The following is a 50,808-nucleotide window of genomic DNA, read 5'->3' as shown; positions in this document are numbered from 1 at the left end:
GGTATTCCTGGATAGCTCAGCTTTGTATGTGTGTGTTTGGGGGGTGGGGGTGGGTTCCGGCTAGAGTGGGTTCGGCGGGGGTTTGGGAAGGGCGAGGGGAGAGATGGAGGATAAGTCTCCTGCCCCCTTCCTCAACTCAGAGCCACAGAAGCCTGGGAGGGAGGGAGCCTACCCTCGCTGCGTGTGTCTTGCAGATGTGCCAAAACGGGGGTGGGGGGAGGGAGGGGAGGGGAGGGGAGGGTGCCTGGCAGAGCGGCCCCCAGGGTGGCTCTCTCAAAGCAATACAGTTCCTCCTGCCTGGGGGACGGCAAGACAGGGGAGAGGGTTGGGTTGGGGGCCTGGGGGTTCCCTGTGTACAGCTGTGTATATTCAGGGGTGTTCTCTGTCTGGTACCCGCTGTGGGCGTCTACATGTGTGCGAACCTCCCCTTCCCCCGTGCCCTGCATGACCTGTGATGCTGCAGACACCACCATCCTGTGTGCAGGGGTGTGTCGGGGGCACTGAGGGGCATGTTCCATGTCCTGTTGCACCCTCCACCCTGTGACCCATGTACTCGGTTGTAGGAAGTAAAGAGAACTGAGCACAATTCACTGGATTCCAGTTGAATCTTTCTCTAAGCAATTTTCCCGTTACCGCCCTTCTCCTTGCCCCAGATCCACCTGTGGTGCTAGTGTTGGGGTCGGGGGTGTTTAATGCTGGTAGGCAGCAATAAAGGGCAGATCTGCCCAGATGCCTGTAACCCCAGGGTGCTGAGGGCAGCAGGAAAAAGTGGGGACCTTGCGGTGCATTTGCCCCACCCCCTCTCCCCCCTGGGCTAAAGCACAATGCTCTCCCTGCAGATTGATGCACCCTGCACCCTCCAGGCCCCTGCTCATATCCTCCCCTGACCTGCTTTGAGCCCCCCTCCCACTACATCCTGGTTTTCTATGCTGTTTTGGTGCAAGTACAACTGTCGTAGTCATGGCTTTGGGATGGGTTCTGTTTATTAAAATCCTATTGCTCCTACTGGCCCTGTGTCCCGCCTCCATTCCTGTGGTTGGGGGGAAGGAAGGGCAACCCCGATGCCTTTCCACCGCCCCCGTCAGCCATCGGAGACCAGGGGCCATAGCTGCTCCTCCAGCAGGGCTATGGTGAGCATGAGGCCGCCCCCCAGCAGCAGCCCCAGCCCCTGCAGCAGCACGTCGAGCGTAGCGAGGGGCTCTGGAGGACGAAGCAGGGCTGGTAGCTGAAAGGAAAGAAGCACTTCGGGCTCCTGGCCCTGTGTCTGCCCCCCTGAAGCGCGGGAGGGACACGGAGGTCAGGGAGGAGGCGGCGGGAAGTACGGCCGGCAGCCCCTCCCGTCCAGACTCTTCCAGGCCCTTGTGGCTCAGACTCCACAGGCCCGGGGTCCAGGGTGGAGGTGGAGGGACCTGCCCCCTCTCCCCCGGCGCACCCAGCTGCCCGCTTCCCTTGCTCTCTCTGCACTGCCCCACGCCTCTCACCATGTCCACGAGGGCCACATAGAGGAATACCCCGGCTGTGACCCCGAACACCCAGGGAGTGAGGGGGATGGGGCCCAAACTGAGCCCCACCCCCAGGGCTGCACCCCCGAGCCCCAGGGCTCCGGACACCAGGCTCAGCAGCAGCAGCCGCCGGAAGGGCAGCCCTGCCCGGAGCAGCATGGCGAAGTCACCTGTGGGAGGAGGCCAGGCGGCGGGCATCAGCCGCGGCCCCCACCCCACCACCCGCCGGCCCAGGGTGGCCCAGAGCCCATGTCTGCCCTTCCTACCCAGCTCGTGGGGTAGCTCATGGCAGAAGACGGCCACGGTGGTGCTGAGGCCGCTGGAGAAGCCGTCGGAGAAGGCGGCGCCTGGCGTTGGCAGGGTGGAGGTTAGTGGGGGACCCGCACCCCACCCGCCCCCCAGGAACCCCCCTGGGTCCCGCCTGCCCCTCGCACCTATGGCCAGCCCATCAGTGAGGTTGTGCAGAGCGTCTCCCAGGAGGACCATCCACGTTATGTTGGCGCCAGCGCTGCCCCGGGGCCCGTGGCTGTGGCCTTGGTGGCCAGGGGGGGCGGGAGCTGGCGGGGCCCGGCCGGCCTGCTCCCCGCGGCCCTGGGCTGCCGGCTCTGCGGGAGGGACAGGGACAGTGCGCACGGCTGCGGGCTGCGGGGGCCCCGGCAAGCCTCCCCTTGGTTCCCCCTCTGCTCACCCAGAGCCGCCTGTAGGGGCTGAAGGCCCGTCCCGCTGTCCTCGGGGTCCGGCCCGGGGGCGCCGAGCTCCTTCCTCTGCCGCCCGCAGCATCCCTGAAAGGGGAGGGAGTCCCTCCTGGAGGAGGCGGCAGGGCCGGGCGCTAAGCACAGGCCAGGCGGCGGCTGCCAGACGCACTCCGGGTCCCGCCAGCCCTTGGGCATGTGTTTGGCCTCTGTGCTGTCTTCCCAGGTTGTCCCCCGCCCCGTGAGCGGCGTGAGCGGTCGCCTGTGCCCCCTGAGCCAGCCCCAGAGCCAGCCGGGGCGCTGGGAAGCCGCCGGAGCCTCCTGCCACCCGCGGCCAGTAGGGCCCGCCCGGCCTGTGCTTAGGCCGCAGCCGGAGGGGGGCATCACTCACTGGCCCGAGGCCTCGGCGCCGCAGGAGCCCCAGCATGTTCTCCAGCACAAAGAGCAGGAAGAGGCCTCCGAGCACGGACAGTCCCGGTCCCAGGTCCTCCTCTGGGTGCCCGTTAAGCCCGGCGTGCTGTCCTCCTCGGGCCTGCCAGAGAGGGGGTCAGCGCAGGCCCCGGGGGGGGGGGGGGAGGCCCAGGACGCGGGGCAGCGCGGGGAAGGGGCTTGGCCTACGTGAGGCAGCAGGTGCAGCAGCGCATCCCCACAAAGAGTGCCCACGGCCAGGGCCCCCAGGAAGCCCAGCAGGGGCCGCAGGAGGCGTGCTCCCAGGAGCCGCAGCAGGAGCAGGGACAGGGGAGCCGGGAGGCTGAGCAGCAGGACCGCCAGGGCACTGTGAATCAGGGCTGCGGAGAGTGACGGGCTGGTGAGGACGGCCTCCGAGGGAAGGCGGGGCCGCGAGCCCCCTTGCTTGGCCAGGGGCCCACCCCCCACCGGGATTCAAGGCACCCTGCCACCCACTGTCACCCACTGACCGGACAGAAGGTCCCCGGGGGGCGTTGGGCCAGGGGCCTGGATGCAGACACGACTGTCGATCTGATAAAGCAGGGCCGGGCACAGCAGAGCAAACTGATGAGGGGTCAGAGGAGCAGCGGGGCTCAAGCCAAAATTGACCAGCAGCTGGGAGCCGTTCAGACACTAGGAAGTTTGAGTTGGGGGGGTCATACGTGGGGGCATCGCTGAGAACTGTGGCTCAGATCCTTAATGTCTGTCCTTCAGTTGCAGGGACTCCTGGGTCTCCCCGGGGCCCCCTCTGCTCCCCCTGGCAGGTGCATCAGGGATTAGGGATGGTTCTGTATGATCGGTGGATGTTAATTATTAGTGAATATTCAATCCATTGCAAATACTCAACTCAGTACAGATTGCATGCTAGTAAAACAATGCCACCATCTCCCTCCCAAGGCCCTGATGATTTCATTGAGTTGGTGATGGAGTTGGTTGGACAATCAGAGCCCTCCACTGCAGAACCTTAGCAGGGAAAGAACTCAAAATACCATCCAACCTGTCTCGTAACAGCCCTGTCACATGTTCGACCAGCCTTGGCTTGAATGCCTCCTGTGATGGGGGGTGCTCACCCTCACCAGGCCTGCTTCAGGCTTCGCTTTTGCTGCCCTCTGTTGTACATGGAATAAGTTCACAGTCTTTCTGGCTGAAGATAAGCCATCCGCTCCCTGCAGATAGCGGGCCCCAAATCCTACCCTGGCCTGTTGTCTCTGGATTCTCTGCTTTGCCAAGTGTGGTCCCTAAACCAGGTCTTGGAGATTTGGGTGTGGGCTCATGTGCACTGAGCCCAGAGGAACCTTATTTTGCTATTGGAATAACATACCTTAAGATCACACCTGGATTGGGTTGTATTTATTTTTTTAATTAACTGTATTAATTACTCTTCAAACATTTCAGGCCATCTAAATCCCACGGTCCTTTCCCGCACCTAGAGATCATCAGACTCACATCCTCATTCAGATGGTCAGCCAAGGAATGGTCCAGCAACAGAAGCCTGTGAAAGAGGTCCAGGCCCGAGGGGGCTGGCCCATGGGGTGATGCTGGGCCTTTCGGCTCCTCTGGGTCACTCCACCCTGAGGGACCCAGAGGCAGCCCAGCCCAGACATCCACACTCAGCTCAGGGTCCTGTGATCTGGAATGGAAGGGGGAGCAAGTCAGACTGGCCCGTATTTTTGTTTGTTTGTTTTTAAAGATTCTATTTATTCATGAGAGAGAGAGAGGCAGAGACACAGGCAGAGGGAGAAGCAGGCTCCATGCAGGGAGCCCGACGTGGAACTCCATCCCCAGACTCCAGGATCATGCCCCAGTTGAAGGCGGCTTAAACCGCTGAGCCACCCGGGCTGCTCTGGCTCGTGTTCTTAAAGAAACTCCCCTTAACGGGCACCTGGGTGGTGCAGTTGGTTAAGCATCAGATTCTTGGTTTCAGCTCAGTTCATGATCTCAGGATCATGAAATCGAGCCTCATGTTGGGCTCTGAGCTCAGCATGGAGTCTGCTTAAGACTCTCTGTCCCTCCCTGCTGCTCACGCTCTCTCTCAAATAAATCAATGTTAAAAAAACAAAACAAAACAACAAAAAAAAAAAAACAAAAAACCTTGACGCTCCTAGGGCAGTTAGGGGGAAAGGGAGGAAGCCTGTAGCCAGAGTTCCTGGGACCCAGAAACTGTAGAATTTCAGTTCTTGGAGGATCTGAGATTGTCGATTTAGAGGAATGGTCTAGGAATGGGGGGTGTGAGAGTGAGAGAAATGGGGGGGGGCAGCCAAAAATGCTACATATTGGGAGCCAAGTCAGCCTGGAGAGACATTGAGCACTGCTAAGAGCAAGGAGTTGAAGGGCCCAGGGATTTGGAAGAGGAGAGAATTAGAAGGCAGCAGAAGCACAGGGGGCTGTGAAGGGATTCAAGGAGTCAGATTTTTCAGAAATTTTAATTCCAGGAATCCAATTTTAGGAAGCTAGAGCTAGGCCACAGGAGACTGATGCAAACACTGAGAAGAGCTGGGGAGGTGGCATTTTGGGGTGGGGGAAGGGGTTAGTACCTGTGCGTGTAATTGTCTCCAGCTGGGGGTGCAGCCCGGCCAGCTGGAGGTCCGTGGTGTCCCAGGCGGAGCGCCTGTACTCGGCCTAGCCCCAGGCTGTGGAGAAGCCGCGCCAGGCCCCCTGCTGTCAGCGTCCCATTCTCCCCATACAGGCCAAACAGCTGGGCCAGGTAGTGGTTCTGCTCCTGCTCAGCGGGGCCCAGGTTGGGGGCTGAGCCCCCTACCAAGCCCAAGGTCACCCCCACACACAGGCCAGCTAGCAGGTGACTCATTGGGGGCCCCATTATTGGGGGGAATGGGTTGGAGGCTCTGGTTCCGGCTTCTATTCCCCTTGGAACATCCTGAGGACTGTGCCCTGGAAGAAGAGGGAGGAAGGGCCTGGCCTTCTGTTCTGCTGTCAGCTCAGCCCCAGGGACCCTCACTCCTCGTACCTCCCCACCTTGACTCTAGCAGCAGCCCCCACCCTCGCCTCCTTTCTCCCATCCCCATCGCCTCCTTCTGGAGCAGCCTCTTATTTGCCAGTTCCTAGGGCACCCTTCTTGACCCAGAGTGCCTCCCTCAGCTGATCCAGAGCTGACGGCCCAATCTGTCCCCAAAACCCCACCCCTCAATCCCGCCCCACCTTGTCTCCCCTCAATCCACAGGGGCCTCACCCTCATTGGCAGTAGGAGAGCTGTCACCGTAGGTCCCACTCAGGCCCCACTCAGGCCGTATGGTGGACGCTCAGAGGCTCCTGAGTCAGGACAGGGAGCGGGGCTCAGCCTCCAGGTGCCTGGGGCGGGGGGTGGGGGATGGAGGCCACGTCAGATAGAAGGCTGGGATGGCCTCCCCCTCAGCCCCCCAACTCCTAGCCCACCTGCCTTGGGGCGGGGTCAGGGAGGGGAGGGGCCAGTGTGGGAAGACTAACGTCAGAGAAGAGTTAATGGTTCACTGGTCTCTGGGGTGGGGTCAAAGGTCAGTCTTGGCTGGGCCCCTGAGTAGGGAGGGGCCACCCTCTGCCCCTGGAAAAGCCACATGGCTAAGGAAAACCTGAGCCTAGCCTTTTCTTCTAAATAATTCACCCCACTAATCCAGTTGGTACCATTTTAGCCTTTTCCTGCATATGCTCTCACCCTTCCCACCTTAGATCTGGTACAGGGCTTCCTTCATTTCCAACCCCCATCCCCACATTCCCTGGGAAAGTGGGACCCATCTGGGTGTCCCCAGCTGGAAAGGGGGTGAAGAGGCAGCAAGTGGCAACCCCAGGTGGCTGCGGAAGAAACCGTTCTTAGCCGCTCCTTATCCCAGCAGAGTAAGAGCCAGAACTCTGGGAATCAATGACCAAGAAAGGGGAAGCTCTGGTGGAAGGAGGAAAGAAGTATCTGCACTCCCCTCAGATGTCTGACCTGGCTTAAGATCAGGGGAGCACAGTCTGATTAGGGCAGTTGGTACAGGGGGTTGAGGTTGGCATTACCTGACAGCCAGAGACTGGAAGGACGCCCAGAGGAAGGGGGACACAGCCTTCTCGGTTCCAGCTGTGGGGGGGCAGGCAGGCTGGCGGGCAAGGGTCACCTGCAGGGAGGGGGCAGGGGAGGGAACTACCTTAAAGGGGCAGGCCTGCTTTGCCTGGGCCTCCTCGCTGAGGCTGTCTTCCTTTTGCCTCCTAGGGATATTCTACTTGCCCAGATGTCCGACTGCTAACCTTTCCATTTTCCCACAAAAAGCAAAGGAGTCCAGCACACAGAGTGTAACGTTTATTAGGAAGGAGGGGTTCAATTCGACTCCCACATCACACACATTGGAAACAGACTGTGACTGGTTTCTAAAAGGAAGGAGGGCAGGCAAAGGGCCTTCAATCCCAGGGGATAGGCAGCTTCAGCTGGGCAAGGCAGGGAGTATGGGCTTAGGGTGACTAAAGGCCTCGGCTCCCTACCCCTGCAGTGAAATTTAGTGGCTAAAATACTGTTACCTACCCAGCCACCCCCACCCCACCCCCCAAAAGCCAGCAGCCTAGTAGGAGGCTGTGTTCTCCAGGAGACACCTGGGTTATGGTGGGTGGTGGGAAGGGACGAAGAACGTCTTGCTATCTCTTGCTGCTCCTCCGGGTTTCTTTGCCGTTACTGACAGGGTTGCTGGAGGGGCCAGGCGGGCCGGCAGGTGTGTGGTTGGGCTGGCTTCGGGTAATTCGGGTGCTGGGGGGGTGCGAGGGTATGTGAGGTGGGTGTGGGCCACCACCAGGACCTGGTGGGGCACTCAGTCCATTCCCGTTCTGGTTCTCAGGGGCTAGCAGTGGGAGAAGGGGAAGAAACAGGGATTAGAGTACTAAGGGAGGAGAGAGGTCCATCCCAAGGCCTCAGTCCAGGTCCCAGAGAGGGGCACGGTCTTCATCAAGCACAGCTGAACGTGCCTGCCAACTGGACCGACTGCAGGGAGTGGAGGTTTTATGAATGGAGCCCCAGAGAAGCCTCAAACCATCATTTGGGAAGTTGCTATGTGAGCCGTGGTGTGGTATTTTTCTTTTACTCCTCTTTCTACCACGGAGGTCAGACCTAGAATTCGCTGTCTAGTTCTAGGCTCTAAGACCTCTGACAAAAATGCCCCTTCGTCAAAAATCTTTGTAAAACTGGAGAAGCATGGGTAGAGGAAAGGCTCGAAGTTTCTGTGTTAAAATGTATGAAGGATCTTTTTTTTTATATTATCTTTTTCTTTTTAATTTTTATTTATTTATGATAGTCACAGAGAGAGAGAGAGAGAGAGAGGCAGAGACATAGGCAGAGGGAGAAGCAGGCTCCATGCACCGGGAGCCCGACGTGGGATTCGATCCTGGGCCTCCAGGATCGAGCCCTGGGCCAAAGGCAGGCGCTAAACCGCTGCGCCACCCAGGGATCCCTGTATGAAGGATCTTAAAAAAAAAAAGTGTGGTGGGTATCACAATGATACATACGTTTTCGTTTTAGAAAATATGGGTAAGAGTGAGCAAAAAAATTCTTACTCACAGCCCCCAAATAATAAGTAACATTTTTGTGTGTAGCTTCCATGTTTGATCGGAGTCAGGCCTGTGAGATGATTTCCTTGAGCTCCCACAACTGTGCACATCACTAACCTTGCTGCTACCACGGTATCATCTGTAGGACCATCTCCTTCATAGACTACAGGCTCCTAAAGGCAGGTGCTGTCTTTTGTTCCTTGGCATTCCTCATCAATACGTGTTTGTTAAGAGAGAGGCCTGCCTCTCAGATACCGAGAACACCATAAACTCTCAATGTGGTAGAAGTCCCAGGCTAATGGTTCTCCCAACTACATCCCTGCTTAAACCCGGCTGCTTGACCAGTGTGGCCAAAATGGAAAAGTAATGCCTTTTCCTCAACTCACAGAAAATGTCAGGAGAGTACATAGAAAGTTCTTATGTTTCTATGCCATCCATGTTTTTTGGTAAGCTTTTTGTACCTGTTAGATAGCCAAGTGAATGAACATCTGGCAGATGAATATTAGGGGCCAACAGGCTTAAATGAACCTTATTTAAAATACTAAAAAAAAAAAAAATTATAAATCATAGAGTTATGGAGACCTGAAAATATATAACAGCCATATTTTCCATTGAAAACATGGATACTGGGGATCCCTGGGTGGCGCAGCGGTTTAGCGCCTGCCTTTGGCCCAGGGCGTGATCCTGGAGACCCGGGATTGAATCCCACGTCGGGCTCCCGGTGCATGGAGCCTGCTTCTCCCTCTGCCTATGTCTCTGCCTCTCTCTCTCTCTCTGTGACTATCATAAATAAATTAAAAAAAAAAATTTAAGAAAACATGGATACTGATTTTTGTGGTGCAATTAAATGTTATTTCATGATGTGTCCCCAAAAACAATTCTGGTGGTTCTGACACAAACAATTCTGAAAACCATGGAAACTGAGGATATAGACACAAACTGAGGAAGGTTCTGCAGAAGTAGCCTGAAGCCTAGTGTCAGAGGGAGAAACCTAAGGCACAGATCAGAGGTGAGAGAGAGCCACATCCCAGGGGGTAGCAGGATCAGCTGGGAGATGACCCAGAAGGAGAAAAAGGGCAGTAGAAACACAGTTCCTAAAGAAAAGCCAGGGGACGAAGGAAGGCGATGTTGGTAGGTGATTCTAATCAAAAGCAAGAGATCAAAAAGCAGGGGCTCAAAGTACAAGAGATGAAAGAATCATAATCCTGAGGTCCAAGGTGTAGAAGAAGGGTCTTTAGCTTCAAGAAGAGTGATAACCCGGGATCCCTGGGTGGTGCAGCGGTTTAGTGCCTGCCTTTGGCCCAGGGCGCGATCCTGGAGTCCCGGGATCAAGTCCCACATCAGGCTCCTGGCATGGAGCCTGCTTCTCCCTCCTCCTGTGTCTCTGCCCCTCTCTCTCAATCTCTCTGTCTATCATGAATAAATAAATAAATCTTTAAAAAAAAAAAAAAAGAAGAAGAGTGATAACCCTAGTGTTCTAAAGCTATACAGCATGGACTCCATGTTAAGTCCATCCATACCAGAACTGCATAAGGAACCAAAAGGGCAAGGAGAGGGACGCCTGGGTGGCTCAGCAGTTGAGCGTCTGCCTTTGGCTCAGGGCGGGATCCCGGGATCCAGGATCAAGTCCTGCATCAGGCTCCCTGTGAAGAGGCTGCTTCTCCCCTGCCTGTGTCTTTGCCTCTTTCTCTGTGTCTCGAATGAATGAATGAATAAATACCCCAAAAAAAGCTGGTGTGGGGGGGCGGTGGGCAAGGAGAAAAGGTCAAGGACCCACCAAAGAAGCAGAGAAACAAGTTTGAAAGAAGGAGTGCCATCTTGCGGAAGAACTGTTCTCATTTGTGTCTTTGAGTGGTAGTGGCAAAAGAGTACCAGAGCTCTATCAGTGATAGAAACAAGTCTCTAAATCTTTTCCCCACAAGGACTTCTAAAAGAACTGGGAGAAGAATTGGGTGGAAGGGGATACATTGAGAGAAGAGAAACTGGGAAAGCGGTTGAGAACAATGCATCTTTTCAGGCTGGGGAGAGAAGAGGAGCTAGGACAAACTGAGTAGAAGGGAACAGGTGTACCTGGAGAGACGGCAGGCGGTCCTGTGGCAGACTGCGGAGCTGTGGGGCTGCTGTCGTTCTGCACCTGAAGGCACAAAGTAAATACTCAGACCTTGCTCCCCACCATGCTTCTGGCCTGACCTGCCCTCCCTTCCCCACATCAGGGCCATGGGACTCACCGTCTTGTTGGGTGCCTGCTGGGCGCTGTACTCTGGGTTTGGCTCACTGAAGTTAGGAACCTCAGAATAAACCATACAGAATCTGCAAGGGGAGAAATTGGCTAAAGCCTCAGACTCAGCCTCTGGGCCGCTGCTGGAGGCCTCAGAAAGGTCCACGTATAAGACATGGACTGGACACCCTTATGCTGCCTCATTGCAAACCTTAAACTTACTCCCTTGGCCTCCTGCTTCTACATCCCAATGCCCAAGACACTTACTCTCCAATCTTCTGAAGGTCACCACCACGTCCAGTGTATAGTGTGAGACAGCCTTTGAACACTGAAGCGTACCTGTGGGTGGGCAAAAAAGTAGGATTCAGGATACTCCACGAGTTACAGGGGTGGTTCACTTTTAACTCAACCCTCCTTGCCTGTTACAGCCCTCGGATAACCAGGAATTACCCTTTGGTGAGCCGAATAATGTCTCCAGGCTGGATCAGGTTGCCCACGTCGTCCCAGACAGAGATATTGATGCTGCCTGTTTTGTCTGCCACTTTGCAGGTCCGAACCTCGTGCCCGTCCTTTGTCTTGGTCACTCGGCCTGAAGGGAACAGATCAACGGTGGGGCGGGCGGCAGGAAGAGGGATCATCGGATTGTGGGCGGAGGGGGCCGGAGGGGCAGCACCATGGAGAGGGGCCTGAGCGGCGCGGGAGGCCTGGGTCTGGCCAGTTCCCCGGCCCTGCATTCGGCTACAGCCCTCCAGGCCGGCTCTCGGAGAGGCCCGGCAGGAGCGGTCGCCTGGGCTGCGCCCCACATCCCGCTGGCTGGCTAGGCGCCGAGGTGGTGTCCCCCCGGCTGCCCTCCCCGCCCGAGGACCGCGCGCGGGGCCCGCCGACCCCGAATAGCCACCTGTCTCCAGCACAATGAAGATGAGGTTCAGATTCTTGAGCCCGGGCTTGATATCCTTCACGAAGGTCTCCGTCGTCATGCTGCCCGAGCCTCGGCGCTACCCTGGGGGGGGGGGGGGCGGGGGATGAGGGCTCCAGGCGTGGGGTCTTCGCCCCGGGCCCCACTCCCAGGGCCTACCTACCACGCTAGGCTCGGGTCGGGCAGCCGCAAGTCCTCGAGTTCTTCTCGAAGGTCCGAAGAACTTCCCCGGAGCCTCCGACCTCGCGATCGGAGTCCAGGGCCCTCTGGGTGGGCTGCTTCGGGGCTGGAAGGCCCGGCCCGGGACGCTCTCAGGCTCAAGCCCCCGAGTCGGGGGGCGGCAGGAGACGGGGCGGGGAAGCCGGCGCAGCAGCTCGGAGCAGCGGAGTCTCAGCCGCCAAACCTTCCCGAGCCCTCGTCCGCACACGCGTCCGCACCCGCCGGGGCCCGGCCCATCCCCCCGCCACAGCCCACCCCCCAGCCCGCGGGCCGGCCGGCGCCCGCCGCACAGCCGCCCGCAGGGGGAGCCCCAGGCCCCGCCGCCGGCGGAAGCCGGGGACGCGCGAGCGCCGCCACTCCCGGAAGTCCCGGCTGCCCTGCGGCCAATCAGCAGCGTCCCCGTGCGCCCCGCGCCCGCCCCCGCGGAGCCAATGGGGGCCCGGCTTCCCGCGCGGCGAGAGGCGGACCTCAAGTGTTAAAGGAGCCCCGCGGCGGGATGGCGCCGCGCGAAGGCCGACCACCAGGAGGCGCCTCGGGCCCAGCTTTGCTTCCTTAACGGGGAAGCTACACGCAGGCTCCAAGACTATTTCTAAGACGGCGGACAAAAGTCGGAAACCATCTCAGCGCTTCACTTATTTTCTCGACAATTCTTAAATATGGAATTCCGTTTTGCAGACAAGAAAACCTAGGTTATATAAAAAGCAGTGCTTAGCCCACAGCAGGCACAGCTCCTTCTCCCACTGCTATGACGCTCACCTTTATTACTGATTTGGGGTCTTTTATTTTTATTTTTTTAATTTTTATTTATTTATGATAGTCACACACACATACACACACACAGAGGGGCAGAGACACAGGCAGAGGGAGAAGCAGGCTCCATGCACCGGGAGCCCAACGTGGGATTCGATCCCGGGTCTCCAGGATCGCGCCCTGGGCCAAAGGCAGGCGCCAAACCGCTGCGCCACCCAGGGATCCCTCTTTTTTTCTTTTTTAGTGAAGATTTTATTTATTCATGAGAGGCAGAGGCACAAGCAGAGGGAGGAGCAGGCTCCAGCAGGACTCGGTCCTGCGTCCCCGGGGTCACGCCCCGGGCTGACTACGCTCAACCGCTGAGCCACCCAGGCGTCCCTTGGGGTCATCTTTAATGCCCCCCCCCCCAGCTTCGTAACGGTTTTGGAAAAAGCTGCCTTCACACCAGAGGCTGCCTCAGCGTTTTTGGAAGAATGGAACCCGGGGCACAAAGAAGAGCATTTGCCTTAGTCCCTCTCCTCTTCCTAATGCACTTATCTACCTAGAGCCCAGGGTCTCCCCGCCCCCGGAAGGAGTTAACAGAGGAGGCCCTTTGGGACTTGTCAGAACATCAACAGAACACTCCAGCTCGGTAGGGTTGTGTATAAGCCAATTACACATACACAAACCACAACCATTTGTTTAGCGAACATCCAAAAACAAATACTAATATCAGATTAGCCTAGCAGGTCATGTCATTGTAATGTCTTGGCTTGATTAATTCCTTACCGTCCGGAGCGCTTTAGGCTCGGCCTGACTTTCCTCGGGTCCCAGGTTCTCTCCCGCCCACGCCCTCAATTACCGTGTTGTGTCCCTAGGAAGAGGGACATCCTATCGCCCCTCCCCTTGGGTGTTTCAGGGAACTCTGCGTCTAGGAGCGAGGCAGCCACCCGGTGGGCACCCCAGATCAGAGCTCTGCGGCGAGCCGCTCCCCCGTCCTCCACCCAGTGGTCGCCCAGTAGACTACACTATCCTCTCCCGCGACTATAAATCACGGGGTCGGGAGGCTCCGGGACGGAGGCCAACGCTCTGGAAACAGCAGACGGCCGGCCCCGCTGCAGGCCAGCCCCCGTCGCGACCTCGCACCCGGCCAACCCCAGGAGAGCCGGCTGGACGCCGCTCCACCGCCAGGTCCAGCCCCCCTGGGAGTCCGCCTCGGGCTCCGCCCCCACACTGGCGCTGGGAAGCACCGAGTCCTCTCTCCCACATGGCTACAGAGTCCGCGTCGGGATCATAAACATTTCCGGCCGAGAGAGGAGGCCCGGCCGGCCTCCCCGCCTCCTCGTTGGTCGCTCGCGGCCTCTAGTCCAGATCCGACTTGGGCGAGGAGGCGGGGCTTGGTGACGAGCTTCCGCCGGGTTGCGTAGCAGCGGTGGGCGGGGCCTGATGACGAGCTTCCGCCGGGTTGCGTAGCAGCGGTGGGCGGGGCGAGGGGCCCTCCGCGCACGGCGGCGAGTGGCTGGGACCCTCCCTCGTCTTCCCCTTCCCCTTCCCCTCCCAGGATAGGCCGGGACCGGCACCGGCGCTCTCCCGCGGCCGCCGCGGCCTCCGCTCCAGCCGGGCCGGGGTGCGGACGGTCCAGACCGCTTCCAGGGCGGTGCGTACTGCGCCTGCGCCGGCTCCCGCCTACGAGGCTGTGGGACGGGAGGGGGCGATGTCCCGCGGGGGTTGGGACCGGGGCTCGAGATACCGGAGGTCGGGACAAGGGACGGGAGCAGAGATGAGGAATGGAGGAAGGGAGCGGGAATAGGGAGGAGTCGGAGGTGAGGAAGGGGTGCTGGAGGTTGCGCTGCTGCGGAGGTCCACTGGAGTAGGGGAGGCGGGTGCGGGAGGGGGCCTGGCCGACGGGAGGACGGGGAGGAGGGGACCTGGGGCTACAACGTGGTGTTTAAATGGCAGTGACGGCGGGCTGGGAGGGGAGGGGACGTTGTGGGGTAGCCTGGGCAGGGGCGGTGGAACTTGAGCCCCCGCCCTCGCCGCGCCGAGCTTGGCTCCTCTCCCGTGCCTGGTCCTTGGCAGCCTTGTCTTCCTCCATTCCTTCCCCCGCCCCCCTCCTTGAAGGAATCTCACATTCCTTACATCCCTTCCTTGGCTTTGCAACCGGGCCGTTTTCGCAGGCTTCACACACCAGAGAGCCTGCCCTAACCCAGCACTCTGCGAAACTGGGGAAGGGGGAGGGGGCTGACGGAGGAGCAGAAAGCCGAGAGAGGTGAGAGTGTTTGCCCAAGGGACTGGGCTGCGGTAGTGGTGGTCCTATACAGGTGGTTTTAGGCAAGAAGTCGATAGTGTCGCTGGCTGATAGTTTTCCCCCAGATGGGAATGGGGTAGACTAGTGGACAGGAATCTGAGGGATGTGATGATGTTACTACTCTGTGTGTCCAGCCAGACTTTGTGTCTGGGGCTGGTTCTTGGTCATTGAAAGGAATAAGCTGCTTTCAAGCATTTCCTCACTAGCCTCCAGTACTCTAAATTTATTTTGCATTCTATTGTTACAAATGCCCTACCTGAAACACAGCTGTATTCAGTATGTCTTCACATTTATTATGTCTTTGATTTTCCAGGACGACATGTAAGGTAGATAAAGGCAGGTATCTTTCCTACTTGTCAGGTGAAGACATTGAAAACTACAGAAGAGTTACGTGACTTGTTTAAAGGCCTGCAGTTGGCAGAGCTGGGACCAGAACCCAGGTCTCCTAACTCCTGGTCCTCCTCTTAGTTGAAAACTCCTGTTTTCTTCTGGCTAAGGGAGCATTCCAGCATGGGCAAGATTTGCTTGCTGAGTCTGGAGCTTGTCACTAGAAGACTGAGCAGAGCCACCAACAGTGGTTCCTGGAAGCATTTCGTGAAGTACAGGTGCATATGCCAGGCTGTTGGGAAATACGGTGTTGTCAAAATGAGGGCAGCATTACACTCCTCTTGTGTTATGGGTGAGGGAGAAACAACTTCCTCCCTACCCCCAAAGAGAAAATGTGTCCGACATTACACCTTTATCTCTCTGGTTTGAAAATACCACACTAAATGTGTTTGGCTGATGAGCATAGTAAACTAATGAGCATGAGTACCAGACTCAGAAGAAGAAATGGTCTCAGTTTTATGCATAAAAATTATCATCATCCTTTTGCTTTGTAACACAGCCCTTAATCTGTTGATGGCCATATGATGGGGAGGAAGGGAGTTTGAACAGTTACTATTCTCCTGTGTAGTAGTATTGAGTAGACCTCACAGCACACTTCATCTGAAGCCTGTCCCCCTTTACTTGGTGTCATTCTCTTAGCAATGAGAGTCTAATCTTCCTAATCATACCTCTAGTCTTCCTAGTCGCCCACTCAGGAGTAATTTCCCATTTCATTACCTCTTCCTCTTCTTTTTTAGAGCCTGATCCTGTCAGGAATATTTTCAGACTTGGAAACTAGATTCATACCTGTATGAACATTCTTGAGTATCTTCTTCTTATGAAATAGTATTTTCCAGGCAGAGGGTAGGATTAGAATTCTTTTTACATGATTTCGGTAATTTTTGTGAAAGCCTTTGGGAAACATTAAAGCATTCTACTCTGCGTGTAAGCTTTCGTTGATCTCTGCATTGTACAGCCACAGATCTGGAATCATTGACATTCCTTGTGGTTGTGTGCGCTGAATACGAGAATCTTCTTCTGTCTCAAACAGCTCTTTTTTACCTTTTTTCTTGTCCCTTTCTCTGCCTGTCTCAGCTATGTTTGAATCTCCTGGATTGTGTGTGTGAGTCTGAGATTCCTTAGCCAGTGATCTCCATCCTTAGAAGGCAGTTTTGTGTCCCCAGCTCTGAAACCTGTTGCCCTTAATGAAATCGTCTCATCCTCTTCATCCAACCGCCAGATCTATGTCTGTCTAGTCTCACTGCCTGGTGGAGGTAGTTCCCCTGACTCACCTTTTTCTTCCTTGTTCCTATTAATAGAGTGCTCCTGATTGTGACATCACATCCATCCCCTTGGCGATGGAGCTTGTCACTAAGAAGGAAGACTCGGTCGGACAATAGCCAACAAGATGGGTTACTGGGAGCGTCTCCTGAGTGACACTGAGTGGAGGCCTCAGGGGGTTGGAGCCTTGTGAACAGGGAACCTACCCCCCAACACTTGGAAGGTAAAGAGCCTTGTTTCAGAATCCCATTCCAAGCTTCAGGTCTCTTCTCAGACTATCTGGGTTCCTTCTGCTTTTAAAATCCTGATTCTTAAAATTCTTCTGCATAGAACTTTCTGTGATTAACCCACATCAGTCCCAGTTCTTCTTTGCATATTTATGTCTTATAGTAATTATTAATTTTTACTTGTTGGTAAATTGCTTAGTTTTATGTCTTTTTGTGTGTTTTCGTATCTTGTGCACTCACTCATTAGGCCCAAGCCTACACCTTAGTTTGAGGACAAGGATTGTGTTTTCTGTATCTTTTACACATCTCTGCTGGCAAGGGGGATTGTGCGTAGAGGATGAAAATGAGGTTTGGGGCAACCACACAAGTTGGTGACTAAGTGGGTGGTCCTCGCTGGTCTTTGAGGCCTGGTAGGCTTCACTTGAAGTGTTAAATGAGTTTTTGAAGAATTGTGTGCCCTCTGGATTCTTTTGTAAATTGAACCAATTAAAGTATACTAAAGAATTTTAATTTAATTTTTAAAGATTTTATTTATTCATGATAGACACAGAGAGAGAGAGAGAGAAGAGAGAGAGAGAGAGAGAGAGAGAGAGAGAGAGAGAGAGAGAGGCGCAGAGACACAGGCAGAGGGAGAAGCAGGCTCCATGCAGGGAGCCTGACGCGGGACTCGATCCCGGGTCTCCAGGATCATGCCCTGGGCCAAAGGCAGGTGCTAAACTGCTGAACCACCCAGGGATCCCCTAATTTAATTTTTAAAGTTTTATCTATTTATGTTTTTGAGAGAGAGCAAGCATGAACGGGTGTGGGACAGAGGGAGAGGAGAAAGAGAATCCCAAGTAGGCTCCACACTCAGCTCAGCTCAGCACAGAGCGAGATGTGGGCTTAATCCCACTATTGCGAGATCGTGACCTGAGTGGAAACAAAGAGTCAGACGCTTAACCGACTGAGCCTAGGCACCCCCTAAAGAATTTTAATTTCAAAATCCCCTGTGCTGGGTCACATGGCTGGCTCAGTCAGTAGACCATGTGACTCTTGATCATGGGGTCATGAGTTCAAGCCCCACAATGGGTGTAAAGCTTACTTAATAAATAAATAAATGAATCCCCTGTGGTAAATCTAGTATGGATCACAGCATTTTAGAATTGAATCTTTGGGGCAGCATAGCCCAGCCCCTCATCTCACAAGTGAGGAACTTGAGTTCCTCAGAAATCATTTCTCCCGGCAGCCTGGGTGGCCCAGTGGTTTAGCGCTGCCTTCAGCCCAGGGTATGATCCTGGAGACCCAGAATCAAGTCCCACACTGAGCTCCCTGCGTGGAGCCTGCTTGTGTCTCAGCCTCTCTATCTGCGTCTCTCATGAATAAATAAATAAATAAATGGTAATAATGATAATTTCTCCAACAGGAGTGACTTCAGTCTAAGGACTCTCTCTCTCTCTTTTTTTTTTTCCTTTTTTTAAGATTTTACTTATTTATTCATGAGTGACAGAGAGAGGCAGAGACACAGGTAGAGGGAGAAGCAGGCTCCATGCAGGGAGCCCGATGTGGGACTCGATCCCAGGACCCCGGGATCCCTCCCTGAGCCCAAGGCAGACGCTCAACCTACCCAGGCATTCCTAAGGACTCTACTCTTAAATAAAAAGACCACTTCCTTTCTTTTTTTTTTTTTTAATTTTTATTTATTTATGATAGAGAGAGAGAGAGAGGCAGAGACATAGGCAGAGGGAGAAGCAGGCTCCATGCACCGGGAGCCCGACGTGGGACTCAATCCCGGGTCTCCAGGATCGCGCCCTGGGCCAAAGGCAGGCACCAAACCGCTGCGCCACCCAGGGATCCCACCACTTCTTTTCACTTAAAGTCAAGAGAGTTGCCTAAAGAGAGGAAGGTCAGTTAGTGGTAAAGCCAGGGCACCTTCTATAACATAATTACCCCCATTTTAGCTGTTTTCTTCATATGCTGAATCTCAGAATCCTGTAACTTGTAGAGCACCTTGGAGTTTCTGTGGTCTAAGATGCTTCGTTCTTTGTGTGGTAAGGGAGCTGAGGCCCAGAGCAGTTAGGTAACTTGCCTAAGGTCACTGAGAGAGCTAGAACTGGGTCTTAAGTCTTTGGATTGAAACTGACTCAACTCAGTTTCCTTTTCTTCCATACCTATTTTTTCATTGGGAGACATGGAGATTTGTAATGAAATGTGAGACTTTTCACCAGTTAATTTCTTCCCTATGTTGAAGTTCCTAGAAGTCACCTGTTTCCTTCTACCAGAGCCGGTTATGGGGCTCTTACCTGTCTATCTGGTAGTTTATAGTAATTCGGGCTGGAGACTCCTCGCCTCTGCACCTCTGTTGTATTCAGGGCAAGGGGGAGGGAGAATTGGCAGGAGGGGGACCACAGTGCATATACCTGGCTTTTACCCTTACACTTTGCCAAGGGTTGGTCACAGCATGCCCAGTTACCCTAAAATAGGAGCTACAGTTAGAGTGGTTTCTCTGATATTTCTGTGTGTGCACGCATGTGCATGTAAGTGTGTAAGAGAGAGACCATGTGCATGGTTTGCACATTTGTCCAAGGGTTCAAGAAACCCTGAATAAAGGAGGATGGATGCTTAGTTTCCTTTAGGAACAATCTGTTTTGAATTCCTTGCTCTCTTTAAGGGTAGACCAGAAAGAGCGACTGCAATAGCAAGTCAAAAGGGTATAAAAAGGGATCTGAAAAAGCTCTTGCATTTTTATGATAATATTGACTAGAACTATATAGAGAGGCCCCATGTAACTAAGGAAATAATGTAATTGAGTTCTGGCCTACAGGAAAAAAAGGCTAGGAATGCAGTCTTCAGGTTGGGTTTGGCCTGTTCAAATCTGGGAGCTTCTATAAGCCTGAAGGGACACCTCAGTGCTACTTTAGGTTCAGCTCCTGCAATTGAACGAAACCTTCCAAGGCTTTTTTTTTTTTTTCTTCCAAGGCTTTTTATTTTATTCTGCAACTCAAGGAGATTATCTAGAACTATGCTTCCAGTGGTTATGGTCACTAGATGTTATTTTTAAGGTCCCTGTGGTTTCAGTTTTATTAAAGCTTCTAGGGGCACCTGGTTAACTCAGTTAAGTATCTGCCTTTAGCTCAGGTCATGATCCTGGGGTCCCGGGATCCAGCCTCACATCAGGCTCCCTGCTCAGCATGGAGTCTGCTTCTCCCTCTGCCCCTCACCCTGTTCACGCTCTGTCTCCCTCAGTCTCTCTCAAATAAATAAATAAAATCTTAAAAAAAAAAAAAAAGCCTCTACCCCCAGGGCAGTGAGCAGTTGAACTCTTGTGGGACATCTCCCTTGGAATGATAACCTGCCCCTGTGACAGTCCCATAGCAGCGTTGAGAGTCCCAGGAAGTAGAAGGAATAATCAAGGAACCTGGCCTATCAGGGTGACTATCTGCCTGGGGGCAGGGCAAGGCAGGGCAAGGAGCTGGCTTCCAAGGTTGTATATGACATTTTTTTCCCCATAGATTCTATTTCCTAATCAGAATAGAAATCTAAATTTCCCCTTAATTCTTGAGGCCACACCCATGAAAGAATGCAGTTGTGTAAGAGTGGATAAACAGGAGACTCTCTAATCTGATAAAGGAGGTTTTTATTTAGAAAGAACAATGCCAGGGTACCTGGGTGGCTAGGTGGTAGTTGAATGTCTGCCTTTGGCTCAGTTTGTGATCCGGGATCCTGGGATCGAGTCCTACATCAGACTTCCCGTAGGGAGACTGCTTCTTCCTCTGCCTGTGTCTCTGCCTCTGTCTCTGTATCTCTCACAAATAAATAAAATCTTAAAAAAGAGAGAGAAAAATGCCAGGGTGCCTGGCTGGCTCAGTTGGAGGAGTGTGTACCTTTTGATCTCTGAGTTACTAGTTTGAGCCCCACATTGGGTGTAGAGATTACAGTAAATAATTAATTAATTAATTTTTTAAAACCCTAGAAAGAACCAGTGCCCAGGGATCCCTGGGTGGCGCAGCGGTTTGGCGCCTGCCTTTGGCCCACTGCGCGATCCTGGAGACCCAGGATCGAATCCCACATCGGGCTCCTGGTGCATGGAGCCTGCTTCTCCCTCTGCCTGTGTCTCTGCCTCTCTCTCTCTCTCTGTGTGACTATCATAAATAAATTTAAAAAAAATTAAAAAAAAAAAAAAAAAAAGAACCAGTGCCCAGCATCTGTGTAGTTTTGTGAATGCTGACTTTGTAGTGGGAACCTTACAGCTTCTAACCCTGATTAGTGGCTTCCCACCCCCTCTGGCCATCCCTTTGCCAACAGAGACAACTTTTCTGCTATTTCCGTTGGGATATGGTATCTCCTGAGACCCCATTAAATAATTTTCAGAATTTGTATTCCTCTTTAAGAAACTCTTGTTAACATTGATATAAAATGAAAGTGCAGGGGTGCCTAGCTGGCTTAGTTGGTTGTGTCTGACTCTTGATCAGCTTATGTCTGGATCTCAGAGTCATGAGTTCAAGCCCCATGTTGGGCTCCACTCTGGATGGAGTAGATGGAGTCTACTTAAAATAAAATTGCAAATAAATAAATAATAAAAGAAAGTACAGGGTCACCTGGCTGTCTGTAGAAAATGGACTCTTGATCTTGGGGTCATGAGTTTGAGCCCCATTGTTGGGTATAGAAATTTAAAAAATAAAGTGTAGTGAGGGGCACCTGGGTGGCTCAGTGGCTAAGCGTCTGCCTTCAGCTCAGGTCATGATCCCGAGGTCCTGGGATTGGATCCTGCATCGGGTTCCCCGCAGGGAGCCCGTTTTTCACTCTGCCTGTGTCTCTGCCTCTCTCTGTCTCTCATGAATAAATAAATAATAAAATTCTTTAAAAACAAAAACAAAAAATGAAGTTCAGTGAAGCACAGTATAAACTCTAGGCCTGCTTTCTATATTACCCCATAGCAACAAGGGAGAAAAGGGAAATATTATTTTCATTTTTGCCCTTTTCTCTAAGGATAATGAATTTTTAAAAAAACATTTTGTTTATTTATTCATGAGAAACACAGAGAGAAAGAGACACAGGCAGAGGGAGAAGCAGGCTCCATGCAGGGAGCCCTACATGGGACTCAATCCCTAGACCCTGGGGTCATGCCCTGAGCTGAAGGCAGACGCTCAACTGCTGAGCCACCCAAGCGTCCCTTAGACAAGCTTTTTAACCTTTGTGCATCTGTAACTCATTTGTAAAATGTGGATAATGACAGCCCCGACCTCATAGAGTAATGTATAGAGTTGCAAAAATTAGATGAATTAATATACGAGAAATGCTTAGAATAGTTCCTAGCATATAGAAATGCTCTGTAAATGTTGACTTCATTATTGTCTTTTGACTTCATTATTATTTAATTGTAAAACTAAAACATCATTATAGAAAAAGAAGGAATAAGCAATAAAGCAAAACTATGAGTGAAATTAAAAGTACTAAAAATAGGGGTGCCTGACTGGCTCAGTTGTTGGAGCATGCGACTGTTGTTCTCGGGGTTGTGAGTTCGAGCCCCACATTGGGTGTAGAGATTACTTAAAAATAAAATCTTTAAAAAAGTATCAAAAATAATACACTTAGAAACAGCTTTTCTGTATCCTTCTAGAAGCGCTTCAATATAAATGTATATACACATAAATACGTTTTTTTAACAGACATTGCACTGTAGCATACATAATGTGTCTATCATTTTATTATATAAATGCTAAATATACTTAAGTAACGTAAATTATTTTTAATGAGAAGTATATCTAAGTCATACTAATGTCTACTTGTATTGCATTTTATGGATGAAAGGAATTCTGGGTATTTATGGTGTTTCTGGGTTTTTTGATATTATGAATAACACTTAAACAACCTAGTATGTTATTTTTATACCCTTGTGTAGTTATTTCCTTAGGCTAAATTCCTGGAAGTAGGATTGCTAGATAGAGTATATGCTTTTTTGGGATTTACTGTTCTTTTTTTTTTTCCTGTTCTTTTTAAAACATTTTTTTAATTTTTAAAAATATTTTATTTATTTATTCATGAGAAACAGAGAGAGAGAGAGAAAGAGAGGCAGAGACACAGGCAGAGGGAGAAGCAGGCTCCATGCAGGGAGCCCGACATGGGACTCGATCCCGGGACTCCAGGATCAGGCCCTGGGTGGAAGGCGGTGCTAAACCGCTGAGCCACTGGGCTGCTCTTTTTAAAACATTTTTATTAGGGAACCCTGGGTGGCCCAGAGGTTTAGCGCCTGCCTTTGGCCCAGGGCGGGATCTAATCCCACGTCGGGCTCCTGGTGCTTGGAGCCTGCTTCTCCCTCTGCCTGTGTCTCTGCCTCTCTCTCTCTCTCTCTCTCTCTGTGTGTGACTATCATAAATAAATAAAAAATTTAAAAAAACATTTTTATTAGTGAAGTATAGTTGACATACAATGTTATATTTTCAGATGTATACCATAGTGATTTGACAGTTCTGTACATTCTTTACTCTGCTCACCATGATATACCATGCAACATGATTACAGTACTGTTGACTATATTCCCTATGCTGTATTTATATCCTCATGACTTACTTACTTTATAATTGGAAGTCTGTGTCTTACTTTATAATTGGAAGTTTGTACCTTTTAATTCCCTTTACCTATTTTACCCATCTCCCCCAATTTACTGCTACTCCCGTTGTGATTCAATTTGACCAACTTTTTCTTGCAAGAGTGCCTTTTTTCCAGACCTTGCTATAGAATATGACATGTTATGTGTATTTGTCATATATGTATAGCGTATGACCCATTTAGTGAATGTTGTGGACATGTTTTAACCTTAATACTTTATTTTCATAACTTAGAATATTTATACTTCTTTTTTTACTTGAATGTTAGATACACACAGGAAAAAAAATTTTTTTTGAAGATTTTTATTTATTCATGAGAGACACAGAAAGTGAGAGGCAGAGACATAGGTAGAGGGAGAAGCAGGCTCCACACAGGGAGCCCAACGTGGGACTCGATTCCGGGTCTCCAGGATCATGCCCTGAGCTGAAGAGAAACACATTTAACTGCTGAGCCACCCAGGCATCCTGAACAAAAATTTTTTTAAGTTTATTTAACTAATTTCTACACCCAGCATGGGGCTTGAATTCAGGACCCCGAGATCAAGAATCATATGTTCTTCCAACTGAGCCAGCCAGGCACCCCAAGAAAATCTTTTGCAAAGGTTCAAAGGGATAATTAAGGAAACTAAAATATATCCTCCAATTCCTATTCATTAGTTACTCCCTCCCCAGCAGCAAGCACTGTTAGCAATTTCCCATGTATACTTCTGAGAGTCCCAGGCATAGGTAAGCATATAATACATGCAGATTGGTTTTTTTCACTCATGGTAGCATACTTTACATATGCTATTGTATACCTTAGTTTTTTTCAGTTTTTTAACAGTGTATCTTTAGCAGTCTTCTCATACCTGATTTGTTAAAGGCACATTGGTTTTTTTTCCTTCTGCTTAATGTTATAGCTATGGTAGACCAACCAAATTATAATTTGTTTAATTGAGGTAGAAATTGTAAAGTCAGCATTAGAACAGATGAATTATGGATATTTGGGGATATTTTTGCTATCCGATAGAAGCTACTCAGCTCCTCTTTTTTTTTTTTTTAATTTTTTTTTTTTAAATTTAGTTATGATAGTCACAGAGAGAGAGAGAGGCAGAGGGAGAAGCAGGCTCCATGCACCGGAAGCCCGACGTGGGATTCGATCCTGGGTCTCCAGGATCGAGCCCTGGGCCAAAGACAGGCGCCAAACCGCTGCGCCACCGAGGGATCCCCTACTCAGCTCCTCTTCTTGTCTTTTTCTCTTGCCCTTGCCCTTCCTTCATACCCTGTGTGTGGGTCTGGACTACAGGAGTGGTGTAGCTATCATCCAGAACAGACTAACCAGTCTTAGGTCTCATTAACTGAAGTAGAGAGGAAAGGGTAATAGTCAGCTGTGTCCATATTGGTCAGTCCACATGTGGAGCTCTGGGGACCCTGTTTGAGAGGGACATAGGCATTCTGCAGTGCTGTGGGAGAAATGGGTCTGCGCTAGGTATTTCTCACCTGTATTCTTGCGGCACCCTTGACCTTTTCCAGGAATGTCTAAGCACAGGGGTTACTGTTGAGTCCTATGGAGAGGATTCCTGCCCTGGATGTTAAACCAGAAGGTTGGTTGGTTGGTTGGTTGGTTGGTTTCTTTCTTTTTAAGATTTGATTTATTTATTCATGAGAGACAGAGAGAGAGAGAGAAAGAGAGAGAGAGGCACAGAGACACAGGCAGAGGGAGAAGGAGGCTCCCTGCATGGAGTCTGATGCAGGACTCGATCCCAGGATCCCAGGATCATGACCTGAGCCAAAGGTAGACACTGAACCACTGAGCCACCCAGGTGTCCCTACATATGATGTTCTTTTTTTTTTTTTTTTTTTTTTTTTAGATTTTATTTATTCATGAGAGACACAGAGAGAGAGAGAGAGAGGCAGAGACACAGGCAGAGGGAGAAGCAGGCTCCATGCAAGGAGCCTGATGTGGAACTCGATCCCAGGTCTCCAGGATCATGCACTGGGCTAAAGGCAGGCGCCAAACCGCTGAGCCACCCAGGGATTCCCCTCATAAGCATCATTTAAAATAGATACACTATTCCATCAAATGAGCTTACATCACCATAATGAGTAAACTATATATTTTTACTGGTCATGTAAATGAATAAGGGATCATCTGATTTTTTTTTTTTTTTTACTGATACAATTCTTGAAAACCTGTCTGGACTACTTTTACTACCATTCTTCCTTCTTGCTTCACAGGTGTCCCTCTTCCTGTTTAAAATAATTCCAGGGCAGCCCTGGTGGCTCAGCGGTTTAGCACCGCCTTCAGCCCAGGGCCTGATCCTGGAGACCCGGGTTTGAGGCCCGCGTCGGGCTCCCTGCATGGAGCCTGCTCCTTCCTCTGTCTGTGTCTCTGCCTCTCTCTCTCTCTCTCTCTCTCTCTCTCTCTCTCTGTCTCTTATGAATAAATAAATAAACTTTTTAAAAAAATGAAATGATTCCAGATCTCCTGCCTACCACTGCCTCAGTGACCAGATTCTCTCCTGTCTTTACCTCTCCCCCTTTGCGAGTGCTTTCCTCTCGGTACATCAACATCCTGGGGTTTTTCTCATTGGAGGGAAATTACCCCCACACAACCCACTTCCTCAACCTCCTGTCCTCCTTCTGTAGTACTTTTTCCCTTCCTTTGAGATCAGGCTTTGGTCAGAGTGCTCTACAGTCCCTGCCCCTCTGCCTCCCATCTTCCCTTGGAACCGCTGCAGTCTGGCCTCCTAATCCAAGCTGTACTATAGCCGCTCTTTACCATGCCCCCCAGCTGCATGCAGCTACTGTCAGTGCTGTATCCGGTCCCACATCCTGGCCGTTTTTTTTTGTTTTTTGTTTTTTTCTCAGACTTGACTGTGCAGCTTTTGACACTTCCTTCCCTCCTCTGAGCACTCCACTTCCTTGACTTCGTAAATTTTTTTTTTGACAAATTTTTTTTATTGTCAGAAACACATAACATAAAATTTGCCGTCTTAACTATTTTTGAGCATACAGTTCAGTAATGTTAAGTATGTTCAATTGTTGTGAAACATCTCCAGAACTTTATCTTACAAAACTGAAACTCTGTGCTTATTAAACAAAGATTCTCCTTCCTCCAACTCCCTAGACTTTTATGCGCCTCTTCTCTCCAGGGTTTTCTCTCATTTCTGGTCAATCTTTCTCAGTTTTTTTTTTTTTTTTTTTTTTTTTTTTTTAAAGACTCTACCCATTTATTTGAGAGAGAGCCCATGTGTGTGCGAGTGGGAGTGGCGGGGGTGAGGGTGGTAGAGGGATAAGCAGACTGCTGAGCAGAGAGCCAGAATCCAGCTTTATCCTAGACCCCGAGATCATGACCTGAGCCAAAGTCAGGTGCTTAATTGACTGAGCCACCCAGGTCCCTCTCAGTGTTTTGGGGCGGGGGGCAGGTTCCTTTTTTTCTTTCCTCTTGAATGTCCATGTTAAAAGTAATCTCATGCCCTCTTGGTGGTATATAAATTGAAAAGGCCTTTCCAGAGGATAGTATGGAAGTATGTTATCTAGAAAAATGAATAGCTGGCACATCATTCAACTTGGCAGTTCCTCCTCCAGCTATCTTTCCTAGGAGAGAGATTTGATCTTGTGTTAAAAAAAAAATTGTGTTACCGGAATGTTAATTACAACATGTTTTGTTTCAGCCGGGAAAATGGCAACCAGGCAAGCTAAGTCCTGAGGGGAATGGCAGAGTACATTGTAATCAAGGTTTAGACTCAGTAGATTGGATTTTTTTTTTTTTTAAAGATTTATTTATGTTGGGGACACCTGGGTAACTGAGTGGTTAAGCGCCTGCCTTTGGCTCAGGGCTTCATCCCAGAGTCCTGGGATCAAGTCCTGCATCCTCCTCCCTACTGGAAACCTGCTTCTCCTCTGCCTGTGTCTCTGCCTCTTTCTGTATATCTCTCATGAATAAATAAATCTTTTTTTTATATATTTTTTTAATTTTTAATTTATTTATGACAGTCACACACAGAGAGAGAGAGAGAGAGGCAGAGACACAGGCAGAGGGAGAAGCAGGCTCCATGCACCGGGAGCCCGACGTGGGATTCGATCCCGGGTCTCCAGGATCGCGCCCTGGGCCAAAGGCAGGCTCTAAACCACTGCGCCACCCAGGGATCCCCTGAATAAATAAATCTTTAACAACAACAACAAAAAAGTTATTTTGAGAGAGAGAGCTCATGAGTGGGAGAGGCAGAGGGAGAGAGAGAGAGAATCTCAAGCAGACTCTGCTAAGTGCAGAGCCTGACACAGGGCTCCATCCCAGGACCCTGAGATCACGACCTGAGCCAAAACCAAGAGTCAGGCACTTAACCGACTGTACAACCTAGGTGCCTCTGGAAAAAAGAAAAAAATTTTATGGGGCTCAGACTCCCAAACCTAAGATCAAGAATCACATGCTCCACCAACTGAGCCAGCCAGGTGCCCCTGGAAATTATTATCACTGGAATATAAACTACATGGGAGCAGTGACCTTGTCTGTCTTGTTCATACATGAATCTATGTAGGGGAATTGAAAGAATGAGTGTACACCAAGGAGTGGATGAGGGAGAAGAAAGGCTAATAATTACATTCTTTGAGTCTTTTAAAATGAGAATGGAGTCATATATTACTTTTGAAAATAGGCAGACTAGGAAATAAAGCAAAGAATCAATGCTGCCCAGGGTTCTGTATTCTTCAGACCCACCCTAACTTTTTTTTTTTTTTAAAGATTTTATGTATTTGAGAGAGAATATGAGTGGAAGAGGGGGGAGGGAGAAGCAGACTCCCCACTGGGCAGGGAGCCTGAAATAGGGGTACATCCCAGGACACCAAGATTATGACCTAAGCCAAAGACAGACACTTCACTGACTGAGCCACCCAGGCGCCCTGCCTTTATATTTTTTTGATTATTGGAATTTTTCCAATAACCTCCTAAGAAGGTCTCACTTTCTCTTATCTTCTTTACCCCCTGATTTTTCTATACAACTGCCAGAATTATCTGAGTAAAATAGAAAACTGATCATCTCAATTTTTTAATCCTTCAGGATTCAAAGAATCTCCTCATAAGATTCCTATTCATTACAAAGGAATAAAATAATACCTCTACAGTAGAGAAACCTCGCCAAAAGCACTTAACCAAAGGATCAGAGTTAGTGTCACCAGGAAAGGTGCAAATCAACATGTGTTCCTGATGTGATACATTAAGAAGACAGTATTATTTCCGTGGCATTTTTGCCCAAAATGAAACCTAAATTTAATCATGAGGAAACATCAGACAAACCTACACTGAGAGACCTTCTCGTTACACTGGCTTATATTCTTAAAAAAATATCAAGGTCGTGAAAGACCCAAAAGCGTTAGGAACTTTTTCAGATTAAAAGAGTTTTTTTTTTTTTTATTATTTATTTATTTATTTATTTATTTATGATAGTCACAGAGAGAGAGAGAGAGAGGCAGAGACACAGGCAGGGGGAGAAGCAGGCTCCATGCACCGGGAGCCCGACGTGGGATTGGATCCCGGGTCTCCAGGATCGCGCCCTGGGCCAAAGGCAGGCGCCAAACCGCTGCGCCACCCAGGGATCCCAGATTAAAAGAGTTTAAAGGGGCACCTGGGTGGCTCAGTTGGTTGAGCGCCCGACTCTTGATTTCAGCCCAACTCAAGTCGTGATATCAGGGTTTGTGAGATCAAGCCCCGCATGGGATTCTGTGCTCAGCTGGGAGTCTGCTTGAAGATTCTCTCCCTCTGCCCCTCTCCTGCTTGTATTCTCTTGCTCTCTCTCAAATAAATCTTTTAAAAAAATAAAGATGTTTGGCAACTCAATGCAATACATAGTCTTAAATGTTCTTTTGCTAGGGACACCTGGATGGCAGGTGGTTCGGCATCTGCCTTTGGCTCAGGGTGTGATCCTGGTGTCCCGGGATCGAGTCTCACACTGGGCTCCCTGCATGGAGCCTGCTTCTCCCTCTGCCTCTGTCTCTTCTTCTCTCTCTCTGTCTCTCATGAATGAATAAATAAAATCTTTAAAAAAAATAATGTTCTTTTGCTAAAGGAGATTATTGGGACAAGTGGCAAAATTGGAAAAGGGTTTATAAATAATAGTATTATGTCAATATTAATATCCTGGTTTCTATAATTTTACTATCATTATGTAAGAGAATGTTCTTTTTAGGATATACACAGTCAAGTTATTTAGGGATAAAGGCATCCAGTTGATAATATATTTTCAAGCAGTTCAGAAAATTTTTATCTATTCATGTCTATATATAGAGATAAAAAATGTAAAATGTTAACATTTAGGGAATCTAGATGAAGGGTATATGGGGTCTTTTTACTGTTTATAGAACTTTTCTGAAAGTTTGGAATGTCAAAATAAAAGATTGAAACATATAAATGTATGTCAACAAAGGAAATCCTCAGGTACCCCCATAGCTCTCAGGTTAATAACAAGTCTAGCGAATCGTCCGGGGCCCTTCAGTGCTTGTCTCCTGCCTGCTTCTCTCTGCGCATCTTCCGGCACATCTCTGCACAAACTCTTAGCTGACTTCTTCCTTCATGCTATTTTATCTGCCCTAGAAGGCCCATGCCCTGTTCTGTGATGTTAACTCATTTCTAATTTTTATTATTTTTTTAAGATTTTATTTAATTAATTTATTTGAGAGAGCGAGAGCAGGAAAGAACATGAACGGTTGGGAGGGCCAGAGAGAGAAGGAGTAGGACAAGCAGACCCTGCCCTGCTAAGCGGTGAACTGGTCATTGGGCTTGACCCTAGGACCCTGAGATTGTCACCTGAGCTGAAGCCAGATGCTTAACCAACTGAACCACCCAGGCACGCCTAACTCCTTTTTTTTTTTTTTTTTAAGATTTTACTTATTTATTCATGAGACACACAGGCAGAGGGACAAGCAGGCTCCATGCAGGGAGCCTGACGTGGGACTCAATTCTGGGCCTCCAGGATCACACCCTGGGTGGAAGGCGGCGCTAAACCACTGAGCCACTTGGGCTGCCCCATAACTCCTTATTTTTTATACCAGTGGGCCTCAACCAGGGGTGATTTGTCCCCCAGAGGATATAAGTCAATGTCTGGAGACATTTTGGGTGTCACAACTGGAGGACTACTACCAACTTTGAATGGGTGGAGGCCAGGGATACTGCTAAACATTCTGTGGTGCATAGGTCAGCCCCCTACAAGGGAATTTTCTAGCCCAAATGACTGTAGCCATGCTTGTGAACCCTTGTTCTAAACATACTGTGAGAGTCATTTCTGGAAAGCCTTTCTGACCATCCCCAGTCTGATTTAGAACTCCCTCTTTCTAAAAACAATTTTTAATTTAAATTCAACTTGGTTAACATACAGCTTTGTGTTGGTTTCAGGAGTAGAATTCAGTGATTCATCACTTACACATAACACCCAGTGCTCACGGCAGGTGCCCTCCTTAAGGCCCATCACCCAGGTAGCCCATCCACCCCTGCCCCCCCCCCCCCGCGCCCCTCGCCGCAACACTCAATTTGTTCTTTTTTTTAAAAGATTTTATTTATTTATGAGAGACACAGAGAGAGAGAGGCAGAGACACAGGCAGAGGGAGAAGCAGGCTCCATGCAGGGAGCCTGACGCGGGACCCGATCCCAGGTCTCCAGGACCACACCCCAGGCTGAAGGCGGCACCAAACAGCCGAGCCACGGGGCTGCCCAATTTGTTCTTTTATTGTAAGAGTCACTCATGGTTTGCTTTTCCCTCTGTTTTTTTTTTTTTTCCCCTCTGTTTTTAATCTTATTTTACCTTCTCTTCCCCTATGTTCATCTGTTTGGTTTCTTAAATTCTACATGTGAGTGAAATCATGTAATATTTGTCTTTCTCTGACTGACTTATTTTGCTTAGCATAATACACTCTAGTTCTATCCACATTGTTGCAAATGGCAAGACTTCATAGAACTCCCTCACCTGTGTTCCCCTGGTACCTTGTGCTTTTCTTCTCATCGCTTATCTCACAGACACTAGGTCTTATTAGGCTTATTGATGTTTAGATAGTACTCAGTAAATGTCTACTAAATGAATACTATCTAGATTGTTTTACAGTATGGTTTTTGGCTAAACTTTTGAAAGCCAGGTTTTAAGATTAAAGGAAAGCATTACTCTTAATTTATCCTTCCTTGTCCAACTTCTTTTTTTTTTTTTTTAAGATTTATTTATATATTCAGAGAGAACAAGAAAAAGGCAGAGACACAGGCAGAGGGAGAAGCAGGCTCCATGCAGGAAGCCCGGTGTGGGACTCGATCCCGAGTCTCCAGGATTCACATCCTGGGCTGCAGGCGGCACCAAACTGCGGCGGCACCAAACTGCTGCGCCACCGGGGCTGCCCCCTTGTCCGACTTCTGATATTAATATGCTATTTCTTTGTTGTCAAAGCCAGGATTCTTTTTTTTTTTTTTAAGATTTTATTTATTTATTCATGAGAGACACAGAGAGAAAGAGACACAGGCAGAGGGAGAAGCAGGCTCCATGCAGGGAGCCTGATGTGGGACCTGATCCCGGGTCTCCAGGATCATGCCCTGGGCTGAAGGCGGCGCTAAGCCACTGAGCCACTAGAGCTGCCCATGAGCCACCAGAGCTGCCCATGAGCCACCAGAGCTGCCCCAAAGCCAGGATTCTTTTGGTTGTAAGGTAGAAAAACCCAACTCCCAGTAGCATAAGCAAACAAAGGATACTAAGGTGTTTCACAGAAACTAAAGACAGGAAGGCCTTCGGAACAAATCAGGCACTCAAAGCCTCAGGACTCTTTGCAGTTCTTATCTAAGCCTTTCTAGCTGTGTGTGTTCCAGGCTTTTCTTTCCATCTGTAGATTTTTGTCTTCCTCAGTCCACAAGACAGCCAGAGAAAGACCAACTTAACTTTCTTGGTGTTCAGCTCAAATAAATTCTCAGGGATAGGATCTGTTGGCCCCACTTGGATAGGTTTATCCTTTGCCCAATCAGTTGTAGCTTAGGGTGAGGCCTAAGTACTAGTGAGGCAACTCCTGCTGGAGCCATGTGGGTGAGAGACAAAGGAGTATAAGCCCTAGAGTGTGGCCGTTGGGTGAATAGTGCCATGAAGTCCACTGTAGCTCTCAATTATTGAGGTGCACAGAGCAAAGACAGTATGGACTGCCCTTGTTCTCTTACCACCATCCTCATTGTTTGGTGAGGTGCAACAAGGAGAATCATAGGGGCCTTAGTTACAGGTTTTACATTTTCCTGGCTTATATCTTCAATATCATAGTTCATGTACTCACCCTAATCCATCACTGTTTATAGATTCAAGGGAATTACATCCTCTGGTCTTGGAACAGATATGAGGGGAGACACATACATGGTAGGTTCCCCCCTCCCACCCCATTTTATAGGAGATAGTCTGGCCAAAGTGGTTTACACTGACAATTTCAGACGGATTGTTTACAAGTTTTAAGCCCTAGAAAAGGCAGAACAGTATATTAGAGAAATGGTGATGATAGAGGTTAGTATAAGTGAAGCAGTATCACGGGGTATCACTGTTCCTATATAAAATGGGTAAAGAAAGGTTTTTTGTATTTATTAGGCTTGTAGGGTTTTTTGGTTTGGTTTGTTGTTTTAAGTAATCTTTGGTTGTTTTTAAGTAACCTCCACACCCAACATGGGGCTCGAATTCACAACCCCAAGATCAAGAGTCACAGTCTCTACCAACGGACCCAGCCAGGTGCCCCGGGATTTTTATCAGTTGAAAGAAACAAAAACTCAGCTCAAACCAGCCTACAAATAATAGAGAATTTGTTGGGTCCTGTAGCTGATGTTCAGAAGGTGATTGTGGCTTCAGACATGGCTGAATCCAGGACTTCAGATGATCTCATCTGAATGGTCTCTCCGCTCTGCTTTCTTCATTATTGGCTTCATCTTATAAGAAAGCTCTTCTCATTAATGGCAGAAATGATCTCTAGTCACTCTGGTTTGTACATCCGACCAGCTATGCAACCCCAGGGGAAAGAGCTACCCTTGAGAGCTCCAAAGAAGTCCCAGGCATCACTGTCTCTGCTCTGCAGAGGGTCACATGTCCATAAGGACCCAGGTTAGGATTCCTAAAAGAAAACTGGTGCCATTTGCACAATGGGATGTTAGGTGAAATAGGAGATGTCCTCTGTGCCCTCAGTGCTGGAAGCTCCTAATGAAATTAGCATTTGAACACCAAACGTTTTATTGATTTGTAAGGAACTGTGCTTGGTGCTATATTGGATGAAGAACCTAAGATTCTTCTGCTCTTAGGGAATTTTTATATTTATTTATTGTTTTTAAGTTAAAAAAAATTTTTTTAAGATTTTATTTATTTATTTGAGAGAGAATAAGCGAGAGAGAGCATGAGCCAGGGGAAGGGCAGAGGGAGAGAGAGAAGCAGGCTCCCCACTCAGCGGGGCTTGATCCCAGGAACCTGGGATCATGACCTGAGCTGAAGGCAGATGCTCTACTGACTGAGCCACCCAGGTGCCTAATTTTTTAGTTTTAATTAATTTGTTCATTTTAAGTAATCTCTATACCCAATGTGGGGCTCAAACTCAAGGCCCTATAAGATCAGGAGTCACATGCTCTATGGACTGAGCCTACCAGCCACCCCTGCTCTTAAGGAATTTTTAAGGGCATCCCGGGTGGCTCAGCGGTTTAGTGCCACCTTCAGCCCAGGGTGTGATCCTGGAGACCCAGGATCGAGTCCCACGGTGGGCTGCCTGCATGGAGCCTGCTTCTCCCTCTGCCTGTGTCTCTGCCTCTCTCTTTGTCTCTCTTGAATAAATAAATAAAATCTTTAAAAAGGGGATACCTGGGTGGCTCAGCGGTTTGGAGCCTGCCTTTGGCCCAGGGCGTGATCCTGGAGTCCCGGGATCGAGTTCCGCGTTGGGCTCCCGGCATGGAGCCTGCTTCTCCCTCCTCCTGTGTCTCTGCCTCTCTCTCTCTATGTCTATCATAAATAAATAAAATAAATCTTAAAAAAAAAATCTTTTTTAAAAAAGGAATTTTTAATTAAGTAGTAGACTTTTTTTTTTTTAAGATTTTATTTATTTATTCATGACAGACACAAACACACACACAGAGGCAGAGACACAGACAGAAGGAGAAGCAGGCTCCATACAGGAAGCCTGATGCGGGACTCGATCCCAGGACTCAGAGATCACGCCCTGGGCCCAAGGCCGACAGTCAACTGCTGAGCTACCCAGGCATCCCTCAAGTAGTAGAAATTAGACATATGTATAAATAGTGACTACTGTCATGTATTGAGGCCCTACTATGGGCCAGTAGGCATTTTGCTAAATGTGTGTTTTTTTTTTGTTTTAAGATTTATTTATTTATTTTAGAGAGCACAAGTGCTAGCAGGATGAGAGGCAAAGGGAGTGAGAAAAGGAGAGAAGCAGACTTCCTGCTGAGCATGGAGCCCAGTGCAGGGCTCGATCTCATGACCCTAGCACCATGACCCGAGCGAAAAATCAAGGGTTGTACACTCGACTGACTGAGCCACCCAGGTGCCCCTAAATGTTTTATATATATTATCTCTTTGTGGATAACTCTGTGAAAGTCACTTCTATTCTTATGCATACCATTTTATCTATTAAAAAAAAATGGTGTTGGGAAGTTTATGTAGCCTGCCCAAGGTCATATAGCTAGTGAATAATAGAACGGGGGATGAATCCAGTCAGTTTTGACTCCGTCCAGTGCTATACTTTAGCTTGCACTGACCTATCAAGGTCTTTTCTGCATCTCATTCTTTCCACCCTTTCAAGTCGGACAGCCTGATTCTAAATTCCTGAGAATTATCTGACTTAGCTCATCTTTTCTAGGACGTCACAGCTGATGGTTAGTCTGTGGTGTGGCTGCCTTTGTACTGGTGCCCATCCTTCATCCATCCAGTTGGCCCACCAGTAGGAAATCTGTAGGAGAATTACAGTCTCTGTTCAGCGACTTCTTCGGGTTTGACCCCGAGGAAGCCCAAAGAAGAGGCATGGCAGCCTCACTGCTCTCTGAGTCTTTGCTCTCTTGAACATCCTTTCCCTTTTTTAAAAGATTTTATTTATTTATTCATGAGAGACACACACAGAGAGAGGCAGAGATATAGGCAGAGGGAGAAGCAGGCTCCCCACAAGGAGCCCGATGTGGGACTCGATCCAGCATCCTGGGATCATGCCCTGGGCCAAAGGCAGATGCTCAACCGCTGAGCCAACCAGGTGTCCCCCTTTTTTAAAGATTTTATTTATTCATTCATGAGAGAGGCAAGACACAGGCAGAAGGAGAAGGAGGCTCCCTGCAGGGAGCCTGATGCGGGACTCGATCCCAGGACTCTGGGATCACAACCTAAGCCAAAGGTAGACTTTCAACAACTGAGCCACCCAGGTGCCACTGAACCTCCCTTCTTTATCCCCATCACTACCACTTAAGTTCAGACTGTCACCATCTCTCCTGCCTACACATTCTTCCTGTCTCTAATGTCACCCCTGTTGACAGAGTGAAGAGTACTTTTATACATCATTCCTTTGAAGTCTTTCAGTGGTTTCTCATAGCCTTACATAAGGCTATGATAAACTCCTTACATAAGACTTCTCGTGCCTGCCCCTTGTTTGCTTCTCTAGCCTTGTATCCAGACATTCCTTCCTTTGAATCCTTCACATCAGCCTTTTTCTGAACCACTCAAGAGTTCCCTGAATTCATTGTTTATCTTCTTACTTCTGGATTTTGAATGTGCTGGTTCATGTGCCTAAAGCCCTAATGCTAATACCCCACCATGCCCCCATCCCCAACACCTAGCTATTCTTGCTTGTCCTGTTGATGACACCTGATCCTGTAAAACTTCTCAAATCACCCTCTCTTTTCAGCCTGGGTTAGGTGTCCCACATCTTTTGCACTCATAATGCCAAGTGTAGGCATTTGTCATTTCATGTATTTTTAAAGATTTTATTTATTCATTTGACAGAGCACATGTAAGGGGAGCGGTGGGCAGAGGGAGAGGGAGAAGCAGACTCCCCAGCTGAGCAGGGAGCCCCATACAGGGCTTGATCCCAGGCCCCTGGGAATCATGATCTGAGCCAAAGGCAGATGCTTAACCGACTGAGCCACCGAGATACTTACGAATTCATATTTTATTTTATTTTTAAGAAATATTTATTTATTCATGAGAGAGACAGAGAGAAAGGCGGAGAAGCAGGCTCCATGCAGGGAGCCTGACGTGGGACTTGATCCTGGGACTCCAGGTTCATGCCCTGGGCCAATTGCACATGCCAAACCGCTGAGCCACCCAGGGATCCCCATTTCATATTTTAAATGTATGCTTATGTAATATCTTCCCCCATTAGAATTTTCTTTTCTTTTTTAAGATTTTTATTCATTCATGAGAGACACAGAGAGAGAGAGAGGCAGAGACACAGGCAGAGGGAGAAGCAGGCTCCATGCAGGGAGCCTGATGTGGAACTAGATCCTGGAACTCCGGGATCACCCCCTGAGCCAAAGGCAGACACTAAACCACTGAGCCACTCAGGTGTCTCTAGAATTTTCTTGAATCAGATTTTTCTTCCCAAATGACTGGCACATAGTATGCTCTCAGTAAGTAATTGTTGAGCAAATGAATGGATCTTGGCAGTAAGTTCAAGTTGGCACATACTTGTAGGTTTCTTCTAAGCTGGCTTCTTTTTCTTTTTGCTCCTTCTAGGACCTGGGTTTCAGTGATGAGACATGGGGTATGATGTAACCCGTTTCCAGGGGGATGTTGACGAAGACCTTATCTGTCCTATTTGCAGTGGAGTCTTGGAGGAGCCAGTCCAGGTGAGTCGGTCTGATGGCAGTTTTGGTGGGGGCAATAGATGACCGTGGATCTAGGAGAAAATATTCATAGGTAATGGGACAAACAGGGAAGTCACTGTGATTTGCCACCCACCCCCCACCCCCACCCCACGACAACACACATACATAGAATATAGGTTTGGTGCAGAGGATCAATGGTGGCTACAAAAGGAATAGGGCTTTCCAAAGTCTGTCTAGAGGTGGATACCACAGAAGTCTAGTGCCTCACATTTTCTTCTAGGGTTGCCCTGAGATTTTTTTCTGCTGTAAAATAGTCACCTTTTCTGTCTTCTGGCAGTAGCTCAGGAACTTCCTTTCCTCTGCAGGGGCTTTGACTAGCTTCCATCTACCTAGCTATGATTGAACTTCTGGACTTTCCTGATAGGTTCTGTATTTTGATGATGTAATGTTTCAGTTAGTCAGCTAGTCTGCCTGCAGCCCTTTTCAGCCTGCCTATTAACTAACAAACAGGAAGTGGGAACCAGTGTATATATTTTCTTCCTGGGATTTATTAGAAAAAACAGTTTTTGATGCAGCCTTGTACTCTGCATTTTGATATGAAAGCTGCCACCTTCAATAGGTCATTTCTCTGCAAGCCCTGTCAGACGAGAGTCAGTTGTATCTTCCTGGGGGCAAGTATGAGGAGAAACTCATGATTAACAGGCAAGTATAATGAGTGAGATAAATTCTTAACAGTAGTATTTATGGACATCATCCTGCATGGTTCTTACTGCCTGCCCTCTGTAAATACCTATTAATCCTCTGCCACTCCTGGCTAGCTAGACCTAATCACATTTTCTAAACTAGGACACTAGTCAGTGAGGTCTCATGGCCCTTCCCCCACTCACTGCTTATACAACTCCCAGGGGCTCCTCTTGATTCCGTAAGTTTGTTCTTACTCTAGTTTTCAGCCACCCAAAGGAACACAGATGCTTCAACTGATTGAAAATCAGACTGCATTCTAGTGGCGGCTAGTCCTGGACCTGTCCCCTGTCTAGGCCTTTGTAGCCTACTGCCATAAGAAGCAGATGGGCTGGGTGTAGAACCAAGCTATCCTGGTGGTGTCAAGAGGTTATGGGGTGTGTCAGTTCCTTCCCTTCCATGGCACTGTCATTTGAGGTGAGTCATGTGTGGAGATGTCCGTGTTGGCTTGTGACATTCTAAGTCAGGAGCCGCCCCCCCCCCACCTCCGCCTTCTGAGGAGCAGGTCAAGCAGATCTCAGGATGCCAGGTTACCAGACACATATCCAAGGGTAGAAGGCACCTGCTAGGAATGCTGATTTCTCTACATCATTTTTTTTTTTTTATTTTAAGTAATACCTACACCCAATGTGGGGCTCACACTCACAACCCTGAGAATCAAGAGTTGCACACTCTGACTGAGCCAGCCAGGCCCCCCTACAGCATATTTATTTAATTTTTGAATAGGTGATAAATTCATAGGGTTCAGAAATCAACCAGTATAAAAAGACATACAGTGAGAACTCTTACTCCATCCTTGTCCCAATCCATGTAATCCCCTCTCTCCCATAGTTAACTCTTTGTATTAGTTTGTCCAGTTTGCACGGAACATAGCACATTCTGTATATTTTTGCAGGGGTGGCAGGATTGGATAGGCTGGTCATGAGAAGAGGTAACAGTTGGGATGAGATCTGAATAAGGGGACATTCATGCTGAGATTTAGAGAAAGAGCATTTCAGGCAAAGAGGAGCGGCAAAAGCGAAGATCCTGAGGCAGGAGTGGGTTGGGTGTAAACAAAGAACAGAAAGGAGGCCCGACTAGCTTGAACACAGTGCTGGCAGCGAGGTGTGAGGTGAGGAGAGGTCAGAGGCACAGGGCCACATCCAGCAGAAGTTTATAGGTCCTGAGTAGGAGTTTGGATTTATTTTAAGTATAGTGGGAAGCCATTGTAAAGTTTTCAGCAGAGGAGTGATATGATCTAGTTTGCATTTTGAAGTGATCACTTTGGCTGATGAAGGTAAATGAATTATAAAGGGGCGGAGTAAAAGTAGGGAGGCCAGTTAGAAGACATATTTAGTAATGTAGATGAGAGATGATGGCTTGATCTGGGTTAGTGGCAGGACAGATGGGGAAAGTAGACAAGTTTATGGTTTCTTTCTTTATTTAGAGATAGGGTCTATAAAGATTTTGAAAAGACTCCAATTTCTCTTTGAAAAATAAAAAACCTACTGACAATTGGATTAGTGACATTGAGAATGACTTTTTTTTTTTTTAAGACTACTTATTTGAGAGAGAGAGAGAGAGAGCGCGAAAGCACATGTGCCCATACCAGCGGGGGTGGGAGGGTGGGGGGAGAGGGAGAAGGAGACTCCCCACTGAGCAGGGAGCCAGACAGAGCTCGATTCCAGGACCCCCAGATCATGACCAGAGCCAAAGGCAGACACTTAACTGAGCCCCCCAGGCACGCTGAGGATGACTTCTTCCCTTAGGAAGCCTTTCTGTGTTTCAGTCTTTGGTGTCTATGAGCATCTCAGAAGCAGAACCTGTCTTTTGTATTTTAAGCACCTAGAAGAGTGTTTGGGACATAATTAGCATGCCATTCATTCATCAACAACTACTGAGTGCCTACTGTGTTTGTCCTATGCCAGAAGCCAGATAGTGTCTCCATAGATGCTAGGGAATCCTCTCAGTTTGAGGGATTAACTTCAGAGGTTATCTGAGTTATCAAGGAAGTAAGCTGAAATATGATCTTTATGAAACTGAAAAGAATGTGATTCTCTAAGAAAATGGCCCTGTTTGGGAGGATAGGCCTTGCCAGTGGGATTCAGGGCAATGCCTCGTGTCAACCCTCATAAAATAGGAACTTGGGCCCATACAGAGAGGACTCAACCTCTCACCAGGAGTTCCAGGCTTTTGTTTTGTTTGGCTTTGCTTTCTTACTTGCATTTTTGCCAGTAAATATCTTCCCTGTGTCCTCTGTACTCATCCTTTAAGACCCGTATCAAATTCTGTCCTCTCCCTAAATACCTGCCCTGATTGACCTAGCCTAGAAAGATCTCATCCTCCTCTGGACTTCTTTGCCAGTTATCGTGTATGCAATCCAATTGGCAATTAATAATCAACCACCTTATGTCATCTCTCCTATTGTCCTAGAATATTATTTGTGCCCCTTATTATGTTTTTACTTGTCTTATGTCACAATCCATTTGGAATCTGGAGCACAGGAAACCTTTCTGAAGCCTTCTCTGCACAGTGTCTTGCCCATAGTGCACCTCACTTTGCTGTGACCCCAGAGACCTCTGATCCTGGAAGCTGCTCAGAGGCTTGAGTGGCTTTGTGAAGTTATCATATTCAGGCTCTTAGCTCCTGCTAATTCTCTTGTGCCCCTTTTGCCCTGCTCTTCCTTCTAGGCACCTCATTGTGAGCATGCTTTCTGCAATGCCTGCATCACCCAGTGGTTCTCGCAGCAGCAGACGTGTCCAGTGGACCGGAGCGTTGTGACGGTCGCCCACTTGCGCCCAGTACCTCGGATCATGCGGAACATGTTGTCAAAGCTGCAGATTGCCTGCGACAACGCTGTGTTTGGCTGTAGTGCTGTTGTCCGGCTTGACAACCTCATGTCTCACCTCAGCGACTGTGAGCACAACCCCAAACGGCCTGTGACCTGTGAGCAGGGCTGCGGGTGAGATTACTTCCCTTCCTCTGCCCTGCACAGATGAGGGCCTTCTGGTTGATGACCACCCTCCCCGCACCCACACTCCCTGTCCCCAGTCCCCCATCTCCAGAGCCCCCGCTCACCAGCTCAGGAGCTCTCCAAGCGTGAATGTATGCAACGAGCGTCCTTGGCCTCCCTGGCTCCCCGCCCTGAGATCTGACTTCGGTGATGCTTTTTCAACTAGGATCTTTTTGCTCTTGTTTGAATGAAAGAGAGGAGGAAGCAGGTCCCAATCTGCGTGCTAGAACTAAGGGCTGACTCCCTCTGTTCTTCCCCGTCAGCCCAGTACTCCTTTTTCTTTGTCACTATGACTGCTCTAATTTTGAGGCTTCTCATAGTTCCTTGCGCCTTGTTATTTTCTTTCTTTGGAGTGTGAAATATTTGATTAAATGCTGCTGTCTAGGGATCCCTGGGTGGCGCAGCGGTTTGGCGCCTGCCTTTGGCCCAGGGCGCGATCCTGGAGACCCGGGATCGAATCCCACGTCAGGCTCCCGGTGCATGGAGCCTGCTTCTCCCTCTGCCTGTGTCTCTGCCTCTCTCTCTCTCTCTGTGTGACTATCATAAATAAATAATTAAAAAAAAATTAAAAAAAAAATGCTGCTGTCTAGCTAGGGCTGTGAATCTAGGGCTGCTCAGAAGGAATGGGTACACAGGCAGAATCTGTAGGAAGAAAGGAATGCTGTGTGGCAGATAAAACACTCTTAGAAAGTGCAAGAGGCCCAGAGAAGGTAGAGAGCAAAGGAGCATGGGGGACGGGGGCGCGGGCGGGGCTGCTGGGGAGAAGGAAGTGAAGGGAATAAATAAGAGGGAGGCCTGAATGTTAGACACCTGGGCTAGGAGAAAAGCCTATCGGCATCTCCTGCCTTTGCCCACATGACCCATTGAATGCCCCTATTCTGCTTTCCTCCCCACTCCGGGTGGCAGCCTGGAAATGCCCAAAGATGAGCTGCCAAACCACAACTGCATTAAGCACCTGCGCTCCGTGGTACAGCAGCAGCAGACACGCATCGCGGAGCTGGAGAAGACCTCAGCTGAGCACAAGCACCAGCTGGCGGAGCAGGTAGGGCCCAGAGATCATTGAGAGAACCTGCCTCTCATGTGCAGGTAACTGTGGACAACTGTGTGTGTGTGTGTGTGTGTGTGTGTGTGTGTGTGTGTGTACATGCCACGTGTGTGTGCAGATGACGGGGTGAGAAGCACCCGTGTGAGCAGGCAGGTCTGTGCCTGTGCTCGTGTGTCTGGGTGAACAGATGCTCCGCCTGTGGCTTGGTTGGGAATCGGATGGGAGCTCTTCTCCTTCTCTTTCATCCCGTCAATGTTACTCATTCACCTAACATTTATTAAATGCCTCCTCTAAGAAGGTCCCCGCCGAGCACTCGGGTTACACTAGGAATGAGACAGTCCCATCCCTGTCTTTGTAAAGCTTACAGGTCTGGTTGTTCCTCGCATCTCTCAGCTGTCCTCATTCTAAGACACACTTCCGTCTTCCATTTGTTGTCTACCCTAACCGTCCTCTCTGATTCTCCTTCCCACCCACAGAAGCGAGATATCCAGCTGTTAAAGGCATACATGCGTGCAATCCGCAGTGTCAACCCCAACCTTCAGAACCTGGAGGAGACCATTGAATACAATGAGATCCTAGAGTGAGTGTCACTCAGGACATGGAGTCACTTGCTCCACGTCCTGGCACTGAGCCCTGAAAGGAGGAAGAGCCGGGGAGTGGCAGAAGGAGGGTAGTAAGAGGGCTGGGCTTGGGTCACGGCATTTCAGATAATTGGGATGAAGGACAGGAAGAGAACTTTCAGCACCACTATAGGATCTTAAATTCTTTTGGGTGGATTGAAGGGAAAGCTTACCCAAGGATTCAATTCATCTGGACTTAAGTGAGTACGCACATGTACAAAGCCATGTTAAAGGCTGTGGGGGAAAAAAAAAAGGCTGTGGAGTGCTAGGAGGGCCAAGAAGAAGGAAATACTGTCCTTATTGTCAGGTAACTTACAACCCAGAGGAGTGAGTGAGTGCAAATCCAGGAGAGTGATCTAAAATGCAGCATAAACAAGCAAAGTCTAAAATCTATTTCAGTGCTGGGGTTGTGTATGATTCACAGACTAAATTCCTAGTGTGAATCAGTATATATAATGCAAATGGTGCTGTGTGGGACACAGTATACAGGAATAATTGCTTCATCCGATAAACATTTGTTGAGCACTTAGTATGTGCCAGGCACATATGTACTATGTATTGGGGTTTCTAAGAAAGATGACAGGAACTCTTCACTTGTAGAGTTTAATCTGGTGAGTGACATGTTGGGACTCCCAGGGGACCAGCTAGGGAAAGATGTGGAGTTTCTGAACCAGTGATGGAAAAAGGAAAATGGAAGGTCAGGGTTGAGCTGAGCGCAGAGCAGGAGAAAAAGCCAATGCAGAGAAGGGGGATGAGCTGGAATGACCACCTCTAATCCCCTCCACACAGGTGGGTGAACTCCCTGCAGCCAGCCAGAGTGACCCGCTGGGGAGGGATGATCTCAACCCCAGATGCTGTACTCCAGGCTGTAATCAAGCGCTCCCTGGTGGAGAGTGGCTGTCCTGCCTCTATTGTCAACGAGCTGATTGAAAATGCCCACGAGCGTAGCTGGCCCCAGGGTCTGGCCACCCTAGAGACCAGACAGATGAACCGGCGCTACTATGAGAACTACGTGGCCAAGCGTATCCCTGGCAAGCAGGCTGTTGTCGTGATGGCCTGTGAGAACCAGCACATGGGTGATGACATGGTGCAGGAACCAGGGCTTGTCATGATATTTGCGCACGGCGTGGAAGAGATATAGGAGATCTCGACGGGCTAGCAGGAAGAGATGGCAATCAGAAAACCCATCACTCCAGCAGCTGGTCCCTGAGTCCTCCCTACTATTCATAGTACGGTGGCTTACACATGGGCCACACGTTTCCCTATTCTTCTGGCACTGAAGGGCCCAGGGCACTTTGCTCAACCTTTCAGGTGGAAACCCAGATTCCTTCCTTTTGCCTGATTTCTTCCCCTAAGATGTCTGTAAATTTTCAGTCAGTTTGGGAAAGTCCCCACCTCTATATCTGTTTTCCTGCCTAGGGTCCCTGGTTCTAGATATTTTTAGAAAGCACAAAGAATTCATTTTCTCTAGAGGATCAGGGTGGAGTGAGGAATATCTAATCGTTCCCCCTCCTCCAAAACCAGGGAATCGGAGCAGGCAGGCCGGTTGACACTAAACAGCATGAGAGGGCAGCTCTGGGGAGCAGACATCCTGAAAAAATGGTAGGGGTGGAATCAAAAACCCTAGAAATTAGCAATGAGGCCAGTAACTGGCCCCCTTAGGGGAAGACTGGATCTCTGTGCCAAGCAATATCCTGTCCGGCCCACCTTACAGGTGTAGGCTCCTGCTGGTTCTGCAGGTGTGCAGGTTGGGATGCTGAAAATTTCTAGATGAGCTCTTCTTTCCTACATTTTCTCATAACTAGGGAATGACAGGGTTGGGGGTAGGGGATTAGTCTGTTGGGGTGGATGTGCTCAGCAAGAAGCAGCTCTCTGGCTTTTGCTGAAATCAGGTAGGCACTGCCTCTGGCATGGGCTGTAATAGTTCATAGACCCTCTCCAGCCCTGTGATTGTAACTAGTTATTTTGATAATTTCCTTTGGCCATTGTTGTTTGTATTTCCTTCCTTTTCTTCCTTCCCACCTTTTTTTTTTTTTTTTTTTTTTTTTTTAAGAATGGCCTGATTATAGCTACCCCACTTTTCCAGCCCGGCCACATTGTTGGCAATCTAATTTATTTACTTTTTTTTTTAAGAAAGGAAAAAGAAAAAAAAATTAACAAAGCTGAAAACTTTCTTTTTGATGTTCCTATTGTGGGGATTCTGGATAGGGTGGGACAGGGATGGGATCTGTTTTATATTTTTCCTTTTCAGCACAACCTTTGGCTTTAATATAGGAAGGGCCAAGGGAGTCCTCGGCTGAACCTTTGTCTGCCCCAACCCTCCATAAGCCCGTCTGAGATGAGGCGCTTCCTCTCTTCAGTGATGGCTGCGATAGTCCATCAATGCCTGTGCCCTCTGGAGAACTTTGCTCCCACCCCTTCCATGAGTCTCCTTGTCAAACTTTGTATTGATAGAGTATTAATTTTGAAGACTCTTCCATCCCCCAACCCTCAGTTTCCTTGGAGATAAATAGTTGGATTCTAAGCTTCACGAGCCACGATGGGAGAGATGCGTCTCTGAGTACAGGCAGTGCTCTGGTCTCACTCATGCCCTCTAGGGACTTCAGCGCCATTTGAGGCTACCCGGGCATTCCTTAGTCTCTAGGGTGGCTGATAGAGTGAGAGAAAACAGGGGAGGGATGGAGAGGAGGTGATTGATTGTTTTAATAGGCAGGTCGGAGTGGGGTTGACGAGATATGGCCATATAACAGCTTCTTCTCTCTTTTGGAGTTTTATTCCAGGTTAGCTTGCTGTAGGTCTGGGGAGATGGGTCATGGCTCCACTGGGAATGGGGTGGAGGAGTACAGCTTGAAGGGAGTAGGGAACAGTCCTGCATTCAGCTCCAGGACATTGTGCTCAGGAATTTGAAAACGCTGCTATACTTAGTCTGGTTACTACATCTCTTCCACTCCCCTCTGCCCCCGCCTGCCTTACCAAGGCCCATACCCTCCTGTCATCACCCTCAGATGGAGCCAGGAAGCTCATTTAAGGCTTCCCTCCCCGTCGCACTAGCGTCTCTGTGGGTTGCTGGTGGTGTTATATGTGCTGTTCCACAGTGTTGACTGCACTAATAATAAACCTTTTACTCAACTCTCAATTCTTAATCCAACATCACTCCCTTTCTTGTGAAGCTTTCTCCTCTGCTTTGGCTTTTCTCTCACCTTGATTCCCCTTATTTCTTGCTTTATAACCTGCCCTTGTCTTAGAACTAACTGCTGTTCTAAGAGGATGTCTGTCTGGGAGCGTACCCTCCACGTTTTTGCCCTTTATGACCTCCTCCTACCTTCCCTCCTGTCTCCTGTTCTGTAGCAGCCAACACATTTTCTCCAGTGATCTCAACTGTATTCTTTCCACAGTTTGCCTTTGCCCCAAATTCCATGTCATCCCTAAGTGCTCCTGGAGTTTTAGGACAGTTTCGACAGAGGATATGCCTGCACCCTTCTCCCTTGTCCCACAAGCACCTTTTGCTTTGGAATCCAAGATTCCATCGCCAAACATGAGGAAGGGAGCCTGAGGTGACTGTACTGCTGTGGTTGTCAAATCTCAACAAAGCCTTACATAAGCATTTGCTATCACCTCCTCCCAGTCATGAAAAAAAGGAAATCTTTTCCCCTAGCAGTGTATTTCAAATTTGTTGAGCATTTATGATGTATTTAATGTAAATCCTTTAGCACTCTGGATACTTTACTGGGGCTAAAAAGCAAAAGAGCACAAGGACATCCCTGTATCCACTGAGTCCATTATACTTGCATGTACACAAGGTCTGATTATAAAATAGTGGCGAATACATCACTAAGAGGCAACATGTATAGTATCTATTATCTAGAGATACCAGGAGTGTTCTTTTTTTCCCTGAAGCTCTTTCAAAATTACTTTCAGAACCTGCTGCTGATTCTTTAATGGTGCCAAATCATTCTTTTGGGGTAGATTTGGTTTTGGGAAACAACATTCATTGAAAATTCTGTAAGGAACTCAAGTGGAGATGGGTGTCTTATAGCACAGTGGCACCTAAGATGTAATAAATGTGGTAAGTAGATCTACAAGCAATGTGAGCAGAGGGAAGATGAAGGCACGGAATTTTTTTTTTTTTAAGATTTTTATTTATTTGACAGAAAAAGCAGGGGTAGCAGCAGGCAGAGGGAGAAGGAGAAGTAGGCTTGCTGTTGAGCAAGGAGTCTGCTGCAGGGCGTGATCCAAGGACCCTGGCCAGGATCATGACCTGAGTTGAAGGCAGACACTTAACCGACTGAGTCACCCAGGCGCCCCTCTGATGGGTACCAGTAAAGACTCGTTTAGGAGAAGTATTTATTCTAGATCAGAGGTTGGCAAACTAGAGCTTGCATCCTGATGCCTGCTTTTGTAAAAATGTTTCATTGGAACACAGCCATGCCCATTTGCTTATGCATTGTCTGTGGCTGCTTTTAGATTACAACAGCAGAGCTCAGTAGTTCCACAGAACTATGACCCACAAGGCCTAAAATATTTGCTATTTGGCTCTGTAGAAAGTTTGACAACCCATTTTAGGTCAGGAGAAAGGGTGGGGAAGTATGAAGATTGGTTTTGATTTTTTAGTTTGAAGAACCAGAACATTTTTCTACATGGTTAACATTAAATGCTTAAAATTAGCCTATATTCACATTTCTCCAGTTGTCTCAAGAAAAGCTAATTTTTGTCCAGTCTTGGATCCAATCCAGGAAGCATGCATTATACCAGGTTATGTTAACTATCTTTTATACTCTTTTTAAAAAGAATTTATTTATTAATATAAATTCAGTGGGGGGGTGTGGAGAATCCCGAGGAGACTCCCATGCTAAGCATGGAGCCTGATGTGGGGCTCCATCTAGGACCTTGAGAACACAGCCTGAGCTGAAATCCCATAGTCTGATCCTTCACCAACTGAGCCAGCCAGGCACCCCATTTATACTCTTAATCTAAATTCCGGGAACAACTGTTTTTGTGACAGTCTTTTGTTGAAGAGATTGAGCCAGTTGTCCTGAGAATGGTCTTTTGGATTTGATTGATTGCTTCTTCACAGTGCTCCTTAACTTCCTCTACCCCTATTTTTACTAAACAGAATTAGATCTAGAGTTTGAGAGATTCAAGTTGAGCAGTTCTGAAGATAGAAGACATCACAGGAGGGACGCCTGGGTAAGCTCAGTGGTTGAGCGTCTCCTTTGGCTCAAGCCGTGACCCTGGGGTCCTGGGATCAAGTCCCACATCAAGCTCCCTGCGTGGAGCCTGCTTCTCCCTGTGCCTGTGTCTCTGCCTCTCTCTGTGTCTCTCATATGAATAAATGAATAAAATCTTTAAAAAAAAAAAAAAAGACTTCACAGGAGAGATGTTCTGAATGTTGTATAACATCAGGAGATAGGCCCAGTTGTCCAACCATTAGCCTGATTTCTTCATTTACACTTGGATTGTTGAGAGTTGTTTTTGTTTTTTGTTTTTTTTTCTTTTAAAGCTGGCTAGCTTCCCTGAGAAGGGGGCAGCTGGCAGTATAGGTTGCTGCCATACAAGAACAGGGGCCCCATGTTGTCGAATCTTATTTTTCAAGAACCATTGGCCATTGTAGTATTTAGTGTTTATGCTAAATATCACAAATTTTAAATGTTGGCTCAATTTAAAAAAAGTAATTGTGGCCTCCAAAAAAATCTAGGGTCCATAGTTTGCAACTCTGCTTTATTTGTTTGTTTGTTTGCTTGTTTATTTATGAGAGACACACAGGTAGAGGCAGAGACACAGGCAGAAGGAAAGGTAGGCTCCCCGCAAGAAGGCCGATGCAGGACTTGATCCCCGAACCCCTGAGCTGAAGGCAGACAGACGCTCAACCGCTGAGCCACCCAGGCATCCTGCAACCTCTGCTTTAGATCAGTTGATCATGCTATGGTTGAGATCATAGCATGAATACAAACAAATGGAAGTGAAGGATATGTTGAAAAAGAAGAAACTATTGGCATCTGGAGCAAAGAGTATGTTGAAGGAAATAATGGAAGATAAGACTAGGAAATTATTATTTTGGGGCCAATTTTTGGGAGGCTTTGAATACATGGCAAGGAATTTGGGCTTTAATTTCACAGGTAAGTTTTTGACAAGAGGAGTAACTTCCAGCTCATGATTCTGGTGGCAATGGGAAGACAGTGAAAAATTGAAAATTTGGTGACTATTAAATAAGCTTTGCAGTAATTCATGCAGGAGGTTTAAAGCTTTGAAAGAACGGGAAAGAGGACGAGAGACCTTAGGGAAGAAAACTGACAGGCCTTATTACTGACTAGATTCATTCAGCCAACATTTATAGTACACGTGTCATGTGTCACATGTGGCGTTAGGCATTTGAGATACTCAAATAATTGAGGAACGAGTCCTTAAGGGAATTTGCAGTTTAGGTGACAAATGCTGGAACACAGAATGAGAAATACAAAATAATTCATTGCTAATAAGGATTAAGTATAGTGGGGCAATGAGGAGGAAAGGGGTCACCTACTACTAATGATGAGATGTTTCTCTGGAGAATCACTGAACTGAGTTCTGAACAGGATCAGATACTGGCAGTGAGGAAAGGAAGTTGAGCATTTATTGTGAGTCCAGCACAATTGTAAGTATCAAATATTTCAATTTACCAACAGTTTTATTAAAACGCACCTTTGAAATTTTTTTAAAAAGGCACTATTGCCATCTCCATTTTCTGTGTGGGGAAATAAAATTCACATGGGTAATAATCAGAACTGGGATTTGATTCCAGAATAATTTCAGAGCCTGAGTTCTCCCAGGCGTCCCGTAACCACTGCACATAACAAGGGGCACATAACCAAAGATGAATCACAGATAAAGACTTTGATTTTTTGCTGGTAATGAAAGGTTAGGTCATTCTCAACCTGAAAAGGGAGGAGGAGAGGATGAGCAAGTTTCAGGGTGAAGTAATGAGCTCGTGGGGGACTTCAGGGTGAAAATGCTTCCACCCAAAGGTATTTAGCCAGTAAATGAAAATGTGAGTCTGGAGCTTCAGAGCAAGAAGTTAGGGTTAAAAATATGGCTGTGGGAGTTATCTGCCCAGAAGTGATCAAGAAATTCTAGGAATGAATACAAACACTAATAAAAGAGGACAGGAGAAAGGCTAAGAATGGGACCTTGGGGAATTCCAGAAGTAATCTGGAAAAGAGATGCATGATACAGTTGGCGAATGCCTCAGCTTTTTAAAAAATAATTCGGAAGGAATTTTTTTTAGTATGATAATAGGATTGTGTGTGTGTGTGTGTTTTGAGTACAGTTGACAAGTAATGAATCATTAAACTAGCTGTGAAGGAGTTCCAGAAATGTTTTGTGCAATGACCACATTCCTGAGATAAGTGTAGGTTGAGATCATTTCAGTTGAAGTCCTCTAATGATTTGCTTTGCTGGATAAACTACAGAGATCCAGGCCTCTTAACATTTGGAACAAGTCAGCAACTTGGGACCGTAAGTTCCTGTGTATCAGATGTCCCCACGTTAGCTTTTTAATCACATAAGGGCAATTTTGGTTCAGATCTAAGGATTTGTCACTGAAAAGATTAGTATGGAGTGGCATTAGCTCCTTAGTTATAAGGTGAAAGAGCTGCAGGAGAGAAGGAGTTAGGCTGTCACACGAAGATGCTCAGCCTGAATAGATTGGGGGTATCTTGCTGGAAAGAAGGATTTTTAAAAATGGGTGATTTAGGCAGGGTGTATTGAACCGAAGAGCAAGGGTGTGATCAGATGAGGCGCTGTAGTCCCTGGGCAGGGGAAGATGATGACAGCAGTGTTGTGGAGCTCTGAGAGTGGTGAAACTGGGGCACCTGGAAGGCCAATGTAGCAAAATAGATGCTGTGGTAGAAGAATCAATGATTGATGGATGTCAGGCGGGGGAAAAAGGAAGATGCCAGAATCTTCAGGTTGGAAAGTAGATGGAATTGTGAGAATAGTATTAACAGAAATGGGAAAAGTCAAGAATGTCATTTCAGAAAAGAAGTTTTGTTTGCATTTTAGGTGACATAGCTAGCTGGAGGTATGGGTTCAAAGTCTGGCTTGGAATTTTTGTCTTGGGAGGAGGGAAAAAGAATGAAGCTTTTGGCAGAATTCCACAGGAGGAGGAAGACAACAAATGAGACGGAGAAACAATGTTCTAAGAGAAATAGGAGAGTACAAGATCTCAGAAGTCCAATAAGAAATCAGTGGTTCCAAACACAGCAAAGGTTTTTGCAACAGGTTATTAAGATAGTGTGAAGCTGGAGGCAGAGTATACATTCTATTTCAAAAAATAGAAGGAAGTAGGAGCACCTGACTAGCTCAGTGGAGCATGGGACTTTTGATCTTGGGGTTGTAAATTTGAGTCCCAAATTGAGTGTAGAGATTACTTGAAATCTAAAGAAAAGAAAAATGGAAGTAGAAAACACGATCATCTGAATTCTCAAGTGAGGGTAGGTTCTGATTTAATGGATTGATCCAGTAGGATACAATTTGAATTTGTTATGCAAGTATTTTTTTTAAAGATTTTATTTATTCATGAGAGACAGAGAGGGAGAGGCAGGCTCCATGCAGGGAGCCCGACGTGGGACTCCATCCAGGGTCTCCGGGATCACGCCCTGGGCTGAAGCCGGCGC

The 50,808-nt window shown here is 48.3% G+C and overlaps 3 protein-coding genes across 6 annotated transcripts; 1 reads left to right on the top strand and 2 right to left on the bottom strand.

Moving 5' to 3' along the window:
- Positions 1-264: 264 nt before the first annotated feature.
- Positions 265-7,220, bottom strand: SLC39A5 (solute carrier family 39 member 5). 2 transcript variants are annotated; one of them, XM_055329027.1, is made up of 13 exons: positions 7,196-7,220; positions 6,629-6,726; positions 5,829-5,947; positions 5,176-5,530; positions 4,088-4,271; positions 3,112-3,274; positions 2,813-2,982; positions 2,586-2,726; positions 2,191-2,284; positions 1,937-2,107; positions 1,769-1,849; positions 1,482-1,672; positions 265-1,225 (listed from the first exon to the last, which is right to left on the bottom strand). In XM_055329027.1, exons 4-13 carry the CDS (start codon positions 5,457-5,459, stop codon positions 1,082-1,084), a joined length of 1,623 nt encoding a protein of 540 aa, XP_055185002.1. In that variant the 5' UTR covers positions 5,460-5,530; positions 5,829-5,947; positions 6,629-6,726; positions 7,196-7,220; the 3' UTR covers positions 265-1,081. The 2 variants fall into 2 exon arrangements, with proteins under 2 accessions (XP_055185002.1, XP_055185003.1); XM_055329028.1 differs by lacking the exon at positions 7,196-7,220 and having other exon boundaries at positions 5,829-5,908.
- Positions 6,894-11,708, bottom strand: NABP2 (nucleic acid binding protein 2). The gene is made up of 7 exons (XM_055329029.1): positions 11,438-11,708; positions 11,257-11,358; positions 10,809-10,947; positions 10,626-10,697; positions 10,369-10,450; positions 10,211-10,274; positions 6,894-7,437 (listed from the first exon to the last, which is right to left on the bottom strand). Exons 2-7 carry the CDS (start codon positions 11,333-11,335, stop codon positions 7,238-7,240), a joined length of 636 nt encoding a protein of 211 aa, XP_055185004.1. The 5' UTR covers positions 11,336-11,358; positions 11,438-11,708; the 3' UTR covers positions 6,894-7,237.
- A 1,995-nt stretch (positions 11,709-13,703) lies between these two features.
- RNF41 (ring finger protein 41) lies at positions 13,704-47,521 on the top strand. 3 transcript variants are annotated; one of them, XM_055328504.1, is made up of 7 exons: positions 13,704-13,879; positions 16,216-16,400; positions 36,668-36,780; positions 40,170-40,441; positions 41,399-41,534; positions 42,014-42,117; positions 42,947-47,521. In XM_055328504.1, exons 3-7 carry the CDS (start codon positions 36,691-36,693, stop codon positions 43,296-43,298), a joined length of 954 nt encoding a protein of 317 aa, XP_055184479.1. In that variant the 5' UTR covers positions 13,704-13,879; positions 16,216-16,400; positions 36,668-36,690; the 3' UTR covers positions 43,299-47,521. The 3 variants fall into 3 exon arrangements, with proteins under 3 accessions (XP_055184479.1, XP_055184480.1, XP_055184481.1); XM_055328505.1 differs by lacking the exon at positions 13,704-13,879 and adding an exon at positions 13,964-14,045; XM_055328506.1 differs by lacking the exons at positions 13,704-13,879; positions 16,216-16,400 and having other exon boundaries at positions 36,083-36,780.
- Positions 47,522-50,808: the final 3,287 nt, after the last annotated feature.

This window comes from Nyctereutes procyonoides, unplaced genomic scaffold (genome assembly GCF_905146905.1).
Source record: "Nyctereutes procyonoides isolate TBG_1078 unplaced genomic scaffold, NYPRO_anot_genome, whole genome shotgun sequence".
NCBI lineage: Eukaryota > Metazoa > Chordata > Mammalia > Carnivora > Canidae > Nyctereutes > Nyctereutes procyonoides.
Note: the sequence above shows the minus strand (reverse complement) of the source record. Positions and strands in the feature narration are given on the sequence as shown.

What these genes read in the sequence shown, in the direction of transcription:
- RNF41 (XM_055328504.1), top strand. Translation starts at nt 36,691, where the DNA reads ATGGGGTATGATGTAACCCGTTTCCAGGGGGATGTTGACGAAGACCTT. An exon ending in ACCTGTGAGCAGGGCTGCGG is followed by an intron (nt 40,442 to 41,398) that starts GTGAGATTACTT and finishes TCCGGGTGGCAG; the next exon opens with CCTGGAAATGCCCAAAGATG. An exon ending in GAATACAATGAGATCCTAGA is followed by an intron (nt 42,118 to 42,946) that starts GTGAGTGTCACT and finishes CCCTCCACACAG; the next exon opens with GTGGGTGAACTCCCTGCAGC.
- SLC39A5 (XM_055329027.1), bottom strand. Translation starts at nt 5,459, where the DNA reads ATGGGGCCCCCAATGAGTCACCTGCTAGCTGGCCTGTGTGTGGGGGTG. An exon ending in CCCCGGGGACCTTCTGTCCG is followed by an intron (nt 2,983 to 3,111) that starts GTCAGTGGGTGA and finishes CACTCTCCGCAG; the next exon opens with CCCTGATTCACAGTGCCCTG. An exon ending in TGAGCTACCCCACGAGCTGG is followed by an intron (nt 1,673 to 1,768) that starts GTAGGAAGGGCA and finishes CTCCTCCCACAG; the next exon opens with GTGACTTCGCCATGCTGCTC.
- NABP2 (XM_055329029.1), bottom strand. Translation starts at nt 11,335, where the DNA reads ATGACGACGGAGACCTTCGTGAAGGATATCAAGCCCGGGCTCAAGAAT. An exon ending in ATTATTCGGCTCACCAAAGG is followed by an intron (nt 10,698 to 10,808) that starts GTAATTCCTGGT and finishes GCCCACCCACAG; the next exon opens with GTACGCTTCAGTGTTCAAAG. An exon ending in GACCTTCAGAAGATTGGAGA is followed by an intron (nt 10,451 to 10,625) that starts GTAAGTGTCTTG and finishes CTCCCCTTGCAG; the next exon opens with ATTCTGTATGGTTTATTCTG.